This window comes from Callospermophilus lateralis, chromosome 16 (assembly GCF_048772815.1).
Source record: "Callospermophilus lateralis isolate mCalLat2 chromosome 16, mCalLat2.hap1, whole genome shotgun sequence".
Lineage (NCBI taxonomy): Eukaryota > Metazoa > Chordata > Mammalia > Rodentia > Sciuridae > Callospermophilus > Callospermophilus lateralis.
In genome coordinates this window covers 75,627,613-75,693,100 of record NC_135320.1, presented here as the reverse complement: position 1 = coordinate 75,693,100, position 65,488 = coordinate 75,627,613, and the positions used below count along the sequence as shown (strand labels likewise).

General features: G+C 44.2%; 1 protein-coding gene across 1 annotated transcript; it reads left to right on the top strand.

Annotated features, from left to right (window-relative positions):
- The first annotated feature begins 12,044 nt into the window (after nucleotides 1–12,044).
- On the top strand, nucleotides 12,045–64,131 carry Anxa13 (annexin A13). The gene is made up of 12 exons (XM_076835780.2): nucleotides 12,045–12,059; nucleotides 13,201–13,323; nucleotides 33,233–33,308; nucleotides 45,624–45,718; nucleotides 48,773–48,943; nucleotides 52,109–52,142; nucleotides 52,247–52,326; nucleotides 53,755–53,823; nucleotides 54,224–54,325; nucleotides 58,226–58,301; nucleotides 61,496–61,608; nucleotides 64,012–64,131. The coding sequence occupies exons 1-12, from the start codon at nucleotides 12,045–12,047 to the stop codon at nucleotides 64,129–64,131; spliced, it is 1,074 nt and encodes a 357-aa protein (XP_076691895.2).
- The last annotated feature ends 1,357 nt before the right edge of the window (nucleotides 64,132–65,488 follow it).

Here is a 65,488-nt window from a genome sequence, read left to right as displayed (position 1 = left end):
AGGGCCCTCTTCCCTGCTTCCTCCCCTACCTTCTCTCTTCTTGCCTCCCCTCCCTTCTGCTTCCCTCCTCTCCTCTCTGCTTGCTCCACACTTTCCAGCAGTATTATTAACCTGACTTCTGATTCATGGAAATGCCAATGACTCCCAAATGTACCTGCAACCAGGCATCCTCCCTACCCAGCTGTCACTTGGACATCTCCCCCGATGTCTAAAAAAGCCCTAAACTTAACATGATCAAAGCCCACATCTTCATGCCCCTGCTCCACAATCTTTCCCCCGCAACAAGCCTTCCTCCCCTCCATAAATGGCACCACCTTCCACTCAGGTGCTGAGCCCAAATCTGGGGGAGACACCTTGATTTCCCTTGGCTTCTCTTGACAGTTGCCCCTTTGCCGCCATCCAAGTCAAGGCGTCTCACGTAGATTAACTTTGCAGTCTTGGGTCTCCTCAACTTTCCTCTCCCCTAAGCACCACCCTCCTGACCACCTCCCATCATCTCAAGGGCACTCACCACTCCCAGTGCTGACCCCTCCAGGTCCTTCCCACTCCCCTCTCAAATCCCTGCCACTCAACAGAGAAACCCCCCCACACACCCCCACCCCAGCAAGAGCCAGAACTGCTGTGAATTCTGTCTCATTCCTTATGGCAACGACCTCTCCCTCCCCAACTTCTGTGACACACCTTGTCTACAGTAGCCATTTGGTCCTTCAATCATACCCTGGCTTCCAATTGCACATTTCAATATGCTCTACTCTGCAAACGTGTCTGGAGGTCCTGGGGGGGGCAAGCACTCCATTTTCACCTCCTTTTCTTCTGACCCATAGTGACTAACACAGTGCTTTAGTATCTCACTTCTACCCATCAATGCTTTTGTATTAGTGATGAAGTTCTGCAGTGCAGGCCAGAAGTGGCCGCCCGTCCCCACAGAGGCACCGGCAGCACAGCACAGATCACCAGCCAGAGATGAAGCAAAGCTCAGGGTGGAGCAAACCAGAAGTGGATGCCAGGTGTCACATGGGTGCTGTTGAATGTGCCCTTGCAGTGACCCACAGGTGGATCAGAAAATCCCTTAAAGAAGAGAGACACAAGCCCTGAGAACTGGAGAGAGACAGTGCATCCTGAGGTGTGTATGTTAAGTAGCTGGATTCAACCATGCCTGAAGCTAGCTATCTTTTCAAATTTTTGAGGCCCCCCCCTAAAAAAAATCCCTAGTTCCCCTAATTTGTGAGTCAGGTTCTAAGTCCTTGTGTTCAGAAGAGATATACCTGACATACCTTCCTAAAGTCAAATTGTTTGTAGTATTTGAGGTCTGGAAGTAAAGTAAAGATAAAGAAGTGGAGAGAGTAAATGACTCTGATATAACCCTAACTTGTAGCAGAAACCAGCCTAACACCCAGGGCTTTGCTCTCTCAGTGATTTTTCTACCACAAAAGGCAAATTAAATGAAGGTGTGTTTCCTGATGTAGATGTTTTATTTCCTCTTCTGGAGCGTAAGTGGCAGAGAGGGCGGGAGTGCCATATGCCCTGTAGCCCAGCACAGTCTTGCATGTGACAAAGAGACAAGAAGTACTTGTTCACACATCCACCAGCTGAAGAAGGCATTTTGTTCTGTGAGAGTTTTGCTTTTAAGCCTCAAGATGAATGTGTCACTTTCAGTGTTTTTTGTTACTGGAAAAGTATAGAAGTATAGAAATGTAGCCTCTTTCACCAATTATAATCCTATCCTGTAAAGTTAGGAATTTTTGACCTAGTGAAGCAACAACTTTAGGAAGTAGCCACTGTATGAAGATGCTGTGGGGATGGCAAGTAACAGGCCTGTCTTTGCTCTTAGGAATTTATCAACTAACATTGGGGGGTGGAAATAACTATAAGCAAACACGACAGAAATACTAACATTTTTGCTTTTGTTTATGTGGAAGAAAGTATCGGTACAAAGTTAAACTAGAATTTGGGGATTCTATCTAAGTTACACTGCATAAAGGAAACACTGTTAATTTTGTCTGCACAAAAAAAAGATTAGGCAAGTGTTCAGGCTTCGAAAATTAGTATTTATGCACTTTTGTTATTTTAATCAATATTATGTGGCTACAAAAGAACCTGAAATATTTATGATCTTAATATCATATGAATATGATTGTCTCAGGTCATTATTTGTTGCTATGACAGAATACCTAAGTCTGGGTAATTTATAAAGAAATATAAATTTTAACTCATGGTTCCGGAGGCTGGAGGTTCAAGGTTGGGTGGCTGCGAGGGGCACATGCACTCAACTCATGGCAGAAAAACAGAAGGGGAAGTGCAAACACTAGGGGCAGCTTTGTTTCATAAGGAACCGATCTCACAGAGACGAGCCCACTCCCATGAGAGACATTCATCTCTTTTACCATCCAGATCACCCCTGAAAGGCCCTGCCCCCCAATGACGGTCACAATGGCACCAAATCCCAAGGAGTTTGGGAGGGGACAAACCATATTCACACCACAGCAATGACATTTCCCCCAAGATTTTCTAAATGGAAATGGAAATCGAATACAAATTGTATGACATATGTATTTGCTGCGAGAATTAAAGCCACTGATGGATTCTTATTTGTTTCTTAGTGCTGCCATATAAAGCAACACAAACTTTAAAGGACAGAAACCTATTGTCTCTGACTGCTGGAGGCTGGAAGCCCAACATCCAGGTGTCAGCAGGGCTGTGCTCCCTCTGAAACCTGAAAGAACAGTCCTGAATCACTCCATCCTGTTTTCTGATGGAGGCCATCAGACCTGGAGCTCCCTGGCTTATAGACAAGTCACTCCAGTCTCTGCCTCTGTCATCCCTGTCCCTGAGTGTCTGTCTCCACAGAGCAGTTCCCCATCTTCTAAGGTCACCAGCCATATGGGATTCAGGCCTACATGAAAAACCTCAGCTTTACTTGGTTATATCTACAAAGATCCTATTTCCAAATTAAGTGGCATTCTCCTGTGCAAGGCCTCAACATATCATTTTAGAGGATACAATTTAACCCATACCAAATACATGAATCATCTTTTTTTTTAAATAAGTGTTAGAAACTTAACCTTGGCAGATGATGCAGAAGGACAGACTCTCCTGGGCCAGACTGATCTATGGCTGGTTTTGAGACACCCAGGATGATTAGAAGAGTGAGGCTTTGGCTGACCCACCTTACCCAAGGTTGAAGAAGATGAAGTGGAAATCGACTTTTGGTCTGAAACAAACTTACTATACAGACACCTATGGTTACACACCCAGAAGTCATCTTGCCCTTCCTCTTCTCGTTCATCCCCAGGATCTAATGAATCTGTTAGCAGGTCCCTAAAACTCAGTTCCACTCATTTACCCAAGCACAGGGGACAAAATGAAAATCCTTGCTGGAGGATTCTACACCAGTGAGGTGAATAGAGATGCACAAAGAAAAACAGCTTCTAAACAACAAGTACTGAGTCTAGTGGTGCCACGTGCAAGGTAGACAAATTCATCAAGGAAGGACTAGGAGGTTCAGAGAGGAGGGTGGAGAGAGGCAGGGAGGCTTGCAGGTTTGAAAAGGGTTATTCAGTGAAGGCAAATCTGAGAGGCTGGAGGAAATGAGGAGAAAGCCATGCAGATAACCCAAAGGTGCAAAGACCTTGTGGTCAGAGCATGACTACTCTGTTTGTGGAACAGCAAGGAGGCCAGTGTGCCTGGAGCACAGGGCATAAGAGGAGAAGAAGAGGAAGAGGTTAGAGAGGGAGGGGGAACGGAAGAGACATAGACCTTATGGACTTTATACACGGTCATGGCAAAGACTGCTTTCACTGAGTGCAATGGGAAGCCACTGGGGTTAAGGACAGAGGAATGATATAACCTAGAGTGTCAACGGGGTTTTTTGTGCTGCTGAATTAAAAAGAGACGACAAGGTATGAAGACAGAAGCAGGCAGATCCCGGGGTGCAATGACCCATGCAAACCGTCATGGTGCTTGGATTGCAGGGGTGGAGAAAAGTGGTCAGGTTTTATACAGTTTTTAAATAAAGATGACAGAATTTGTTGACAAACTGGGTGTGGGGCAGAGTCAAGGATGACTCCCATGTTTCATTCTGAGTCTCCAGTCAAAGGCGGTTGTCACTCACAAGGTCACTGTTTTATGCCTCTGTATCTTTGCTGACGTTGTTGCCTGGGACTGAAATGCCCTTTGTCACACCTGTCCTGCCAGGGTGACCCCGTTCACCTCAGCCTCAGCTCAGGGATCAACTCCAGGCAACTTTCCCCAGTGTTCCCACCACCCCCAACCTATACCCAAACCTAAAGGCTCCCCAAGTGCCCAGCTCCGTGCTCCATCACAGCTACCATCGCCACTACCTCTTTCATTCATTCATTCAGCAAATATCAGCCTAACCCTGTGCAAAGAACTTAGCTTACTGAGAAATCAGCAAACTGTCCCTGTAGATGTGACATTTATAATCGAGAGCCGTGCTCCGGCTGGCAGCCACTAGCCCCAGGTAGACATTGAGCACTTGAAACATGGCAAGAGACGTGCTAAAAGTGGAAACATATTCCACATTCTGAAGACTTGGTGCCAAAGACTAAGAATGTAAGGTGTCTTGGGCTGCGTGTTGCAAAGACAACATTTGGAGTTCTGTGTTTAGATATTGGGTTAGGTGACATGTTATTAACATATCAATTACATTGTTCATTTTACCTATTTCTATTTTATGTGGTTACTATCAATTGGTAAATTCCATACATGGCCCGATTTATATTTCTGTTGAACAGTCCTGGAATAGAGGATGTAGGCATGATACAAACATAATGAAGTATTATGCATCCGTATGAAGAAATTGGCATGCTGCCCTGAGGGAGGGACACTGGGTGGGACTCCCTTGGAGAGTAAGTCTTTCTTAGACTGTCCATAGAATGGCCCTGAAACAGGAAGGGCAAGATTTAGACATGAAGAGTGAGAGAGGTTGAGATTCCTAAAGGGAAGAAGGCCCATGGGGGTGAAGAGGTAGGACTCTTCCAGGCAGGTAGAGAGCTTGAGCAAGACCCTCAGGGAGAAAGACCTTGGCATGTTGGGGGAACAGAAGACAAGCTCCTGTGGCTCAGAGGGGACACTATGGGAAAAGACATGGTGCATGGAAATGACCTAGTGGTCCAAGCACCACCACTAGCCAGGATCTCCCTGACAGCATAAACATACCTCGTTATTGTTACATGAGCAGCACCTAACACGTTTTCTGCTGAATCCCGATTAAGAAAAGCCTGCAGTACATTTTTGATAAGCCAAAATGTGAAAATACTTTGAAGCGGTTACTCATATGTTTTCATTACCTCAGGTCAACTTGGTGTACTTCAGAAAGTACCTGGAAGGGAAAAATTTGAGAATTATACTATATATCCTATATATTCTCATCCCACTGGCTTTTCTACTACTTAGCCGACTGAAGTTGCATAAGCCCATAAAGCTTCTCAGGACGTGAGTTTTCTAATCTGTGGAATGAGGGAGTTGGCCTAAGTGATTTGTCCCTTCCAATCCTACCTGCTCTTTTACATGTCACCCATATCCCATACCTTTCCTGGGTCAGAAATAAGCTCATAACATTGCACCTGTCAGATCCTACAGATTGCAAAAGCCCAGGGGCCCTGCCGAAGTACACATCTCAGGCTGCAGATAGAGCCCTGCAGACAAGGAAGGGGGGAGACCAAAGCCTCCAACAGTGTTTCTTACTGGAAGGGGAGCACTGTTGACTTTGGGTTGGACAATTCTTCATTATGTGGAACTGTCCCCGGCAGTGCAGGATATTTACTATCCCTGGGCTCGGTCCCAATCCCCACTCTGCCAGTCATTACAGGAACCCAAACACTCCCATACAAACTGCCAACAACCCTCTTGGTGGGCAGCTTTACCACTTTGAGAACCACCAAAATCAAGGAGATGCAGATAAACGTGCCCAGGCAGAAAGAAAGAAAGAAAGAAAGAAAGAAAGAAAGAAAGAAAGAAAGAAAGAAAGAAAGCCCACCTTCCCATCACTCTTCTTGTGCCCTCTCTATTCCCCCAGATCACACCCCCACCCCAGCCTTTCTTCCCAGGATAGTTCTCTGTCTCCCCTTTGAACTTTCAATTACCACAACCTACCAGGAAGGTTGCAGGAATGCCCCTTCCTTCCCCGAGGCTGCCCTTGCTGGGAGCTATCCCAGTCTCCTTGCTAAGAACCCATTCAGCTGGGGAAGGAGAGAGGAGGAGACGACCCCTGGGATAGCTCCCTTTCAGAACAGTCCTAACTATGGGCTCATCTAACCACCTAGGGGTGTCCTAGTGTTGGAGATCAATTCAGTCAGAACCCCGTGGGCTTCCTAGTTGGCCTTGCAGCTTCCTATCTCTCACCCCCTGGAGCCATAAACTCTATCTCTTCTTTTAAGGAGGCATTTCCTGTGCTCAGTAAGTCAGCACCCCCCCCCCCCCAATGATCTTATCTCCACAGCCAGCACCAGTAAGCAGTGCCCGGCTCCTCCTTCTGACCTTTGAGCTTCAAAAGCCAGGGGTGGGAGAGGGAAGAAGGGGGAATCACTGAGGTGGGAGGGGGAGTGTTCCTAGGAGGGTTAATGGCACAGACTGGGATTCTAAAGCCAGCATAGGGATGGGACAGGGAGGACGTGCCCTGAGAAGAAATCTGGGGCTAGTAACTGTAAAGCAGAAATCAGATCCTAAAGAAAAAAAATAATAATAATAGCAAATGGCCAAAGCATTGATAGCTAACTTACATCCTCTCATTTTCTACCACATTCCACTGTGAGCTCCTGGACAAGATAGAAAGATAGCTCCTGTTCACCATGTATCCTCCGTACCCAGCACTTGCCTGGCATCCCATAGTCTTCAGTCTCTTTTGGCGGTTCCTTCTTTCCTCCGATTTGCAAAGCTCTTTCCTATTTTGAGCCTTTGCACAAGATAATAACATCCACACTGGAACACTCTGTCTTCAAATGATAACTCCTGCTTCTTATCCTTTAATTCATGGTTTAAATGTTAGCTCCTTGTCCCCAATTCAGGGAAATCACATGGACACAGACACACATAGTCTCTGTTATTGCATCCTGTTTATCTTCTTTAGAGCACACATAACCATTTCTTGTTAGTTATTTGCTTGTGTTTTATATAGAAATTCAAATATAAATTCTAGGAATGGAAAATCCATATCAGTCTTGTTTGCTTTGGTAGCTGCAGCAATTAGTACATCCAAAGTTCTCAACTGACGGAAATTGAAAGAACAAAAGTGACTATATACAATAAGGACTTAATAAACCTATATAGAATTCTAATTCTGTTTTATAAGGGAATTTATCATAAAATAAAGGTGGTACCTTAAACCAGTAGAAGAAAAATGAATTATTTAATAACTCTAGGATTGACTGTCTAATCAAAACTAAGTCAAATCCTTTTCTTTCTTAATCTATATCAAAATCAATTCCTAATGGATCAAAGATGTAAGTCTTAAAACAATAAAATAACTTGAAGACAGTGTATAAGAAGATTTAAGTATCATCATGTAGAAAAGGTTTTTCTAAGCAATTGAAAGAAAAGACTGATATTTGACGACATAAAAACTAACACTTTCAGGGGGGCATGGTGGTGCACACCCGTAATCCTAGTGACTCAGGAGGGTGAGGCAGGAGTTCAAAGCCAGCCTCAGCAAAAGTGAGGCACTAAGCAACTCAGTGAGATCTTATCTCTAAATAAATATAAAAAGGGCTAGGAATGTAGCTCAGTGGTCAAGTGGTCAAGTGCTCTGGGTTTCTACCCCCGCAAAAAAAAAAAAAAAAAGAAAAGAAAAAAAACAACTAATGTTTCACACAAACACATATACACATTCAAAACATAAACAGAGACAAAAGGCAAACAAAGAAACTGGGGAGAAATAATTGTTACACTTGACAAAGGCCTAGGTTCCACTATAAATAAAATGTTTTATAAATATAAATGAAAAGACTAATAACTAAAAAGGAAAATTGAGGACAGCAACAAGTAAACCACAGAAATGTCCATAAAAATAGCTCCGAAGGAATGGAATGTAGATGTCTAATGCTATTAAATAAAGGACATAAAAATTAAACAATAAAATAATAAGTTTGCATCTTTGAAATTGACAGAAATGGAAAGTTTAATATTAGTGTTAGCCAGTAAGTGGGGAAATGAGCTCTGGAAAATCATTTTAGGGGGTGTGCATTTTGTCTTTGGGAAGTAAGCCTCCTGGGCCAGCTGATCTCTGACAGCAGCCCAGCATCTATACTTTCATGTGGGGAGCAACTTGGCAACATCAATTAGAATTTGAAGTATATATGAAAAATATTCATGCAAAAAACCAAAAACAACCTAAGTGAACTGTAATGATGGACTCAGGCTTGGTTCACAACCATAATGGATTTCCATCCCGCCACCAAAACAGAAATGTGCCAATGTCATGCATTTCCTGATATAGAAACATACAAGGCCTGAAACCACTCAAATGTATGGTACAAACCTATTTATTGAGAAAAAGACCAGAGATAAACAGAGAAAGAGGAGGAGAGGTAAACAGACAGACATGGCTATTTGTGGATAGTTCAATTCTGGAAGGATTTGCAGGAATCTCCCTGGGAAAGACTCTGGGAGGTCAGTGGGCTTCAGTTTCACTGCACTTCTTATATGATTAGAACAAAATTACCATCTTCACATATTATTCTTTAAATTTAAAAACTAGCTAGGCTGTAAAAATGATGACCTAGCAGAACCTAGTATAGCCATCATAAAATTCTCTAACAACAACAATGATAAAGTAGTAAATAGTAAAATAGTAAGATTTTTCATTCTACTTGGTTAATGTTTTTATTATTAAAAGGTCTAAATTTTTAAAAGAACATGAAAGAATCATTCTAACAATTCAGAAGTGAGTCAATTTTAGCCTTTTAGTTGTGAATAATTATACAACTTAGAAAGCCTATATTTTATTTATCAGTAATTTTATTCTTGAAGTTTTATTTATTTTCTAATTTTAAAAGCAACACATGATTTTAAAAGAAAAATTAAAGGAAACTATAAATAAGAGAAATGCCAAGAAGAAAAAGTATCCATGGCCTATCAGTAAAGAAGATCATGTTAGCACTGCAAAACATTTCCAGGAAATATGAATGTGTGTTAATGAGTGCATTTATGCTTGTTTGTTATTTAATTTTATTCTCACTAATCAGTATCCTGAGTGTTGAGGTGACTCTGCCTTTTACAGTTGGAAGCCAGCTGATTGAGTGACATTCTTTACTCTCTCCAGAAGCTGAAGGAGCCCCAGGTACATCACTCTTCTTTGAAGGTCTTGTAGAACTCAACTGAGAATCCCTGTGGTCCTGGATTTTTCTTAATCAGTAGGTTTTTGAGGTTGTCTTCTATTTCACTGCTTGAAACTGATCTGTTTAAATTGTGTATGTTGATGTCTTCAAGACAAAGAAGAATTAACATCAATATGCCTCAAATTATTCCATGAAATAGAAAAAGAGGGAACCCTTCCAAACTCATTCTATGAAGCTAGTATCACCCTGATACCCTGATACCAAAACCAGATAAGACACATCAAGAGAAGAAAACTTCAGATATTTCCTTTTTCATCATGAAATTTAGTAATTTGAGTTTTCTCGCTCTTTCTCTTCATTCATGTGGCTAGGGGTTTATCAATTTTATTTTTTCAAAGAACCAACTTATTCTTTTGTCAATTGTTTCTGTTGTTTCAATTTCATTGATTTCAGCTCTCATTTCAATTATTTCCTGTCTTCTGCTTTTAGTGTTGATTTGTTCTTTGTCTAGGGCTTTGAGATGTAATGTTAGGTCATTTATTCATTGTCTTTCTATTCTTTTAATGAATGCACAATACTCTTAGTGCTGCCTTCCTAGTGTGCCAGAGGTTTTGATATGTTCCATCTCTATTCTCATTCACCTCTATTTTTTATTTCATCTCTTATTTCTTCTGCTATCCATTCGTCTTTCAATATTATTTAGTTTCCAGGTGTTAAATTAGCTTCTTTTTTTCAAATTTCATTCCATTATGATCTAATAGAATGCACGGTATTATAACTATTTTTTGTATTTGCTAAGAGTTGCTCTGTAGCATAAAATATGGTCCATTTTAGAGAAGGATCCATGTGCTGCTGAGAAGAAAGTGTAATTGCTTATTGATGGGTAATATATTCTGTATATGTCTGTTAAGTCTAAATTATTGACTGTATTTTTAGTTCTATAGTTTCTTTGTTTAGTTTTTGTTCGCATATCTATAGAGTAGTGAGAGAGGTATGCTAAAGTCACCCAGTATTATTGTGTTGTGGTCTATTTTGTTCTTGAAATTGAGAAGGGTTTGTTTGATGTACATAGATGCTCCATTATTTGGGGCATAAATATTTATGATTGCTATGTCTTGTTGTTGTATTGAGCAGTATGAAATGTCCTTCTTTGTCCCTTCTGATTAACTTTGGACTGAAGTCCACTTTTTTTGACATGAGGATGGAAACCCCTGCTTATTTACAATGTCCATGTGAGTGATATGGTTTTTTTCCCATCCTTTCCCCTTGGGTCTGTGGATGTCTTTGCCTATTAGGTGAGTCTCTTGGAAATAGCATATTATTGGGTCTTGTTTTTTAATCCATTCTGCCAGTCTGTATCTTTTGATTGATGAGTTTAGGTCATTGATGTTCAAGGTTATTATTGATATATATTATGAAGTCCTGGTCATTTTTATTTATTTCTGGTTTTTAATTTGAATTAGTTTCTCCTTTGATTGATTATTCCCTTAGTGTAGTTTATCCCTTTGCTGGTTTTTACTTTTTTAAAATTTTATCTTCATGCTATATTTTGTTGAGAATGTTCTATAGTGCAGGCTTTCTACTTGTGAATTCTTTTAACTTTTATTTGTCATGGAATGTTTTTATTTCATCTTCAAATCTGAAGCTTAATTTTGCTGGGTATATTATTCTTAGCTTGCATCTATTTTCTTTCAGAACTTGATATATATTTTTCCAAGTCTGGATTGAGAGATCAGCCATTATAATGTGCCTTGGTGGGGGCCTGATGTAATTTGGGGTCCTGTAAGCCTCTTGTATTGATTTTCCATTATTCATTCTTTTTCTTTAGGTCTGAAATTTTTTCTGAGATTAAATCTTTGAAAAGATCACACATTTCTTTGGTTTATATCTCTATGCCTCCATCTATCCTTTAATTTCGTCTTTTCATGTTGTCCCATACTTCTTGGAAGTTCTGTTCATGGTTTCTTAACATCTTATCTGCATGGTCAACTTTATTTTCAAGATTACATCTCTTATTTTCATTGCCTGAGACTTTGTCTTCCAAGTGGTCTAGTCTGATGCTGATGCTTTCCATTAAATTTTTAATTTGGTTTATTAATTCCTTATTTTGAGGATTTCTGCTTGATTTCTTTTTAGAATTCCCCATCTCTTTATTGAATTCACATCTTTCACCTCCTGAATTTTATCTCTGATTTCACTCTTTACATTGTCCTTTACCTCACAGATCAGTTTACCTATGTACATTCTAAACTCCTTCTCTGACATTTCTTCCACTGTGGTGATTCTATTAGATTCTATTGTTGTGCACCTGGGTTTGTTTGGGGCGATTTTCCCCCTATCTTCTCAGGCTGTTTGTGTGTCTGCCCATCCAGCCATGTGGATCTGAGGCAGTACAGTTCCTACCCTATAGACAGAAGGTTTCTACAACCTTGCCTTTAAGTGGGAGACAAATAATAATAGCAACCAATGCAAACAATATACAGCCTTAAACCAAATAGCTCCTCCTAAGACGTCCACCGTTTATCATTAGTAATTATTTTATCTTAAAAGACGGCCTATCAATGCAGCTTGGACAGTTTTGCTCATTTGTAGCCATGGCCACTCCCTGCCCATCCTCAACAATGTATTCAAATCCAAAGCCAGAAGTTACTCATTAAACACCAGAGATACTGCGCCCTGGGAAAACCATTATAAACTTCCTCTGTGGGAGGACTGAACTCTTAATGCAACACAGACCAACACCTCACGAAAATGGGCAATCATCATGTAAGTTTTTTTTCACTGATTTTGGGAATTAATCTGAATTTTGGTTAGCTGATGGAAGAATTTAGACTATGAGGTTATAGTAACAATTTCATGCTTTACCTCTTGGATTACCTTTTATTGTGGGTGTTAGCAACAGCGTACCATGCTTTAAAAATGCCTTTGGAATATGTTTCTTCCCCATTGACTAAAAATTCCTCTTAGAGTGTGCTAAAGAGAAATGTTTAAAATAAGGCAGTAAACAGTGCCTTGCAGAGAGCAAATGGCTGAAGGTATATTTGTGAATGTATAACAAAAGCTGTTAGTTTGTGGCAAAGTTGTCCAAAACTTAATAGACTGCACATTTGGAGTTTTGTGGGAAAGATGGTTCATCCTGCAAGGATCAGTAGGCCAAGGCAAAAATGCTCCTGCAAGGCCATATCATTTGGATTGAAAGGTGAAAATATTCTAGCACTACCTTTAAAACAGCATCAAACATCCTAGTATTTGCAAATATCCACGGAATAGATTGAATATTTTACTTTTTCTTTTAAAATGTCTAGGCTTAGGCTTTGTGAATAGTGTGTCTATAACTTGCTAATGACTAAAAATGAACTAAAATATTACCACTTGGAACCAACTATGCACCAAACAAGTAAGAGTTGATTATTGACGTTTCACACTGAAATATGTCAAACAATTCCAATGAGCAGTTTGATGAGGCTTTGTGCATCTACTGCAGCTTCTCGCACCAAGTTGATACGTTGCATGTCTACCAGGAGGAAAAGGAATAACCTCCCAAATCCCCTGGAAACTCTGGCTTTGTTTTTAAGCTGTTTCCTTTACTAAAAGTATCTGAAAAGAGCACTCAGATGCTTACAATCCCACAGATATTTTCTACAGAGAGGCATTATTTTTGAAATCATCCGTAAATAGCATTTTCATACTAGCCAAAATTCTGAAGCTATCCACTCAGTGTATCTTTCACAGAAACTGAAAACCAGTTTTGAATGGCTTCTGCAGAATGCAGAGGACCTCAAGAACAACCCTTTGGCTCTTGCATTAGCATCTTTGGAGGACAGTTTTGCCTTTGGAAAATCAACCCCTTGTGACAGACTTTGACAGTGGACCAGCATTTTCATCTATTTCTGTTTTGACTCCTCAGAGCCAGTCTTACTCCCTCTCAGAATGCAGTCAACAGTTGCCCAAAGGGGACACCCAACCCTCGGCAGCCGTGAAACCTGTCAGCCACCCATCAGGGACTGGAAACCCAGAGGCCCCAAAGCCCGTAAGCACTTTGTTTTGCCTCCCAATCATAGGATTCTTGTAGACCCAGTATCTCTCCCAATGACCTTTCAAATTAGAACCCTCCTACCCTGTTCCTCCGGGCTGAACATCTCATCATCAGGCATAACTTCCAAGCTGGGGACTTTCCGCTCGGAAATGTTTATTACAATATTTGCAGCTAATATTAAAAAAATGTAATCTGGGAGCTCAGTTTATGTTCCCAGCGGTGTCCCATTAACATCCCCCTAGAGTCTACACTTAGGTCACTGTGACATCTCAGAAAGCAGTAAGGAATATAACATGTGCATGAGGAATAAAAACACTCTAACAAACCCTTTCTAAAGGACAAGAAAGTCTCAGTCATGGCTTAACGTAACTGCATTAGAAAGTTCCTTGAGTCTGTACAAACTCAAACTAGAATGCTAATTTTGAAGCAACCACAGAACCAAACAATTTATCAATTAATTCCTAGTGAAATACGAGTCAATAATGTTTAAATGTATGTTACTGATTTTGTGTAATGAAAAATATTATTTTATTAAATTAAATGGCTGTGCTTAATGTAAAACAGTCCTTGTTTCTATAAAATGGCTTCCTTTGAGTTTCAGCACGTCTTAAATATGATGTGGTGTGACTTCCTAGCTCTATGAGGGTTTCTCGTACTGAGAAACTGTTACTTGTAATGCTCTCTCTAATGCCACTGGGCCTTCTCTTGGCTCAAACGTGTGATTCTTATGTACATTCTCCTATTTTTCTGTGTTCTTTAACTCCTGTGACAATTAAATGAAATTTGACATATATACAATTATAAATTCAAATGCAAATGCAGGCATTGAAATCACACGCCAATACTTTATCATTTTGAAAGTATCTTTTACATCCATTTGTAAGTTATTATGAGCATGGGATACACTAATTTAAAAGCCTCCTAGAAAAGTTTTAAATCCCAAGAATATGTCACAGACCAAGGTCCATAGATAACTATTTGACAAATATTTTTTTAAAGTCAGCAGAATATTGGCCAAGAAGTACATTTTCCAAGGCACTGTGATCTAGAATCTTAGCCAGTTCTGAAACTGAAAATTATTTTTGCTTTGCACTTTCCTCATTTTATTTTTTGCCATCATGAATGATTTTTTTTTTAAGCCAAAGACCTAGTGTTTGTGAGTAAACTATTTGGAGCAGCAATAATCAAGATATTGGGTTATTATCATCTCCAAAATCACACAATGTTCAAAGAGTGCTTGGCCTGATGGATATGTCCTTGTGCTCAGTGAGCTTCACAGATAGAGAAATTAAATCCAATAGGGGAGAAAATTGGCTTATGTTTAGCTTCAATTCTTTTTGTGTGGGTTATTTTGAGGAGAATTATTATCTAGAGAACCAAGCTTGCCTTACCATGGGAGTGTAGCCATGGAATATGGTAGAATGACAGGGAAGAAGCATAACTTAGGGAAGCCAATGAAAATGTGGAAATAATTGCAAACTCAAAAGGACAATGATTTCTGGGAAATCATTTGCAAGGCTGATGAGACTACAGGTTTGCAACTCAAAGTGTGGTCCCTGGACTAGTAGCAGCATCACATTGCCTGGGCACTTGCCAGAAGTGCAGAATCTCAGGCCTATCTCGATCTATTGAATCGCAGCCTGCATTTTAACAAGATCTTTAAGAGCATCTTGTGCACATTAAAGTTTGGAAGCACTGGACCCAGGAGCAAGTTCTCCAATTTGGCTGCATATTGGATTCACCTGGAGAGTTCTAAACACCACTGATGCCTGGGTTCTATGCCAGAGAGTGTGAATTAATAGTTCTGGGGTTTTCCTGAACATCAGGATTAGTAATTTCTCCCCAAGAGGGTCTAACACGGTGCAGAGTTTAAGGAACACTGAAGAGGTACATAACACTGACCTTAGAGAACAACTTTGCACACTGCTAACGAAAGCAAGTGTAATTGTGAATGCTCACAAATGAAAATCAATTTGTAAATGTTATAACATCTGCTTAGTGATCTCCAAGGTGTTTGTGAACATGCCAAGCTAATAACTTGCTTTTGCCAATATTTAGCCAACATAAATATTGTCTAAAATGGAGAACAGTTTGGGGATAGTGGCAGGTGAACACCAGGCAAGTTTAGGTGAAGGTGGACCAGGGGCACAAGGGAGATGCATGCCAGGTGGGGAATAGGCCCTGATTCCTGAGCAAAGAAAGGAGATTCCTAGGGAAAGAAGGGAGACTCCAGAGGCAGATAAAAATGTAGAGCATTTGGAAGAAAAATAAGTATGGCTTTAACCAAGAGTGTGCATTAAAATGTGATCCCCAAGCCCAGAAGAATCCCCAGCAAACCCCAAGCAGAAACCAAGCTAGACCATGCAGTCTTTATTTGAAGAAAGTTTGTCCTTCAAAACACCACCATGGATATAGGAGGACAAAAAAAGGACCTCTGATGTCAAAGTACCACATGCATACCTAAAACACGCGTTCATTTAAAGACGATTCATTCACAGTCTAGCTACGTTTCAAATGCAATTGCACAGTCCGGGCTTTTGGGGTTTCTTACGTATGGTAGATAAAAAGCAGCCATTGTAAGAAGTGGCAAGAAGGCTGCCAAAGACAGATAAACAGGCAGAAGGAAGAACACGCAAACTGAAACATTGACACAAGGATCCTAAAGCTGCAGGAGCCTGGGGTCACTTAGTGTAAGGCACAGAAAGCCGCACAGCCCCAGGGCACCTGCCGGCATCTCTGTTCTCAGCACAGCAAGGAGAACCAGAAATCCCAGTGATGACTGCCGCTGACATTTACAAATCAGTTCTCATGTATGGGCATTCACAGTAACACCTGCTTTCGTTAGCAGTATGCAGAGTTGTTCTCTAAGGTCAATGTTATGCTCCTCTTCAGTGTTCTTCCAACACAACTGAAGGTTTAAACAGAGCCTGCTGAGATGCTGATGATAACTGACATCTATTCAGTGTTTAATAGACTGTGAGCTGTTTTGAGGGCATGAACTCTGGTCCGTGCAGTTTGAAGGTTTTCACTATTTCAAGCAATACATGATTTACATCAATTCTGACAATCCTAAAAGGGCAGTACTGGTAGTATTACCTGTTAAATATGAGAAAGTGAGGCAAAGGGAGGTTGGGTAATTTGGACATCTTGTAAGAAGTAAAACTTGGATTGGGGTTTAGTAGAAGTTCTTTACACTGTGTTGGTTTCAATAAAGCCTCCTATTCAAACAACTAGAATCTTACCTTCTAGCAGGTAAACTAGAGAGCTGGGTTCCATCCTCAGAATGTTGGTTCAGCAGACACACTAAGGTGAGCCTGAGAATTTGCATGGGATGATTTCCTCAGTGATGTTGATGCTACTGGTCCAGGTACCACACCTTGAGAACCACTGTTAGGCAACTAGGGAATCCCCGCCTCAAACAAGGGATTGACAAGGCAGAGCTGGTTTTGGATGGACCATCTTAGGATCTGATGGAGGTTGGGAGATGAACAAGATGGGAGGCAAGCAGAGTACTTGGGGGGCAGTGATCCTGAAGAGGATTGAAGAGCCTCTTCCTCCCGCCCGCCAACTAAAACAAAGGCAATGAAATTGAGAGAGGAGAAAGACTGGAATGTGAAGTAGACCTGACTTGCCAATGGATTGGGTATGGGAGGCCAGGGGAAATGAGGGCAGCAGAATGACTGCTAGGAGTCCAGCCTTTGTACCCAGGTAGACTGGTCCATCACAGGAATGGAGGGCAAGGTGAAGGCTTGCTAAGTGGGAGAGGAGGTTCAGTGTTGTGATCTGTTGAGTTTGAGATGTCTTGTCTGGGTGTAAAGCCCAACGGATGCAAGTCTGAAATTCAAGAGAGAAGTCTGGGATTGAGGTAATTAGGGAAGTAAGAATTCAATTATTTTCTCTGTTCATTATTTAAACAACCAGTATGTGCTTGATTACAAGTAGCACAGTACCTGACAAGGTCATTTCACTGTCAGCCCTCACAGGAAGTCTGGAAGGAGGGTTCCCAGGTTGCTTCAGCTCCTCAGTCACATCGTTAAGGACACATCGTGTCTGCATTTTCATTCTGCCACCTGCCATGTGGCAGAACGCAAGATGGTGATCTCATGTGATAGAGTCACAAACAAGAAGGAAGGGGATAGAGGGAAAGTGACCTTCTCCTCGGACTCCACTCCCCCGTCAGCAAGGAAAAGCTGAAAAGCTTCAAGCAGACAGTCCTTTCCACCTCCCTGGCCAGAACTGGTCAAACCACCAACCCTAGACTGGCAAAGGGGAAAGCCATGACCCAGGAGTTGTCCCAGGGCCGAGCAGATCATCTTGATCATCTTGTTCCCTCCTCCCCGACTCTCTCCCCCCATGTTGTCCACATTCTCTTTTGAAAATGAACTCTTGCTTTTGCTGTTCAAGGTGTGGGGGGTAAAAGGGGCTGGAGGGAGGGAAGCCTGGCCACAGATGGACCAGGTGCCACCTAGCTCCAGCTTAGCGACTTCAAGGAGGGGACAGCCATCCCTTGGTATCTGTGGAGGATTGTCTCCAGGGCCTCCACCGGCGCCATGCCAAATCCACAGGTGCTCAAGTTCCTTGTACACAGTGGCATGGTATTTGCACGTGACATATGGGCATCCTCTTGTACACTTCCAGTCATTTCTAGATTAATGTCTACGTAACACCTAGTGCCACGTAAACAGTTATACTCTACTGTCCCAGAAGTAATACGAAAAATATCTGCACATGTTTAGCACATATGCATCCTTTTTTCCCAAATATTTTTGATTAGTGGTTGACTGAATCTGCAGAAGGAGAGTCCATGCAGAAGAAAAGGCTGACTTTATCTTCTTTCTCTCAGTATCTACATATAAAATGTCAGAGGAGAATTCTGGTTGGTTCAGGTCATGTCCCTACCGCTTAGATGATCCCTGGTCAAAGTTGATTTTAGGTATTCTTGGGAGTGGGGACATTGCCTTGTCATTACTTATTTCTTATAACAATTATTTTTATTAACATTACTTCTTCTCCCACAACTAACTCTACTCCTTGGGGAAGACAGAAAGGGAATGAAGCCTGAAATATCTGATGGAAAGGAAGTGAAACTATTCGCCCTCCAGGTGATGGGGCTTGGATATTTACAGTGAGTATGAGGAGAGAGAGAGAAATGTTAGAACAAATTTTAAAGAAAAAATGCATGGATTTGGATCCAATGCATATTTAAACTCTCTTACCAGGGGAAAGAATAACATTCATTGTTTTAATATTGATTGAGACAGGAATTTGCTCAAAGCAACTTTAGCTATTTCACCTCATTTCCTTCTCTGCAAATCAGAACTTGTTCCTACACAGTTGCTTATATCTCACTACACAGCACATTTGATACCATGAGGTCTTTTTCAGCCCCAGGTATTTTCTCTTTTCAATTCCATCCACCCACTTATCAATGGTCCTTGAGGATTCCAGAGTATACTAGTCTCTCTCTCTCTTTTTTTTTTTTCTGTAAATAATGAATCCCACGTTTATACTCTCGACTGAGTTGGCAAAAGAGAGCCCTTGGCACTCTAGGAAGGAAGTGGGCCATTCCTCTTTAATGAGAAACGTGCTTCATTTTCTATGACTCCCGAAGGCACGGCCTCTCACAGCCGAGGAATGGCCGCCATCTCTCCACAACCACCTTACCCTGCAGCACACTTTTGTCAGTGAAATACATCAGACACGGCATATCTGGAAGTTAAACACTCTTCAGAGGTCTCTCGCTCCCAAAACAATCTATGGCAATCTCAAAGCAGACTGTCATTTTCCCCTGGACACAAATCTTGTTTCTAGATAACGAATGTTATTCTACCTCTAGCAGAAGTTTCAAATTCTCCAGCCTAACCCAGCGCTAAAGGGCCCTCAAAGGACTCAGATGAGAGCTGTTACGTGGCCATGGCATCCCTTCAGAGAGGCCGGGATGCTCACAGCAGTCATGACGCAGACTTAGAAATGGAGGTGATGACAGGCTTCGCACTTTGGTCTCCTCTCAACTCACATTCTTCCTCCTAGTTGCCTTATCCTGCTGCTCCTCATCTTTCAGATTTGTCCTCTGGGCTTCTTTACAAAAAATTAAAGAGAGACATCGTGGTCCACTTCTGATCTGCCTTCTTGGGGTAACCACAGCAATTCCCTCTTGGTGACTGGAGGCCTTGCCCTTAACAGTACCCCTGGGCCAAGGGAAGCTCGGGCTCCTCGACACCTTTTAAAGTAACTGTGGACAGAATTGAGGCAACCATTAGGCCAGGGTTATAGACCTTTGGCACATAGGACCTTGGCACCATTGGCATCTGGGCCTGGATAATTCTTTGTAGTGAGGGGACAGTCTTGGCATAGGTTGTCTAGCAAAATCCTTGGCTTTTGTCATTAGGTATAATAGTAGCAATCCCAACACCACTTGTGACCAGCAAAAATGTCTCCAGACATTGTCAACTGTGCCCTAGGAGGAGAAATTGCTCCTGGTTGATTGAGAGCCACTGCATTAGACCCCGACCTGAGATAAGCAAGGCAGAGGGGCAGGAGGTGTCTCATCATGTCTGTGCCTCCCTGGGTCTCCACCAGCAGCACACATTCCACCCTTGAGGCCCTGGAACTCCATCACACTGATGCCCTCTCTTGTCTCCGGGGGAAGCCAACTGCTGCTGGAGGTTGGCTCTTGTTCTCCCGTTAAGGAAGCAGCAGCTGAGGTAGCAGCGTTTCTCCCAAAGGCCGTCAGCCCACACCAGCGTCTGATGGCCAGGGCCTTAGGAGGGCTTCCTTTGGGAACACTGGGGAACCCGACTCCTGGGCTTCGAGCTGAGGGTTTCCCACCTAGATGAGCAGTGCTGGCCTGAAACACTCCGGCCTTGACCCGCTCGGCTCTCTTCTGCTTGGGAATTGCTCCCCAAAGGCTGCCCCACTTGGTGTCCCCAGAGCAGAGCTCAGTGCACCGCAGGCTTGTTATGTGGCTTGCACTTCTGAGTCCCTCATCATGACCTGCAGGAACAATGGTGTCACCACATTGAGGCACTAGAAGTTAAAGAACGTTTAAGGTCAGATTTCCTTGCTCCTGCCCAATTCCACAGTCAGCTTTGATTGTAAAAATCACATCAATATATATCACCCAGACAGTATATAGCCCAGGGATGCTGATCTTTCTGGGAAAATGACCTAACTGTACAAATCTTCATCAGAAAGTACTAAAATGCTAGTGAAGAGCAATCCCAAGTGTAGAAGAAAGGTATTCCTCCTGCCTGCCTGCCAGCCTTCCCTCCTTCCTTTCAGTCCTAGGAGTTAAATTCTGGTGTCCATGCCTGCTTGGCAAGTGCTCACCACTGAGCTACAGTCACTGTCCTTTTTATCTTTTTAAAAATTTTGAGACAGACTCTTGCTAAGATGTTGAGGCTGACTGCAGACTTGGAGTCCTCCTGCCTCAGCCTCCTGAATAACTGGGATTACAGGTGTGCACCACCACCCCCAGCTGAGAAAGGTCATTTTTTAATTTTTTTGCATCTAACAAGTTTCCCTCATTTTCTAGAACACATAGTCAACATATGTAAGTCATACTAGGCTCTGATCACATGGATGTTTTCCTACTTTCAGCCTCATTTATTAATATTCCTACCTATGTCAAGTGAAAATCAAACTCTTAATAGTTGAATGTTTAAAACTGCCTTTCTAAAGAAGGGATCAATGGCAATGAACAGCTCTAGAACATTCCCAGCACCCTTCTGATTGGGCAGAGCCCAGGCTTCCTGACATACTTTCCTAGCTCTCTGATCCATGCTCAAGATCAATAAACTTCTAATGGATATAAGTGAGAAGGGGATCTAAGAACAGGGAGAGCTTTGCTCTTAGTTGGAGTGATCATGGAGAATCCTAATAAAAATAGAGCAATAACCATGTCATGAAATACAAAATATTCTTATTAGATAAAAACTACTTATATATACCCATCAGAATATACTAAAAAATAAATTTGGTAAATTTTTTTGGTAGTTTTACTTTTTGCTCATACAAACATTTAAGTGGGTTTTGATTTAAAACAAGACCAATAACAAAAAAGCAAGACTTTTCACCATATTTTTGTCCTAAGGAACTATACTCAAGAAACAATCAACTTAATGAAAACAATATGTTATTAATCACTCAAAAGTCGTGTTTAAAATGTGAATGGCCCCTTGATTCTACTTAAAAATGCACATTAATCTCTACTAACCATGCCTGTGGAAATGTCACCAGGATATTTTTTGGCTCGGAATTCCTCGAACTTTAATTAATAGAACTAATTGTTCTATTAATTATTGTCTTTTACAATACTTTATTCACACTAGTGAGCTTCAAAGTCCAAATGAATAACCAGTCAGAGGCAAAAGAACATTGTCCTGACATTGTGGGAGACTCACATAGAGATACAAGACTCCAGGGTTATCAGCAGGAAGCAGTGTTTACTAATGCCAGCTCCAGCTCAGCGGATTCTTATCCAAATGCTGAAACTTCAGCATGGAGGAGCATAGCCTTATATACTTTTGCTAGTTTTCATTTACATATTAGTTCTTTGTCTCCCTTATAAAATAATCCACATTATCTGGTTGGGCATTCTATGTCTAAACTACAAAGTGGCAACAATGTTACAACAGAATTGTAGAAGGCTCCTGTTGATAGATGGCACCACATTATCTTTTTCTTTGTTCTGAAAAAAATCTCTGCCCCAGGAGAGACAGGAGTTAGGTTTTTCCATAAACAAGTATTTTATTTTTAAAGCAAGTAGGCGACCCAGTGCAGCTGACTTAATAACCAGACTTCTGCAAAATGAGGGGATTAGATAGATTCAATGTTTCCCGAATTTCAGACTTAAGCCTGACCTCCATGATTTTTTGCCAAATATATCCGTTCTACTAATTGTTCTATTAATTATTGTCTTTTAATCCCCTCACTTTTTTACCTACATCAATTTGCATTTAAAGTTAAGTTTATATTAGCACCATAAATGGGGAACTAGTGACTGTTCATACCAAAGTGCACAAGTAAAGGAAAGAAAGGAAATGTTGGCAAATTTCATGTTGCCACCTAAAGGCTCAGATCCTATCTCTTGTTCTTTGACTTAAAAACAACAACAACAGGCTGGGGATGTGGCTCGGGCGGTAGCGCGCTCGCCTGGCATGTGTGCAGCCCAGGTTCGATCCTCAGCACCACATACAAACAAAGATGTTGTGCCTGCCGAAAAACTAAAAAAAAAATAAATATTAAAAAATTATCTCTCTCTCTCTCTCTCTCTCTCTCTCTCTCTCCACTCTCTCTTTAAAAAAAAAAAAAAAAAACAACAACAACAACAACAAAAAACTGTTCAGTTGTTTGCTTGGGATAGAGCAGAAGATGACAGAATAAAATTTAGGCCTCGTGGGTCACACAGCCACTACTACAAATACTCGACTCTGCCATTATTGTATGGAAGTAGCCACAGATCACATATAAATGAATGAGTTGGCTGTTTCCCAATAAAGCTTTATTTAAAAAAATGACAAGCTGATACAATTTACCATCCTGTAGGTGAGAAGAGTGAGAGATGCTGCTATTGCCAGGCAAAGATGTAATGAGAAGATCTGAGAGTGAATTTAAAAGGAATTCCTTCTTCCAGGCAGCCCATAGGCTTTAATGCCTTCAGGGTTCCTTGTCACCTATTTGAAAAACCTAGGTTGAATTTCCACCCTAAGATCCTATTACATGCCTCTTGTCTTTATCTAGCATCTTAGATAAGTCTTACCTGTGTAAACCCTCAGTACATTTTTATCTTTTACCTTCATTGGGAGAAAGTTCCCAGAGGGTTTTGTTAGACCAATGGCTCTCAGTACCACCTATGTGTCAAAACAGTCTAGAGAGTTTTTTCAATGCCCCTTGTATATTCCTCAGAGGTCCTGACTCAATAGGACCAGGTTGGGACTCAGCTATCTGTATATTTTAAAGCATCACAAATGATTCTTATGTGCAACCAGAACTAAAAAGGTACTAATCTCTCTGTTGGCCAGGTCATTTTTCCAGGAGTGCATTCTTCCCTCCATATGTCATTAATTCTAAGAGCCCCAAATTCTAAACCTGTTGCTCCTCCAGGTGGGGTCTGATTGATCCCTTTCTGGCACTCTGGCTAAAGTGACTGCTTCTTTTCAGTCTCTCCACTTCATCATCCTAGACAGCTTGACCTTATTCCCAGCTCAAGATGTCTTGCTAGATACATTTTCCCTCCCCTTTCTCTGCCCCCAACTGTTGCCTCTGACCCCATGGCAAGATGCAAAGGCAAGGCAGGCAGTGTATCTATGATATACAAATGAAGACGACGCGTCCTCTCCTGGGAGGAAAGAGAGATGGCTTGCACACACACAGAAGAGTTCCTCACTATCCCATCTCCTATGCTTGGACTGACAGCATGGAGCCCAGCTGTCCTCCATTAATGCATAAACACTGACCCTGGGTCTACAATGTGCCAGGCACTGTGTTAGGACTAGGGCTGTGAAAATGAAGGTGACATGAATCTTGCTCCAAGAGGGTTATGGTCCAGGGAGAGAGAGACTAATGAATGAAGATAATAACGTATCTTAAGGGAGTCAGATAGAAATCCCTGGAGAAGAACGTAAGGACAAAAGAGAAAGGCATGCTAGACATTGCCTCGCATCAGCTCTCTGGGGAGAAAACAAAAACTAATTGGTGGTCTTTGCCAATTTCTGAGGTATAAGTACTGCCACCATGGCTGACCTCAAATCAACAACGTGATCACACTGAACCCAGAATTTGGAAGGGGTGTGCAGAATTGGTTCTTATGCTCTTGCAACGTCAGTTCCAGGTAGGCGGGTGAACCATTCTGGTTTACCTAAAACTGCCCCCAATTTTGGCACAGAAACTCCCACATTCCAGAAAACTCCTCGGGCTCGGCTACCAAATAGCTCATCCATTCACTTTAGCACTCCGATAACAAAAAGTCCTCAGTTCTTCCCAAGGGGCTCAGGAAGCATTTCAGAATGGAGGTGAGGCTTCAACGCATTTCCCCCTTGTAAATACGCCTCCCCACACTTGCCCAGGAAATCAGTGCGGACCAAGTATTTAAAACATGGAGGGGCATGGGGCTCCAGGCACAGATTCTGTCATTCAAGTGACAATTTACATATTAAAATATTTGGCAACTTATCAGGCTAGAAATCAGTCCCCCAAAGGAAGTAAGAAACCGTGGCCATTCTGTTGGCCTTACGCCACTTCAGTCTTGGAAATGCTTCTGCTAATGTTCCACCCCTGGTGTACCTGGAACATGGTAGTACTCTAGCTAGGAACCCTCCCTTACTCTAAGGGTAAAGTGTTTCAAGCAAAGGGGAACTGGCAAGTTTAGCATGAAATAGCTCTAAGGACATTTCCTCCTCCTCCTCCTCCTCCTCCTCCTCCTCCTCCTCCTCCATCTCTTCATCTTCTCTGCCCCTCTTCTCCTCTTGTGAGCCTAGGAAAAGCAGAAAATCCGTTCCTCCCTAATCAACTGTGGGTCATCACAATGAAAACTCCCTGCTCACCACTCTCTGGTCACCATATTTAATTTTCTGAAGACTCTGCCGGGTAGGGTAGGTATTAGTCCCAGTATACTCATGAGAAGCAGAATATAATATTCCACTTAAACTAGAAGGAACCTCGGGAGCAGAATTTGACAATTGTGCGTGTCTGGCAGGCATACAGTCTGTCCATGGAGGTGACTGTTCATTTTGCCTTGAAAATGGTGGGAACTAGCTTCATTTTTCATTTTGTTTTCCATTTTCTCATCAGCAGAAACATCCCAAAGTTATACAAGAGGTTCATGTCTTCCCTAGCCAGTGGACAAGTTTCAAGTCTCAACTGATGTTTCTGTAAAAGGCCAGATTTCTAAAAGTTATGCTGAGCTTTTCTATTATTCAATTTAATAAGAAGTTGATGAGAAGTCAGTAGTAGGGTTTCTGGATCCAGGCTGTGTGGACGGGACTCCCCATTTCACTACTTATTGGCCACAGGACCTTGGGCAAGTTATCAACCTCACCGTGTCTTGATCTTCTTATCTGCACAATCAAAGGTTATAATACATACTTCATAGGGTTGTTGTGAGGGCTAAATGAATTATTATACATAAATTGTCTAGACTGGTGCCTGGTATATAATAAGTGTTCTATAGCTTGTTGTCACTCATAATTTTAAGGTGTTTTTCCCCCCATAAATCTCTTTTAGACTCTTAGCCCCTGCCATTACTTAAGCACAAAGTGATTTCCAATTTAAGGCAAAATTCTATGATCAGTCATTTTGAGTTTATTGTGGTTTTGAAGTCACCACATGAAGCACTGTGGAAGGGGCTCATTTACCAGGAAACAGGAGAAGACAGAGGAAGTCACTGACAATGACACTGAGCACTCCCTGTGCCAAGCACTTGGCCACGTACTCTGAATACTCCTCGTGACAACACCTGAGAGGTAGACGTTACTATCTCCACCTTCCAGATGGCAAAACAGACTAAGAAAAGATAAGAGGGAAAGATTAGCTCTATTCCTGGTCAAAGGTAGATATCCCTGAGGCAGGAGGGGGGAACACATGTGATATCAAAGAAGTCCCTTTGAGGGACCTCCATGTCCCCAAACTCTATACAAAGCAAGTTTATAATGGAATGTTATTCAGCCTTAAAACAGAAATCCTGCCACTGGTGTCCGTCTGGATGAACCTGGAAGACACACCATGCTCAATAAAACGAGCCAGTCACAGAAGGACAAACTACGTGAGTCCTCTGACATGAGGAGCCTAAAAGAGCCAAACTCACAGGAGTAGCCAGAGTTGACCAGGAAACAAGGGGAGGAGAAAAGTGGGATTGATCAGTTGATAGAGCTGTTTAGTTGCAATTACACTAGATGAATTTATTCTAGAAAACTCTGTACAACATGTTGTTTCTGGCCAAGGACACTACTGTGTCCTTAAAAAAGTTTTGTGAAGAGGGTAGATCTCATGGTGAGCGCTCTCCCCCCACACAATACACAAAGGGACACATAGAAACTTTGGAAGGTAAGGGGTGTCTATTATCTTGATTGTGGTGATGGTTTTGTAGGTAGATGCATTTATCCAAATGGATCAAATTGTATACACTAAATGTATGCTGTTTGTTGTATACTAAGTTTATCTTAATAAAGTAGTTTAGATATTTTTCATGAATTTTGTTTCCAAAAAAAAATCTATCAAGGTAGTTTTGGCAGAATTGTTGACATTGGCTGGCAGTGCCATGACCAAATAAAAAGTGCCATGGTCACGGGTAGCACTGAGGAGAATTCGGGCACCTCAAAGCCTGCCCCAGCAAAACCTCCACCTGCCTCCTCTTTGCTCCTGCTTGGTAGATGCTGCCTGGTTCTAATCTTGGCCTTTCTTTAATCTCCTTGGCCTCCTCCTGTTTCATGTCAGCTCCAACAGCAGCTCTCTGTAGATCAGTGTACAGCAAGCCCTGTGCCCTCTGCTCCCCGGCGCTTCCTAAGAGCCCTCTTGGCTCAGAGTCTGGATACCAGGCAAACACTTTCAAATATTTACTGAGCAGAGTGCAGCAAGTCAGGACTTCTGAGGAACTGCACTGGAAATATTAGACAATCCAAGTGCCACTCCCCTTACACTTTTCATCATCCTTCAGAGTTTACAAATGACCCTTACATCCTTATGTCACTAGGCATCAAACTCCCTACGTGCCACCAACTGAGTGCTCGCTGTAATCCAGCACGGTGCTACTTCAGCCCCAACACGACCGCATTAAACATCACACTCCAACAGGAGCAGGTGGGTCTCCACCTTAAAAATGAGACAACTAAGGCTCAGAGAGATGGGTGAGCCTGCCAGAGTCATCACCCAGCAAGGGCCTAAGCATAGTTGAACACAGTAGATGGGACCCTTAGGTCTATGCAGTATAGACCAATGCTACCTTCAGATTTAAGGCAAAAGTGTTTGCAGCCCAATAGTACAGTAAACACATGGGCACGCGAGCATGTGGACGCCAGAAGTATCATGCTGGGGTCCCTCCCAGCCATCTCCTTCTCTCACCTCCACCCCTCCCTTTTTTACTTTTTGCTTGCTTAACTCCTTCTTATCTTTCAAGTACCATAGCAAATGTCCCCTCCCCCACAAAAATTCCTTTCTTGTCTCAGTTATTTGCACCCAAAGTTCTTGCTTTATCACAATGCAATCATTATTTCTCTACTTATCTGCTTATTTCCCAAGGACAAGGACTGTGCTTCCTGGATTGTTGTGTCCCCATCACTTAGGATACTGCTTGGTGCACAATAGCTCTTCAATATCTGTTTGTGAAGAAAGAGAAGAGGCTAGAGGAAACAATAAGAGGGAAGAGGGAAAGGAGGAAGGAGGAGAAGAAAGACAGGGCAAGGAAGAATTCAGAGCAGCGTTTAATTTGCTTGCAACATATTTTTCAATGAATTCCTATGTCATTCATGAGCTACTGTATTCTTAGTGTCCAATCTTGATGCCATCCAAATAGAAAATCAGGACATAAGGATTGACAGACATGAGTGACCTTAAAGCTATGTCCTAGACAATCTTTGCTATCGTATATTACAGAGAGAAACTAATATATAAACCATTGCTCTCAGCCAACTCCTTGAACTTCATCCCCAGAGTTTGCTGCAACCTGGAAGATTTTTCTAGAATGTCCCACTTCATAAATGATAAGACTTCCTTGCCCTGGTAATTGACTGGGACAGAAGGCCTTGATTGGGTGTCTATCTTGCATTCTGGCCCTCTGGCCAGGGATATCAGGGACTTGGTCCAAGGGTCTACTTTCCTCTGGGGCACCCATTATACTGCAGCAGGGACCTCTGGGTCATTTCACAGAGCAGGTGAAATGACCTTTCTCCCCCAGGTGACACTGCTCCCTAGGATCATTGCATCTCAGTTTATTTTCTGTGTGTCCTTCCCCGAGAACAATGGGTCACTCTCTTGTTTTAGGTATAAGCACAGAGACTCAGAAAATGGCATGTATACCTTCTAGAAGGAAGAAACTTCAAGACAGAAAGTCCCAGCTGTACAAATAGGGGGTGCCTCTGGTAGGGCAGACAGTACTCACTTCCATTTCCAGTTATTCTGGGATGACGGGCAAGCACCTCCCCAGGATTGTAGCCCAGCAAATTTCAGAGCCCTGTGAGGTGTGAATTCTCACACTTGTTGAGTAAAACAGCTAAGGACATGGGGTGTTGGGGCTTCATCCCAGGCCAACAGACTCCACAGCCAGAATTTTTAACCTCTTTACTGCCCTGGTGCAATATGAGAGAAAAAATACGGGTGAGAGAGAAAATGGACCTGTAGGGTGCCCTTTACAAGATAAAACTTCTCAAGCAAAGTGTGTTTAAAAGAGTCCAGAAAATTCATTGCTGATCTGCCATCATACATTTATTAAGCACAGGCTCTGCTAGGCTTCTTTTTAGATGTTTGGCATGAATGACTTCATATAAATTCCCACAAGAGCCTTATGAGGCAGGCACTATTATCTCCATTTACCAAAGTTTGGTAACTTATCCAAGGTCACACAGCTAATAAGTACTCATGCTGGGATTCAGATTCAGCCTGACTCAAAAGCTTTTTTTCTGAAATTTGACTTCTGTATCTTCAGTGTTCACCTAATATAAACTATGATATGACATTGTTTGGGGTGTTGTGAGATATTGAAAAATAAAGAGAGAGCGAGAAACAAGTTTGGAACATATCTAGATAGCTTCCAAATTTCTTGAAACAAAATGTGCAGAATTAGGGGCTGGGATTGTAGCTCAGCGATAGAGTGCTCACCTTGCACATGCAAGATCCTGGATTTGATCCTCAGCTCCACATTAAAAAAAAAAATAAGTACAATAAAGGTATTGTGTCCAATTACAACTAAAAAAATAAATATTTTAAAAATGTGCAAAATTAAACATCTATCTACATATAATATATATATATGTGTGTGTGTGTGTGTGTGTGAATATATATCCTTATATATCTATATATCTTTCAAACTTGTCAAATTAAAATATATTTTATTGAAACCTGCATAAATATCAGTTTATGAAGTTTTGTAATTATTATTATAAGACAAAAAGCCATAAGGTGGCCCAAAGAACCAGGGAAGGACTAACACTTACACAGCTCCCCATGAACCTGGCTCTTGCAGTGTTATTCCATGTTAAGCCTCAACCCTTGAAAAGTGGACTCTAAACCCCTTTTACTGATGAGGAAATGGTGGCCTGCAGGTTAATGACCCAGGTTTTCATGGTCGCTAAGGGACAGAACCACATTCAAAGCACAATTCCTAGAGGCTCCAAGCCCAAACTTTCAAAACCATTGTTATTGGCATCTAATTTCTTGCGCCATCACTGTTTCCTGAGTGTACCTGCAAATGATGTTAAAAATCAAACAAAGTACAACAAGGCCTGTAGCTCCGCTTCCACAGGCTTGAAGATGGAAGGCAAGTGGAGTCTCCCCGCCTCAGGAAGCACTTGACCAGGTGCTAGTCTCCAGCGCGTCCATGCTGGACCTGACTCAAATTCCCACTCTGTGTGGAAGTTCTGCTCAGTGGCTTCAGGTTTCAAATTAAATCTCCTGCTTGGCAAGCTGGCCTGAGGCCCCAGAGCCAGCTGCCTGCCCTTCCAACAATGGACAATGGGGTGGAATGCAGCCCGAGACATCCAGAGAAGTGCTTTCCCAGCTCCCCTGAGGAGCCACAGCACACCCTGGCCAGGACACTGGCGTCCCTCATGAATGCGACCATTGTTGAGGCAGCCGCAGATGCACAGAGGGGAAGATTCCAGGCAGCTCTCTCTCCGTGTCGCTCATTTTTAAATCATCACATCACGTGGTTCCTTGGCTCCAACACCAGTATCCTGCTGTTACAAGGAACAAGACTGTGTTCTCTTCTCCAGTGGATTAGGAAGGACGACCAACATGACTAACAGTGGTTCCTACAAGGAGCCAGGGGCCAGTGGCCTCAGTCTGCCCTGCTGCTGGCAGTACCTCTGACATAGACTGCTACCTGCCATTATCGCCAAGCAAAAAAGATCTAAGTCTCAGCAGCGCGTTCATTCCTAGCACATGGATCAGCACCTGTCCACTGCACCCCCCAAGCCAAAGGTCACGGACTAAACTTTAACCTTGGGATTAGCAAACTGGACAAGTTCAAAGGGTCCTTTCCCCATCTCTCAGCTCCTATAGTTCTATGATATTTGGATCATGGGACAATCTTACTAAAACAGGAAGGGAATGAGGGCCAGGAATGTCATTTTATATCTGCCAGAATCAGAAAGTCCTGGTTTGGCCCTGGCTCCAACCCAGCCATTGCTGGGCCAGGGGATCTCAGACAGGCCTGCGCTTGGCTGCTACAAACCCACACAGCTTCTTTGCACAAAGAGGAAAAGGTGCCCCTGAGTGAGGAAGCAGCCCTGCCAGCTCTGGTTGGCAGGTGTGACCCCAGCCCTCGGTGGGTGCCCTCAGGAGGGCTATAACCTGCACAGCCAGTTGCAGAGCCTGTGTGTTTCCATTTATCAGTGAAGTGGGACTGATAGCCAGTGTCCCACCACATTCTCTGCCCTGAGGAGACTAGCAGGACCCCCAGAACAGTCAGTGAGTTAGTCGGTTGGTAGGTTTCTGGTTCAGTTCTGCCTTCCTTCTGGAGCCCTCCAAGATACTTCCAATGAAAATCAAAGACCCACACACACTCAGTTCTGAGATTCCACCCTCTCTAGAATTTGATGTAAAAGCCGGGTGGGCCGCTTAGAGGCATAGCCTGTACAGTCTCCGAGAGCCCTGTGCTCAGAAGGGCCTTGTGTTGGGTTTAATGCTGTGGTATCACTGTGTTAAAATCCCTTAATTTCTGAGCAAGGGACCCTGCACTTTCACTCTGCACTGAGCTCTGCAAATTATGTAGCTGGCCCTGCCAGCAAGCCTTCAGAGACGCCACATAGCTTTCCACACCCCACAAAAGTTTTGGATAAGGAAAATGGGATATGTCACCCCTCTGCCTAAGCACAAAGACCTTTGACATAACTGGAATGTGAGAGGGTGGTGGCCAGGTGGAGCGTGTGCTTCAGCTGGTCAACTGAGCTGGATAAAATTCTGCCTCCTGCAAGGCCTCGGACAAAACCCTCACCCATCTGAGCCCAGGTCTCCTTACCTCTAAGGTGGCCCACTCATGCTTACTCTTCCCTGTGAGTGATGAAAAAAGTCTAGAAACGACCTGGCACAGGGCAGGTGTTCAAAAAAATTGTCAGATCCCCTCCCAGCTTGTTTCAGGAATAGATACCTCAAGATGGACCAGGCCCTTGTGTTCCAAAAGGCAGTGAGATGATCTGTGGCCCTACAGACCCTTTGGCTCAGGAGCCCATGATTCTCCATTAACCAAGACCTCCTCCAGACCATGTCTATTAGGACACTTAGGTTGCCAGGGCAGAAATCCAACTCATATTAACTTAGCCAAAGGGGAAGTTTGTTAGTTAACGAGGCTGGGCAAGTACAAGAAACAGGCACTGCTGCATCTAAGCATGTCATTCCCTTTCTGTTTCTCCTTCTCTCTCCCTCCTGCCCTCTCCTCCCCTTTATGTTGTGGACAAGATGGCTGCCAACAGCCCTAGATGCACAGTCTCTCGAGCCCAGTGGGGAGACACATCTCTCTCTCATTATACTAGCCAAGGGAGAGAGACTCAGGGATACTGTGTGGGTCATATCTCCACTCCTAAACCAATCACAACTGCCAGAGTGACAGGGCAGGTGCCCACAACGGTGACGGAGGCTGGACCACAGGTTCCAGTCTCATGACTCTGTGAGATCATATAAATGGGGGAAGGGGCATTCCCCAAAGGAAAGCTGATGTCAGGCAGATAAATGCAACATATGCTCTATGTGGTTTACCATCACTGCCTCTAGGAGACAAAGGACATGACAGGAGGGGAGACCAGCAGGGGAGGTTCGGGAACTAGCACTTAAGCCAGCCTTTGCTGAAGGACGGGAAATACAGGCACACGTGCTGCCTCACAGAGGAAAGGGAGGCAAGGAACTGGGAAAACTCTGGGTGTGCTCAAGGTCACCAGCTGCATAACTGCAATTAGCCTCACATCTTTAAATTTTTAATAGCAATACGTATATTTTTATAGTTATCTTCTACTTATGCAAGCAACACCGGTTTTCCAGCTTAGTGCTAATAAAAGTCTCTTTTTAAAAATTAACTTTAAGTAAAAACAAAGTAGGTCTGTTGAAAGAAAAATAATAAATAATAATGATATCGACATAGTAACTGTGGATTCATTAGTACATGTATTAAACCAAAGGCTGAAGTATGGGACACGGCTCGGCATATAAACAGGTCTTTTTTCTCCCCAAAGAGCACTCAAACCCCAAAACTATGTTCTTATTTGTTCTCATAATATACCACTGACAAATGTATGTACTTCATTGTGTGGATGGTAGGGATCCAAATGAATCTGTAGTAAGATCCTAGAATTCATAGCTTCTGGCAGGCAAAACCTATTCCCTAGATAGACTTGTGTCTTGTGACAAAGCAGAGAACCAACACTCCAGGACATTGGCCCACTGTATTAGTCCCTATTTCAGAGACAGACACACAAAGAAGGGGTTGATATGAAAATTGCTTTTCACAAAATTGGCCAAGACTATTGTCCTTGAGAACAGAAGGCTCTATTCTTTAATGGTCACCAAAGCCAGCTGGCCCTGCAGAGTACCAGCTCTCTCTCCAGGGCCAGAGCTCCCCCTCTGATTTCCACACCACCCACGTGAAACGTGGCAGCTGGTCTCTTGCTCAGATGACGGCTTGGTCCTCGTCATTAGCTGCTCATTTCAGGCAGAGAAAATTTAAATGACTCTATTATCCACTCACCTTTCGAATTATTTTCTCCAGGCCAAAGAGAGAAGTCATCAGGGTTTCGATGTGGACCGAGATGCCAAAACGCTGTACAAAGCCTGCAAAGGAATGGGTATGAAAATACATTTTTGTCTGCTAATTTGTTTCAGAAATTGATTAAACTCAATCTCATAATCAACTTTCCCACGATGGTGAGAAAAATGACCTACTTATCTTATGTGTTCCAATTCAAGTTGATCACTTCTAATGATCTCTTTATTCAAATTCCCAAAGGTATAATCAGAACCTATAACTTTTCAGGATTCTATATAATGGGCAGAAGGTGGATATTGGGACAGTTACTTTCAGCTTGAGGTGAGAGAAGGTCCATAAAAATGTAGTTCTTGCAGTCCTAATGTCATCTCAACCCCTCTGACTCCTTTAGTGGTGGTGGTGGGGAAATCAAGTCTAATGAGAGCTGGATTAGGGATGTGGGAAGCGCACAGAGAAGTGGATTGAGTGAGTACAAAGCTGTAGCCACAGTTGAGAATCCCCAGGGTCAAAACTGGAGAAGTTGTTTACATGGTGCAGGAGTGAGGTAAATCCAGGACGGGGGGGGGGGGGGGGTGGTAAAGGAGCAAGCACCCAGGTCCAAAGCCACAGAGGAAAGCTTGGGGTCCAAGGAGGCCACTGGTGTAACAAGATTTGGGTCCAGGAGTCTGGAAGAAGAGAAATCCAGAGCACAGACAGAAGGATTTGCCTGGAACCAGAAGGAGGAGGGAAGGAGCTGAGATTGACAGCTGGAGGAGATACATTCCACTGTGTTGTCAGGGCAAAAATTAAAGGTACTCATGCATGAAACAGGACACTGCTTAGGCAAGGTCATCTACCAAAGAGACGGGTTTGGAAATGGAGTGTGGGCCTTGAGTCACGGTTTGGAACACCCCTTGAGTAGCAAAGAGGTGGAGATGACCAGGAAGACTGCTGCTCAGGGCCCCATTGAGTAGGGAAACCATGTCTTCTCCTGGCTCCAGCCCACACAGCTGTGGGATCTTCTCCCGCAGCCTGAGAGAAGAGGACAGGAGAAATGGATAGGAGAGAAGGGTCAAGGGATGGGGTTAATTAAATTTCCTAGATCATCTTTTTTTACATTTAATGGGAAATTTAAAATTTTTTAGACACTTTATACACAAAATCTCATTAAGTTATCCTCATTAAAAAATCCATTTTTCAGAGGAGGAATGAAGGCCCTGACTAGTTACATAACAAACCCCAAGTCACCGAGGCAGTTAGTGGCGAACAGTGGGGTCGGTGCCATTCCTATCATTCACTCCAGATGTCACCAACTCAGAGACATTATAGTTAGTCCATCTCAGCCACACCGCTGTGCTACCAGCAGATAAGGATGGCCTGTGAAGTCCTTGCTCGGGGCTGTTCACAACTGACAGGAGCCATTTGAGTCCACAGGTATTTTATTTTATTTTTCTTAATGCAATATAATTCACATGCCCTAAAATTCACCCTCTTGCAACATATAATTCAGTGGGTTTTAGTATATTTAGAGTTGTGCAACCGTCACCACTAATTCCAGAACATTTCCATCACCCCAAAAAGAAAGGCCAAGCCCATTAGCATCCCTCCCTTCAGCCCCAGGCACTCACGGATACCCCACCTGTCTCTAAAGATTTGCCAGCTCTGCCACTTCATACAAACTGAATCATACAATACGTGGCCTGTGGTCTGGTTTCTTTTACTTGGCATAATGCTTTTGCAAAAACAAGTGGTAGATTTATACTTAGAAGGAAATGAATGGAGATTTGCTTGCCTAGGAATGGCTGTCGTGGTAGAATAAATATGGCCACAAATTTTTGCGTGTGTCTGCAGAGAGAAAAATATCAGGATCCGTGATGGAAGTTCTCAGTGGCTATATTTTGCTTCAGTATGAGGAATAGTCTGCCTTGCCCAAGAAATGTTGAGAAGTGCTGAGGAGCTGGGGGTTGGGGAAGATCTGGTAGGAAAGTGGAGAGGGATTTCTACATGGTATATATTCTTGAATAAATCAGAAAAAGATGGGAGACAGAAGAGAAGGGAGGAGAGAGAGAAAGGCAAAGGAAGAAGAGAAAGAGGGAGGAGGAGAGAGGGAAAGGGGAGGGATGGACAGAGGAAGGGAGAGAAGGCGCACATTCTCAGCCCACAGGCAAAGTTGGTGTTAGGAGGACAGCTGTGGAAAGCAGATTTTGCCTGGAAGCCACAGGATGTTTATGACCCCGAGTTTTGCTGAGCGGTGGGACTCCCAGGTGCTTTCCAGACAGGGGAGGCCTCCTGCTGCCCTGGGTGAGGTCCTGACACCTGGCCTGGGGATGGAGACTAACTGGGTGTGAGAATGGCCCAGTCCCCACTCTCTTACCTGCCATAAAAGTGCAGCTCAGTACACACAGAGTGAGCACCTACTGAATGCAAAGTTTCTCAGTGTTCTCTTCCCTATTTGGGATGTAGCCACAGGGTGGGGTGGGACCAATGTGGAACTGGTTACTGTGTGGAGCACCATTTCCATGCCCAGTGCTGAGCTGGATGTCACTTACCTGTCACCACGTCCAGAACCCCCATAATCTGTACAACTGGTGTTATTGGAACCACTTCACAGATGAGGATGCAGAGCTTAGTGTTAGAGTCTATAAACAAGTCAGGATGGCGCCTGGCAAAATGCCAGAGGGAGTGGTTTGTGAAGTAACGAAAGCAAGCCATTAAGTGTGGAGATTCCTTATTGGTTGACTGCTGTATCTAGTTTATGCTAATTAAGATAAGCTGTGTGGAATGTATAAATACCGCTCCTATCCTACAACAAAGGGCTACCACTCCTGCTGTATCAATCTACGCAAGTTATTCGTCACCGCCCCCCCCCCCCCCCCCCCGTTATTTTGCTGCAGCTGGACTGCAGCAGCTTAGCGGTTATGTATCTTGCCTAAGATCATCAAGTTATGAAAACCAGAGTTGCCTCAGAGGGCTCTGATTTGGTTGAAGGTTAGACTGTCCCACCCTCTATTGATAAGGACAAGTGGAAGCAACGTTATATTGTTGGCCATGTCTGTCTGCAAGACCATGTAGCCCTCTCATGGATATACCAGCCCTTCCAGAGTGGAATTTAAATGAATAGTAGTGTCATTTAAAATTTTTGAGAAGCAAATTTTAGAAGAAAAACTGCAGATAAAATGCATTATTTTATGTTATTTTAACCTCATTTTATATCAAAAACATCAACTTCCTTAGGTCAATCAACCTAAAAAGTATTAACAAGGTATTCTACATGCTGCTTTTTTTTTTTTTTTAATATTAATTCTCCAGAATCCAGCATGCACTTTAGGCTTACAGAAGGTTTAGACTCAGACAAGCCGCATTCCCAGTGCTCAATAGCCACAGGTGACCAGTGGCTATGCTACTGGACAGAGGTCCCAAGTACCACCAAGATTACATGCACTCCTCACCCCTTACCCACCTATGTGAGTCAAAATAATAATTTAGAATGCCATAAAATTAGATTTTATTTCTAAACCAATTGACACAGAATTTACAGATTTCATCTTTTGGCATCTCTGCTCCCCTGGAGTTTTGTGCATGTGGTTAAGTTCAGAGGTAACCCCCAAGTAATCCCCACCTTCACAGCGCCACCATTACCTCTGTCCCAGGGCTCTGGTCCTCTGCTGCCCCTGCCCCAGCCCCTAGGGACTGCACTTCTCACCAGATTCTTCCAAGTCCTGCTCTTGTTGGGTCGGCCCAGGAGGGCTCTCCTGATGATGAAGCCTTAATCCTGGGCACGTGAGAACCCATAGCTCCTAGAGGTCAACACGGCCAGAGGTGATCCAGGACACAGCTTCTCGAGTTCTCAGGAGCATTCGAGTCATCTGAGGTCTTGGTGGAGTGTAGGAGAAGACAGAGCTCCCATTTTCATTTCCAGGAGGCTTCTAGGTGATGCCCATGCTCTGGGCTCAAGGCCAGGTCCTCCTGAGACACCCAGGAGTCAAGCAACGCAGCTCAGCCACACAGGAGCAGAACCAGGCCTAGAACGGAGTCACTCTCTGCCCAGCACTTTCCACATGCCAGGTGTGAACTTCAGCTCCCGCTCTGTCACTTACTGGTACCATGTGACCTTAGCTTTATCATCCAAAAAATGTCATAGCAAATGCCTCCTCTGGTGGAGGTGGCGAGGAGATGGGAACAGCGCAGTGCGCCGCCACCCGCTGACCCTCATGCTAGTCGCCTCCTTCTGAATCACATGCTCAGATCCAGTCAGACCAGTCTGAGCACGAGTAGGCCCACCCTGTCCTCCATCTGGAGGGAGCACTGGGTTGACTGGGGTTCTGGAAGATATGTCCACTCTGGATCGGTGAAGGTGTCCGTATTTGGAAAAAGGGCCTTGGCAGATGTAATTAAGGATCCTAAGAAAAGATCACCCAAGATGACCTGGTGGATCCTAGAACCACTGGGGACTATCCCTGGTGCCTCAAATCAGTGTAAATGTTTACAGGAAACCGTTGGGCAGCATGAACTGCTTATGTGACAGAGGTATTATGAAATGTAGAATGAGGTCACCTTTGAGCAAATCGCTTCTGTCTTCCCTGCACCCCCACTTCCAGGAAAAAATCTGGAAGCCCAGTGGTTGAGGAGAGAGACTAGCTCTTGGGCACCATAAATGGGGCTGCAGCCTCCTGGGCTCAGGAGGGCAGGCTGGGGCTGGCATTTGGACAGTGGGAAAGCTGAGCTCTGCCACTGGCTCAGACTATTTATCTGGCACACAGTCCCCAGAGGCCTTTAAACCCCGTACCCTGTACCCTCCGCCCTGTCGAAACAAAAACCTCACTCTGTATCTTCCCAGAAAAATGCTGGGAAAGCAAACCACAGAGAACCTCGGGCGCTTCCTGAGGCTGATTATCACCCGGCTCTGACCTCCACTGTGTCATTACCCCTGCATGTCCAATGCTCGGTAGGACTGAGGATCCTTATTTTCTCAGTTTTTAAAAAGTCTTTCCCAGAACCACTGGGGACTATCCCTGGTGCCTCAAATCAGTGTAAATGTTTACAGGAAACCGTTGGGCAGCACGAACTGCTTATGTGACACAGGTATTGTGAAATGTAGAATGAGGTCACCTTTGAGCAAATCGCTTCTTGGTTGCAAAAAAAAGCTCCTGGGATCAACCTGAGCCTGGGGTTTTAGGGCTTGAGGGAAAGCCAGTGTCATGGTCCCACCTCCCCCGCCTGCAGGCTGGAGCAGAGCCGCTCCATGCCTGCCATACTCCAGGCTCCCTCTTGTTGAAAAGTATTCCAGGAGGAAAGTCTAGAGGACCTTGCTTTTTAAAATATTAACCGTTTTCCCAATTATGCAGCTGTGGGCCACACGTGGCCTCTGAGGAGGGAAGATTTTCTCTTGGTCCTTGCCCTGCACAGCCCAGTGAGTATCACGCAACTCCCATCAGCTTGGAGATGGGGTTTCATCACGATGCTCTGCAGTTACCCATTCTTCCACTCCTGTATGCACGCATTCATTCAGCAAGGTCAATGTTGAGAGCCTTTTGTGTGTGTGTGAGTAGCCATGCATAAAATGCCCCTTCCCCCGGAACTTGCTGTGCCATGGCAGAGATGTGCGTAGCATGAGGGACACAGCCATCCAGAAAAGCCTGTTGAGTCCTAAAGGAGGAGTGGGAGTGAAGGTCCAAGGTCAAAGATACAGGTGGGCCAGCGAGCCAGCAAAGACCCTATGGGAGAAAGAAAGAAGTGCTCTGGGAGCTGCAAATCTAGTAGCACAGATGATCAGGGGGCTGGGGAAGAGCAGGTAGGAGGGCAAGACTTTGTGAGGCTCCCAACTGAGGCTCTCCTTAGGAGCTGCTCCCAGGGGCCCCACAGACTCCACTGGAGCATCGAGGCTTCCTTCTGTACTAAAGGGGCCTACATTGAACAGCCAGAAGCAGAGGAGTGACAGGTCCATCTGCACTTCAGAAAGGCCCCTCTGGAGAGAGGGAGACAGGAAGGGTCATGTGAGCCGTGTCGGCAGTTCTGGGCAGTGGTGGAGGTGGTGATGGAGAGGAGCTGGTGGGTCTGAGAGGTCCCAAGGACTTAGAGGAGAGAGGCTTTGGGGCGACTAACTGGATGTGAGGTGAAGGAAAAGAGGGAGCCCAGGATGAGCCCCAGATTGCTGCCAGCGCAATATAGCAAATGGACCTCGTGGAAGCTAGAAGCCTCTTCCAGGGATGGCATTGCCACAGTCCAGGCCTGGGGTGTGAGGCCCTTGACATGGACAGGAAGAAGCAGCCCAAATGGAAGGGGATGTCACTGGACCCAAAGGGGCGAGCTCCAGTGACATTTCTGAGAAAAAGAAATCTGGGAGGTTTACAAGAAAAAGAAATCCCTTTCGAGGTGAGATCTTCTGGTACTCGGAAATTTAAAAATTAATCGTAACATCACAGACTAAGTAACTAGATCCACATTACGTGGGTGGAACTCTGGGAGGAAATGAAGAAGAACAATGTAAGTAACAGTGTTGGATCCAAACCAGAATGAGGCAAGCAATGAACTCCTGCGAGTGAATTAACTTTTGCAAGTGAACTCATCCTAGGATTTTCTATTTCTCCCGTTGGAATCAAATAGCTAAATCTTCCCAGAATTATAGAGGTGGAAATAATCCTTGAGATGAAGTGAATGATCCAAGAACAAAAAGCTGGTGGCCTCTCGAACTTCCAGGCCAGACCTAAGTCCCTGCTAAGCCTTTCCAAAGATGATTTTGAGGGCTGGTGCCAAAGGTGAGGCAAGTGAAAACATCTTGTGGTTTTGCCAGACTCCTTTTTCTCTCATCCCCCTTTTCAGCCAGGACCTCTCCATCCCTTACCCACACCTATGGTTCAGATTTTTTCCTGCTACCAACCTGTCAATCAGAATATATCAGACCACCCACCAATATGGCCTTCCCAGGCTCAGTCCCGGAGTGTGATAATGCCCACCTGTTCAATTTTCCAACCCTCCATTCAAAAATTGCCACACACACACACACACCCTCCACAACAGCAAACCATGAGCATCTGACTACTTTTCAGCATCTGCAGGAGTTTCCAGACTTGAGGCTTCGACAAAGGTTTTAGGGTTCTTCTCTTGAAACCTTGAGGCACTGGTGAGGATAGTAGGCATATTTGTTTCTGAGAGCTGCCATAACTAAGTACCACAAACCAGATGGCTTAAAACAACAGAAATTTGTCATCACACAGTTATGGAAACCAGAAGTTCAAAATCAAGGGGTCAGCAGGACCACGCACCCTGAAGGCAGTAGGGATGGATGTCCCTCACTTCCCTTGGTTCCAGGTAGCCTCTGGTTTCTGTGGTTCTTAGTTGCACCTCTCCTTTCCTCACCCCCTGGGGGGCATCCTCCCTGCATGTCTTCCTGTCATCCTCCCTGTGTGTATAGGTCCCTCTGTCCAAATTTCTCCTCTGAATAAAGACACTAGTCATATGGGATTAGGACTCGCCCTAATGACCCATTTGGGCTGATTGCCTTGTAAAAACCCTATTGGTAAATAAGGCCCCATTTGGTGGTATTGAGGGTTAGGACATCAATAGAGCAGTTTTGAAGGGACATAACTTAACCGCTGCAGGTGCCTCCTCAACAGCCAGGATACAGGGAGCATTGGATGGGAGGTTCTGCCAGTGTAGACCTTCCTGTGGAAATGTACACACTGCTGCAGGGCCCAGGATGAACAAAGGACTAACATCAGAACAGAGCTTTACTGTACCCCATCCTGTAGAGAAATAATGTGAGCCAAAAATGCAAATTCAAATTTTCTAGAAGCCAAATTTTAAAAAAGAAACAGATGAAATTAATTTTAACCATTTTATTTGACCCAAAATATTATCATTTTGAAATGATAACAACGGGCAGTCAACATAAAAATTATTAGAGAGATATTTAACCCTCTTTTGTATATGAAGTCATTGAAATTCAGTCTGTATTTTGCTTTCCTAGCACATCTCAACTCCAACTCACCCCATTTCCGAGGTAGCAGATAGCCATATCTGCTATAGTCTGGGACATTACAACCCAAGAGTCCATCACCTTTTGGCTTGTGTGAGGCAGAGCTGGAAGTCCAATCTGACTCCAAAGGTCATCCTTCTCCCTCCACACCAGTTGCTTCTCATCCCTGCGGCCTGCTAGGGAAGCTGATCTCCATGAGCTATTCCCTGCTCAAGTTCATGTGCTGGCCTATGTATCAGGTCCATCGGGCCCCATTGAGAGACTATCTTAACTTAAGTGATTCTAATAGCAGGGATCTTGGGGCCTGTGGCAGGAAGTAGAGAAGGATTTGGAGACAGATGCGTACTCCTCCTTGAAACCTGGAGTCCTACCATGGAACCAGCCGTCTCCTTGCACACAGCTCTGACTGAAGGAGTGTCAGATCAAATGATATTTGGGAACGGGGCAAGGACAATGGCTTTAGCCCATCCCTGGACTCCACTACCTCTAACAAGCTGCTTCTGAATGAGCATGCAAACCAAGGAAAAACAGTATTTGTCCCATGAAAATTCAGGTTCAAACAAGTCCCCTCACCTCCCTGCTCACTTCCTCCCACCAGAATATAGCCCTGGGTCCTCCATGTAGAAAAATCTGGAGTAACAGCTAGACCTCTCCAAGGTGGGATATCATGGGAGCTCACTACTTGTACAAGATTCAAGAACTTCAGTTACTCTTCTTCCTCCCCTGTGATGTGCAAGACCTGACCAGGAGCCAGGAGCCCCTCCTTAACTTCTCCTTCCAATCAAACAGACCTTCGTTGTTTCCTCCACCTATGAACTAGCTGCTGAAATCCTCTTTAAATATCATTCAAACAAGAGGTCAAAACATTGGATATAGATACAGACCTCATGAGACTAATGGTGCCGCCCAGTCTCATGTATATGGAGCTTTCCCCCAGCCCACAGCAGGTCAGGTGCTGTGCGACAGGACCAGAGAAGAGGATACAGAACCTGTCTTGGTACCACATAGGGTACCAAGATGTCCTCAAAAGAGGCAGTGGAGATGGGCATGGTGGCACATAACTTTAATCCCAGCAGGAAGATCGTGAGTTCAAAGCCAGTCCCAGCAATTTAGCAAGGCCCTAAGCAATTTGGTAAGACCTTGTCTCTAAATAAAAATAGAGAAGGGGCTGGGGAAGTGGCTCAGTGGTCAAGCGCCCCTAGGTTCAATCCCCTGGTACCAACAAAATAAAAAGAAAAAAAAGTAGTGGACTGGGATGAACCCTTGCCTTCTTTAATTAAGTCAAATCAGTGCAAAGCAATTCAACAGATTTATTTGGAAAATACTAAGTACAGCCGAAACCCACCGTATGTAGGAGGGGTTCAACCATAAGACACAACTTCTGTCACCAAAGAATCAACAATCCAGGCAACAATCTAATCTAGACCTCCACCATTTGCACTTCCATGATTTTTGTCGGTCTGAATACTATTAACTTAGCATTTTTCTTTTAATCAACTCATTTTAGCTCACTTTTTTTTTACACATTAGGTTCAAATTAAAATAAACGTGAAACTATTAAAATAAAAATGGTCCCAAATCACTTTTTATACCTTCAGTAATATGCTTGGAAAATAGTTCTGATGTGCCAGACAGATCCAGTTCCCCCAAGCAACCAATTGTGGCCCAAGCAAGACGGCCATAATTGGCACTGTGATAGTACACGCTACATTTAATAACCACTCCCTGTGGCCCAGCCACAAGGCTCAGAATGTCTCATTCATGCAATCCTATAATCACTGCAAGGATCTACTGCTATGTAAGCCTTGGGCTATGGAGGAACAGGGAAGCTGGAACTTAGTTCTTCAAGGTTTAAAGCACTTGATCCACCAGCAAATGTGGTTGAGATAAGGTAAGTGAGTTCTCTGTCCATGAGAGCAGGGATGGGTTTGAAAGAGTAGTCTGAGACCAGATTACAGGAAGTCCTGATGCTCCATTAAGGGATTCTGATTTAATTCCAGAAGTCATGAGGAATCACCAAAAGCATTTAAATTACCAAGTGAAATGAGGACATATGTATATGGTCCAGGATGGAGTGTGGAGCCTGGCATCCGAAAGACTGAAACAATCAGGATCTACTGGCAGTGGCAGTGGGAATGAAGGAGAGGGACAGATGCAAGTGTTCTATCATAGGTGAGATGGATGGGACTTGGTGACTTTGGAAAGCAAGGGAGACAAAAATGGGCACCCAGATGTAACTTTGGATTTTCTACTTCAGGTGCACTGAAATGAAATAGGAGAGTGGAGAGTGGGTTAAACTGAGAACCAGCAAAATGTGTTCAGCTTTAGCTCCCCTGGAAGTTGAAGCCCCTTAGAGATCTGTGGGAAGATGGCCATGGGATACTGGAAATAAGATCTGAGCTCAGAGGGTCATCAACGAAGGGAAGGAGTCATCTGTGGGAGGAGTAACAACAGCTAGAAAGGAGAACTGGAAACTGACCTTAGGTGACCCACGAAAGAAGGGCCAAAGGAGGATGGGAGAGCGAGGTGGAGAGAGGGAAGGAAGAAACAAATGAGAGGAGAGGAGGACAGTCATCAAGGAAGGTGCTTCAGGCAAAGAAAGGCAGCACAGGACCTGAGAAGAGGCCCTGAGCCACGCCTCAGTTTCCTCATCTGTCACAGTTTAGATTAGATGGTCCTCACATTTCCTTCCAGTGCTCATGATTGCTGAGTGCTCCGTGGGACCCCAGGGTACTCCATCACCAAGGTGGGCTGCTCATGCTGGGTGGCCTGCACAAGTCCCACGTGGAGTGAGGCAGCGCCAAGGCACTTGGACATTTACTTTCCCTGGGGTCTGGGGTCCCCAGAGTGCACACCCAGCTCCACCACGGACCCCTCCTTGGATTCTCAGTTCATTCTCACACAGCCTTTTCTAGTATTGCCCACTATATAGGTGGAGAAACTGAGGCTTATAACTGGTCAAGTGCCAGGCAGTCAGTAAAGGGTGGAGCCACGATTAGAATTTGAGCTGAGGAAATCTAATCTAGAGCTTGATGGCTGCCTGGTCTTTCTCACTCCCACACTGGCCATGCCTAGGGCATCTTCCTAATTGTGTTTCCTTGTTCAAGGACATCTCCCTGTCCCTTCTTAATCATGACAGCTTTGAGTATTGATCAGATTGCTGAAATGAGCATTCATTACTTTGAGCATTGGGAAAAAAACAGCTTTATAAAAAGAACAAAGTTCAAAGGTGTTATGGGCGCTTACTGGCTTACAGGGACAACTACCCTTTCAGTCCCAGTTTAGACTTCTGAGATTAACAGTTTTGTGGATGGGATTGATACTGTGGCAATTTGGGCCTAGATCTTAGGCCTATGTCAGTAGTAAGTACCCAGTGGACTAGAAATGGGTTACAACTTCTTTCTTGAGTCTTAAAAATAGTTTTATTGAAATGTAATTCACATACCATATAATCCACCCATTTAAAGTACGCAATTCAATGGTTTTAAATATATTTATAGATATGCCAAACATTGCAACCATTGATTTTAGAACATTTTCATCACCTCACTAAAATCCTGAACCTTTGTGCCTCTTCCCATCCCACACACCCCCAGCCACTAATCTACTTTCTGTGTCTATGGGTTTCCCTATTCTAGAATTTCATATGAAGGTAATCATATAATACATGATCTTCTGCAACTGACTTCTTTTATTTAGCATAATGTTTTTAAGTTTCTTCCATATTTATCAGCAAATAAACATTTTTGGCCAAATATTCTACTATATAGATATACTATATTTTGTTTATCCATTTATCCATTGATGGAATGAGTTTTGGGTGTTTCTACCTTTTGGGCATTAGGAATAATGCAGCAATGAAAATTCATGGAGGGGTGGAGAATAGAAGTTCACTGAATTAGGCAAAGGGGAATAAAGGAAAGGGAGAGGATGGGAACAGGAAAGGCAGTAGAATGAATCAGACATGACTTTCCTATGTTCACATACAAATAGTCGACCATTGTAACTCTATGTCATGTACAACCACAGAATGGGAAAGAAGTTATACTCCGTGTATTCATAATGTCAAAATATATTCTACTGTCATGTGTAACTAAAAAGAACAATTTTTAAAAAAAAAGAAATAATCATGCACAAGTTGTGCGTGGACATGCTTTTGCTTCTCTAGGACTGAAATGAGGGATTGGGCTGTACATGTTCCTCTTTCCACTAGAATGTTTTCGCTGTGCTTCCCGCAGAGAGGGCTCCAATGTCTTGTCCGAGTGAGTGCCGAGAACACACTTTCAGCACAGAACACTAGGGCTAACGGGGGCCACTCAGTTCCACCGTAGCCTCTGATCACCCTGAAATCGTGGGTTGTGGCTTCCCAACCTGACTGACTTGATCCTCCACCTGGTGTCTCGCTCGCTCCAGCTTCACTTCTCTTCATTTGCACCTTAGGAACAAATGAAGCCCCCATCATTGAAATCTTAGCAAGCAGGACCTCGAACCAGAGGCAGCAAATAAAGCAGAAGTACAAGGCGAAGTACGGCAAGGTAATTGCGGGGTGCACCGGGGTGGCCTTGACTATCGCTACTGCCTCCACACTCCCCTGGCCGTGGAGAATGTCTTCAAAGTTTTATTGAGTTATCCCAGGAGAAAAACTGAAATAACCATTTAAAACTTGTAATTGACTTCAGAAAACCTGAAATTGCTGTGCTAACTTAATAGCCGATACAATCAATATCTAACTCATTATTATTTTTTAAATTGACTTCATTTTTCTATTAAGCCCTTCGTCATTTTTTTCCACTCAATTTGGTCTAATTCCACATAATAACTTATAGATGAGCTAAGGATTTGAAAATCAGTTTCCCCAGGTGGGTTTTTATGCAGAAGTTTTTCATATATTCAACACTCTTCAAGAATGATACGGTCTTCATAAATTATTGTTACAGAAAACTAAAACAAACCCCAAACTCTTCATTTTGATCAAGGCTTTCTTTCTTTCTTTTTATTTATTTCCTTTTTTTATTCTTTTTGTTGTTGACGATGCACTTATGGACAGGAATCTTAAAATATGCATTAGGCTTTCTTGTTTCTTTATTAATATATAATGAACACAATTTAACCTTTTTGTAATGTCACTATAATTATCATTATGCAAAGTGAATATCCATCATTATGCTGTAGTCTCATCCATATTTATAAAACCTCTACCATTTCAAAAACCAGACATGTAAACAGATTGAAAGAAAGATGGGGTTTCCTCTTTATTTGACATTGGGCAGGTAACAATCTCTTTAGGCCTTGTTCTCCTCACTTATCTCTCTTCTCAGATTGCTGGTTTATCAAAGAAGATAACACTAGCACTATCAACAAAGGGAAGCTAGGATAGGTAGGATTGCTCCCAGTTCACAGATAGGAAAGGTAAAGCTCACATGTTTCAAGGACTTACATAAACTCGTGACATGGGGAGGTGGGGAGGCAGCAGGACTCAGATCTAAGTCTCTGATTTCAGGGCCAGCGTCCATACCTGGAGGATCCAGGGCCAGGAGCAGAGCCATTTCCTCCTATTCTAAACAGCCCAGGTGGCTATGCTTGCATAGTTTTCCTGCTTCTTTTCATCAGCAGGCTTGTGGATGCCATTCGTTTTGTGAAAATAAGTGAGTTTCCAATCAACTGCATTTGATTGAATTGAATGAAGTGGAATTTTAATCCTGGTCCACATGTCAAACCCTAGCAGCCCCCACATTCTATGTCTGCTTGCACCCCACCAGTATGGGAAGTCAGACACAAGGCTCCTTAACCTTCATTCTGACATAGGAGCAAACAAAGTCCTGGGGTCTCTGCTAAAACTAAAGAGGGCATGTTCCAGCATGAAACTTGATCCCTGTTTGCCAATCCCTTGCTTTCTTTCTGCTTCTCAGCTGTATTTCAGAGATGAGACCAAGGAAGAGATTCTCAGAGCTGGAGGGTGTTTGAGATGATGAAATCAGAGTCCCCGTCTCAGCTAAGCTCCAAAGAGAATAACCATCCCAGGGTCACACAGCTAGTTAGCAGGACAGGAGCTGAGGAATCCCAAGTCTGTTTCTCTGCCCAACAGAATATAAACCCTCAAGGATTTATTTCCAGGCTTGTGCCTTCTGAGAGTGATCAGCCGGGATTTCTCTTTGCTGCAGTTCTAAACAATGCCATTCTGACCTGGAAAAGGATTTCCAGTTTCCAGGTGGTAGACACCACAGAGTCCTGAGCAGAAGCCTACCTTCACAGGATGCAGTGTTAAAGGGAGAGGTAGCAGCGGGGACAGGAGTGTCATATTACAGTCCTCTTAAGATGGTAGATCCCAAGGCCTTGCACAAAAATATGGATTTTTCTCCCTGGCCCAGAACTCAGAGGTTCATTTGATAAATAATTGATTTGCCTCCTTTCAGGAAATCCCTTTCAACGTAGGCTAACAATGATATTCTTATATAATACACATAATGAATAATAATAAGTATTTTTGAGCATTATCAAATATATCAGGCACTGTGCTCATTATTTACATGGATCCTCTCATTTAATTTTCCCATTGACTCTATAAATCTGGTTATTCTTCCCATGTTCTAGAGAAGAAAATTGCCTGTGGATGAAATTAAGTTTTCCAAGGTCACAATGCTACTGTGACTGTGTCCTTAGCCATCAGACTTGTTGCTGAGTAGCCAGCCCAGGACCCTGCTGTTACTTGGGTCCCTGAGATACCCACTCATCTATGGGCCTCCAATCTGACCCATCCTGGGCTGTGGCTCCACGGCAGGTCCTTCCTATAAGTTGGGGCATTGACAACTGGATAGACTGACTACCCCCTCTGGACCCTGTCCTTATTAAACCCTGTTATCAGAGACGAACAGGAAGGAGAAGGTAGTTTCCTCACTGTGATAAGAGGGTGCTCTAAAAAAAGTTGAAGACTATGCCCACGGAAAACAGGATGCCAGGGAGAATTTCCTTGACATCTGCCTGTCTGAGTTCTTTCTCACACACCTCCCTCTCAGGGTTTAACAAGATAACTGAAGTGACTGTACATCTGGTCCTAACAAGAGAGTCCCTGTTTATTCCTGCTGTCCATCACAATTATTAATAATAGTCCCCTTTCCTCTCAAAACTAACCCAATTTGGATGGTAAATTATCAGATTCCTCTAGAGAAAACAGACCTGCATTCAGTCCTTTTTAGCTGAATGTTTGGCAGCAAACCCTTCATCTTCTGAAGTCCAGTGAATGAGGACAGTGCCAATACTTAGGCTAGTTTTTCAGGGTTGTCTTGAGGATCTATTGAGAAAGGTCTTGGAACCCTAGAATATTCTGCAAACATTGCTGTTTCAATGATTCGTCTTTGGGATCTCCAGCCCTGAGTGGGAAATCTCCTCTTTGCCTCTCTGCTAGCCTTGCTGGGAGAATGGATGGATGGCCATGGTGACCACTGTTTCCAAGAGTGGGTTGTTTTTGCCAGGTCACTCTGTATGTGGCCAAGGCAGGTTTCCTGCCAGGCCTGAGCACATGCAATAGTGCAGTGAGACACCTGTCCCTTTCCCCCCAGCCACTCCCCAACAGGCCTCTGTGTTTCCTTTAGGACCTGGAAGAGGTGCTCAAGGGTGAGCTGAGTGGAAACTTTGAGAAGACAGCCTTGGCTCTTCTGGAAAGGCCCAGTGACTATGCCGCCCGACAACTGCAGAAGGCTATGAAGGGTCTGGGCACAGACGAGGCTGTGCTCATCGAGATCCTGTGCACAAGCACCAATAAGGTCAGTCCCACGTTACCCTTGAACAAAAATCTGCACACCTGCCAGAAATGGCTGCAACCCCGTGGAGGGAAGCCACTTCCTGGCCTTCTTTCCATGGGCAACAAGAGTCTGTGCAGAAAGGTGTCCACTTGGCCCCTGTAGGAAGGATGTCTCTTGCTGTCTTCCATAGGTCAGTCTTGGTGTTGCTACCCCTGCTTGACAGAATAGATCCTTCCAGATCTGCGTCAGTCTAGGTTTTGTTTCTCTAACTGTGCACGGGAGGCGTGATTCTACTTTACCTTCCCCAGCCTGACGTTGTGGGCCTTCAGGCATGAACAATGCAATAGGTAACCCACACACGTTTGTGTCACCGCCTTGTCCGTGACTGTTATCCATGTAAAGCATAAATAAGACTATATAACCAGACAGAAAGGTTGGTGGAGTCAGGGATCCCAGTGAGCACCCCCAGCGGCTGCTAGCACCTCCCTGGAGGATTCTGTGTCCTTCAATCAATAGATAGAAGATCCCTTGGGCTCATGCCATCATTTCAGGTGCAAAAAAAAAAGCCCTTGCAGAAGCCCATTTGTCTTTGGTTCCAGAATCCAGGAGGGCCAAGGAATTCATCAAGAGTAAAGAGAGTCCACAAGTCATCAGTAGGTGACCCCGTCTTCTTCCATAACCACCCATCAGAGGGGAGTGGGGGGAACCCAGCAAGAACAATACCAGAAAAGCCCCACATTCTGAGACGTCCCAGTAAGAGACAGCATCAGTGGTTGGGGCAGACAGCAAGATGAGGAGTAGCACTCTGACGCTGGACATTCTCTGAAGCCTGCAGTGCTAGCCACCTGTCACTCCATCCAGCCCAGGGCGCAGGCTCAGCCACTCCCCCCAGAGTACGACCATGATCCATGCTATGGCTGTGAACCCCTCTTCTCCACACCCCTGCACTCCTTTCCTCCGTTTCAGGTTCAGAAAATGCCTCAGAGGTGAGTTAGCACCCAGACCTGGTGATGCCCACGGTCCATGGTCACACCACTTTCCCCATTCATGCCCTTCATGCCCTTCCCAGAAGCCCTAGGTCCCAGCCGTGAGGTGCCCAATGTCGGGGGCAATCAGCTCCTGCCTTTGTGAAAAAGGTTAATTTTCTTATTCTTTTTCTCACCTTGGCCTGGTTTCTTTAAGGTCCAAGCAATAAAGCCAAGCCTTTCTCTTAATCAAATAGGTCTGAAGATAAGGAGAAGAAAAGGAGAGAGAGAGCAGGTGCCAGGTTGAGGCAGATCCTAGTGGTGGGCTGGAAGGGGGCGGGGGGAGCTGTACCCGACTCCTGGTCAGCAGCCCCCATCTCCTGGTCGGCCCTCCCTCCCACCATCAGAGCCCAGCAGCCAGCTCCTCACCTGCTGCCCCCACCTGCTGCCGCTCATCACTGCCCTCTGGCTGAGGGGAGGACAGGGGCAGCCTGCATGGTCCACTGCTGGGGCCAGCGTAAACGGAGGCAGCTCCTGAGGCGGCCACGGCAGAGACATTCAATATAAAACAATCCCTCTCAGTCTGCGCCCCGGGACTGCACTTCTGATGGCATCAGGGGTCCCCTTATTTGACGCAGCAAAAAACTAGAAATAACCTAAGCAGCCATCAGTGAGTGACTGGCTAACCTGTGACCTGCAGTAGGATGGAACATTTTGTGCCCTTTAAAAAACGAGGTGACTGTCTACTTATGAGCAGAGCTTGATCCTCCTAGTCACTAAGTAGTCAAGAAGTGGGTCACAGAATGATAAGGACCGCATTCCACCTCTAAACACTCATACTCAAAAATTCCTATATGTTTCCAGCAGCACCCTAACTCTATGTAAATGCAAAGGAAAATGTTTGGGAAGATTCACAGTGAATTATATATATACATGCACACACACATACATATATATATGTACACACACACACACACACACAGGATTGACCCCAGGGGGCACTCAACCACTGAGCCACATCCCCAGCCCATTTTTATATTTTATTTAGAGACAGGGTCTCACTGAGTTGCTTAGCACTTTGCCATTGCTGAGGTTGGCTTTGAACTCACGAGCCTCCTGTCTCAGTCTCCTGAGCTGCTGGGATTACAGGGATGTGCCACTGCTCCTGGCCCATACTGAACTTCTAATGCTGGCTATGTGGGTGGGTGTGAGACTGTGAGATTGGCCAGGAGGTGGAGAAAGGCTGAGCTGTGATATTTTTACCTTTTCATTTTTATTGGACATGAAATCATTGTACACACTTATGGAATACAGTATAGTGTTTTGACGCATGTATACAATGTGTAATGATCACAGTTGAATAACTAACATATTCATCACCTCAAACATTATTTCTTTGTAGTGCAAACATTCAAAATCCTCTCTTCTGGCTCTTTTGAAGTATACAATATATTATTGTTAGCGGCAGTCATCCTGCTATTCAATAGCACAGGAGAACTTCTTAGTCCCATCTTATTATAACTTAGTAACTGTCCATCAATTTCTCCCTCTCCTTCTTTTCCCCTCATCCTCAGCCTCTGGTAGCTGCCATTCCACTCTCAACTTTCACGAGACAACTTTTTTAAATTTTGCAAACAAGTGACATCATGAAGTATTTGTCTCTCTGTGCTTGAGTAGTTTCCTTAACATAATGTCCTCCAGGCTCGAGCATGTTGTCACAAATGATAGAAATTCATTCTTTTTTTTTCTTCTTTCAGTAGCATTTTATATAAATCAAATTACTATAACTGACACAGAAAGACATAAAATGCACAAATATGAAAAAACCACATCTACCAAATTTTTGTTTGTGCAAGTTTGAGCTTAAAACTTTGTTTTAGTTAATTTTGTTTCTTTTCTTCAACAATAAGAAATTCATTCTTTTTATGGCTACATAGTATTCAATTGTGTAAATACAACTTATTTTTTATTCATTTGCTTACTGATGGACACCTAGGTTGGTTGTGTATCTAAGGAGAATATATGCGTGTGTTACTGGTGTGTTTGAAATGTCTGCACGGAGAGGGTCCCTTCACACCCCAGGCAAGTCCCACAGGGATGACTATCTTAAGACGTCAGGAAGACACCTGTGTCTGGAAACAGTCACCTGCCTGGTCTGTGGGCACCTCCCTCTTGCTGATTGACTCCACTTGGACACTGATTTGTTTTAATTTTGTTCCAGGAAATCGGTGCCATCAAAGAGGCTTACCAAAGGCGTAAGTGACTTTTCATTCTGGCTTTGGATAAGGTCTGTCCCTTTGAAAACACTTCTAGGAACTGAATTGTCTGCTTTCTCCTCTCCCTTTTGCTTCTTCAAAAGTATTTGACAGGAGCCTTGAATCAGATGTCAAAGGTGACGTAAGTGGCAACCTAAAGAAGATTCTGGTGTCCCTGCTGCAGGTAAACTGTTCTCACCTACTTTACCATCTGAGGAAATAATTCTTGGCCACATGGTACCATAACAAGAAAGGTAAACTAGATAAACATTTCCTTCTTTTATTAAAAGTTGTCCACCCTTGCTCCATCAGCCCAGGGACCAGGAAGTTATCCACCTGGGATTTCTCCTCTTATAACAATCTGCCCAGTCTCGTGCGGTTTGCAAAGCCTTTGGGTGATTGGATTAGCTCATTAAATATAACCACTTCCCTTGACCAGTGAGGAAGTCAGGCCTCCCGAGATGGGGAACCTGCCTGATTCACATCCAGTAAGACCCAGCCCAGGAGCAAGACCATCTGACCCAAGCCAGGCCCTTTCCACACCACAAATCTGCCCCTACTTCTAGGATGTGCCCAGAGTCTAGGCCTGTAGGAACTGCTATAAGGAACTCCACCAGGGCAGCAGGGCTTTCAGAAGTGGCCCTGCTGGGACATAGTCCTCCCACTCTAGGGTCTCCAGGTGGGTAGCACCTGCATCTCATTCACAGCCATCTACTTGAGCTTCGTGCATTTCCTCCATTTCATTTATCCCACTGTGGATAGACTGACAGAACAGAACCACAATATTAGGCATCAATGGCCACAGGAGGGTTGTGTAAGTTTTCTCCTGCTGCATAACGAATCACCACAAACTAAGCAGCTCAAAACAACGGAGATCTACTTTCTCACCCTGGCCACAGGCCAGGAGTCCAGGGATGGGTTAGCCGTGTCCTTTGCTCAGGGTCTCACCAGGCTGAAACCCAGGTTTGGGCCAGGGCTGCCATTTCACCTGAAGCTCAGGGAGAATTCCTGGTGTTCTGTTCCCTTCCCTGCTGTCAACCAGAGACCGCCGTTGGCAACCAGAGGCCATCTGCGGCTCCCTGCCACATGACCCCGGGGAACAGTTTACAATAGAGCTGTGGGGTTTCTTCCCGGCCAGCAGAAGCTCATCTCTCTGACTACTCCCATCTCTCACTTTTAAGAGGGTCCTGATTGGGTTAGGCCCACCCAGAATGACCTCCTTTTTGATCCATTCAACTAATTATGGACCCGAATGACATCTAGAAAAATCCCCCAGACCATCTGCCATCACATAACCACAGAGCGACATCTCTGTTTCCACTGTTGCACACTCAGAGAAAGGGATTCCATCAGGCTGTGGGTCACTGAGGTCACTGCTGTCAGCCTGCTCTGAGGTCAGTGGGCTTCCTGACTGACGCTGATTTCTACAAGCAAGCATTTGCACAGAAGTGACACTGTTTATCAGTCATGCCCAAAAGATGGCAGCAAAGAGCAGGCCTTGACGCTTTGCCAGGCTGAAGAGTGCTTCAGGCCACTCCGAAATCACCCTCACAGTCCCAAGACAGTGGTCCAGCAGGAACTCGAGTTAACAACCATGTATGGATTTTTCTAGGCGAATCGTGATGAGGGAGATGAAGTGGACAAGGATCTGGCTGGTCGGGATGCCAAAGATCTGTATGATGTAAGTGTGCTCATGTGCCAGTCTCCACAACTTCTTTTGTTTTTAAATTATGAGCATTGTTTTCCACAAACGTTTTCTTATTTCATGCACATGGGAGTTGCTTAGGAAATAAGTGTGACCTTTAAGAAATAAATATATGCTTACATCTATTCAGATCATATATAGGGAGTTGTTCCTGTTCTTATACTCTGGGGCTAACCTGGATCCATTTGGGAACGAGAAAAGGTATAAATAATATAAATATATAATGCATGTTTGTGGGTTAGATGCTCAAAGTGCTTAGTCAATCCATTTGACTTCTATTCAGCTTGTATTTTATAATTGCCTGTAAGTAAGATCTCATCACAGCACTGAATATGCGGTCTTTTCACAAAGTCCTTTTCAAATTGTTTGCTTCGAGGCAGGGGAAGGCCGCTGGGGTACTGATGAGCTTGCCTTCAATGAAGTCCTGGCCAATAGGAACTACAAGCAGTTACAAGCCACCTTTCAAGCCTATCAGATTGTAAGTAATGAAGTACTGAGGGGAGTGGGCTCTCTCAGAAACTCTCCTGAATTATTTCCAAAGGAAGCCAAGACCTGGGATACAGAGCTAGAAAATCACAAATAATAGTAGTTTTCAGTGGTGAGGGGTGGGGTAAGGTCCAGGATGCTTCCCCTCATCCTGCACAGGACAGCCCCAAGATGGGGTACTAAGTCTGGGATACCCTGGGATATCAGGGACATGCAGAGTGTTATGTTTAGGAGCAAAACTTAAGAGTCCAGGGTTCAGGTACAAATGCTGGTTCTACCACTGGCAAGTGACCAAACCTCTTCCACCCTCTTCTGTAAAACAGGGACCATGAGCATCACCATCCAAACCTCATAGAGCTATTTGTAATAGTTAAAGAAGACAAAGGCTCAGAACAATATCTGACAGGTTGTAAGCTCTATTATCGGTGGTATTATTCCAATTTACAGCTGTGTTCACAGTGTACCTACAACTCTCCAGACAGACGTGAGATCCCTCATGAAAAGACATGGATAAATTGTGTTTCTAATCTCACGATCAATTTAAGCCAACGAAGTGAGTTAGCTATTTCAGAGTACTTAGTTCTAAGTCCTTCCCTTAAAAGCGATCTTGAATTGGCAAAAAACCCTTTTTTTCCTCCTATTTTATTTTTGTAGAGTGCTTTTACCTGTTCAAAGCACTTCTATGCCTTGTGTCTCATTTCAATTTCACGACAATATCATAACTATAATGTAGGCTGAACAGCTGTTGTGGCCTGTAACTGTTGGACAGGGCAAGTCTGCCCAGTGAGGAGCCATCTGTAACTTATCAGGACCACACAACAAGTCAGTAGCAGAAAGTGGATGAGAGCTCCAAGCCTCCCCGGCCCGAGCGCCTACCTCGGCTGGAGCTGGCTGCTCCTCACTCGAAATAGCCTTTCCTGGGAGCTGCCAGTAGATGAAAAGACAACGAGGCTTCGGAATTTTATCATTACTGCATGGAAGCCTTGAGGGGCCCCTGCTTTCAAATTGTGCCCAGAGTCATAATCAAAGGCAGCCAATCGAGCAGCCCCTGCTCTCAGTGCCTGCAGGCCTCTGGCCTCTGAGCTGGAGGACCTCTCAGTGACCATGGTCCTCTTCCACGTGATAGAGGCCACTGATGGAGTTTCCAAGAATGGCTGTCATTGGTGATCACCAGAGAAACTCCCACACGGGAGTGAGTGTGTGTGTTGTGTGTGTGTGTGTGCATGCACTCACACATACAACTGTATGAACTAATGACAACCCTGAAAGGACGCACTCTAGGTCAATATCTCAAAGTTGATTCCAAAAGAGCAGCATCAGTATCACCTGAGAATTCACTCTCCACCCTGGACTCACTGAACCTGATTCTCTGGGGTTCCAGTCTAACCAACTGCAGGACTTAACAAGACCCGAAGGTGATTCTGATGCATAAAGAAGCTTGAGGAGTTGGCCCCAGGCCACTAGCAACAGAGTCTGGGGCAAATTCTTAAAGGTCTGTGCCTAACTCTTCTCAACTAGGAAGGGGGTTAATGGTACCCACTGCATAGGATTAGTAAGGATTAAATGAATTCATGGAAGTAAACATTAGACAGTACCTTGCTTGCTGTATACGCGTGCTCGATAAACATTAGCAATTGTTAGCACTCTCCCCATTTGAACCAACAGGACCAAAAATCAGAGCAAATCTCCAAAGGAAATAAAGCACCCTACAGAGGTGCTGATTCTTGACACAAAACCAGCTCTAAAATGCTACCTGTATATTCTAAAAGCCTTGTTCAAATGTCATTCATTTTGATCTTCATTGCTTATTTTTTAGAATTTACTCTGTTCTTAGAACCTAGGTTCAATACGTTTTTGATGTATCTGGCCAAGAGCACCAAGACACTTGTATGAGATCACTGGAATGTATTATGTATTAGATTGTCATGGCGTTCAGTTGAATTTTAATTTTTGGCACAAAAACTCAGGGTTTTGTCCTTTACTTGCCCTCTAAGCCTAAGTCTTAACTTCTGACATGCTCAGCAATCCAACCCAAGAAACAGAACCTCTCCAAACAGGTACATCCTGCAAGATTATTCCAGTCCCAAGTTTTACCAAACATGAAACACACAATCACAAAGTCAAAGTTAGTTCCACAACAGGGCTCAGAATAAATAGGTTACACACATGCACAGCCCAGCCCCACACCTCTTCATCCTGAGCCTCACCTCTTGGCCCTTCTTTTTATATTCCTAAGCCATCAGAATGGCCCTCTGTCATCAAAGCCAGAATGCAGGGGGCCCTGTGGTCAGCTTACTGTTAATTTGGAGGCATCCATTTTAAAAGAGAGATGTGTTCTCCCTACAGGCACTGCTACCTGTTTAACTAGTCTCTGAGACTGGTTTGGAATCCACCCTTGTAAAGTGTTTTTATTCTGAGATCAGAAAACCTGGTTCTGTCCAAAGAGTCCCCTAGGAATTAGGTATTGAGGTAACTAAAGTGAAAAGCGGACACAGGAGAGTCCCAGTAGCTGGGTCAGTCCATTATTCCAGACTCTGTTCCAGAGAGCCCAGGGAGATGCTCCTGCAGCCTGCAGGTGGCTGGAGCCAGCAGAGAAAAGGAGGAAGTAGCATCTCATTGCAGCACGTGAATAGAGTCCCCAGGAGTTGTGCAAGGAAGAGCACTGAGGTTCCAGAACATGGCATCAATGTCCAGGACTAGTGTGGGGAGCCCACCTCCACCTTCCCAGACCAGCTGTTCATCTGCCTTTATCTGTTTTGTGGGCTGAGAGTCTGTGGAATATTGAAAATCACTCCCCTGGCCTGGGATTAACAGTAGAAACAGAAAGTGGTTTAATGTGAGGATTTTTTTTTAAGTAAATACAGATCTGTGTGAACAAAAGGTTGTCTTGAAATTCAATCTCAGTCTGCAAAACAAGAACTCTGTTTCTGGGAAAGTGATAGGCATCCCTTTCTACCAACTTCCAGACCAAACCCCAGAAAGTTGGGGGCAGGGACAGGATTAAAAGGCCCTGCCCTTTTTACTCTGGATGGCTTTGCAGACATGGCTGGGGATCCAGACCCCTGTCCTCTCACATATATTGTGCTTGCATCTCAAAGAATATTTTGTTTACCCTTGTTTCCATAATACAAACCATCAGCTCCACTAGTATGTACTCAAAGGTCCCAAGTATTTATAGGATCAATTGTGCCATATCCTGAAAAGACCATTTCTAAGAAAAAGGCAAAGTGCTCAAACCCTGCAAAGAGCTCTCCTTTCTATTTGCCTGCCCTGAGCTTGGCCCAGGCTGTATTTGTGTTAAGGAGAGTCACAATTTACTCTAACTTTAGCTTCTGTAAATATTTGGAAAGAAACCTAATGTGCAATGCTGTGCAGAGTGACATGCAGACCAGTGGTGAATATAAGATCATCTGCAGTCACCCCAGAGCTAAGGAAAGTGGCGTTCTGATGTGGTCAACCCCGCTCTGTCAGGAACATTAGATCATGTCCCCATCATGAACTTCACGGCCTCCACTTATTCCACCCAAGCTATAAGTGACTGACTCCCAGTTCCAGGACAAGGAGACAAGGGAGATGCAGGTCAGATTATTATACCACCGTCTCCTGGTAACTGGAAAAGATGAGAAATACATTGGAAATTAAAATACTGTAGAGTGTTACGGTGTGGGTCCAGTATGGGTCCCCTCTGAACTAACTCCTTAGCAGTAAGAGCTCCTCTCAAATAAGGGGCAGCCACCCCCACCCTGAAGAGCAAGAGCCAGGACAGGAGCTCCCTACAGCTGAGGCACTAAATCTGGGAGAGTTTAGCATGTCATTTAGAGAAAAGACCCAAGAACTCCAGGGCCAAAAGCAAATTCTAGAATAACCAGCCAGACTTTGCTTGTCTCTCCAGCTCATCGGCAAAGACATAGAAGAATCTATTAAAGAAGAAACATCAGGAGACTTGCAGAAGGCCTACTTAACCCTGGGTAAAGTAAAGTTAGGAGGGTCCCTGTCCTAAGTGAGGCTTTCTGAAGCTGGCCTGGGAGACTGAGTTCTGCATGCAGGAGGATTTCAGGAATGACATACCTAAGCAGCATCTGGCTTAGATGATGCCGTGTCTGTCCCGCAGGGAGCTCTGAAATGGGGATGGTCACATTGGAACAAGGGGGCCAGATTTCTGCACACCATGTCAAACTGTAGTGGGACCTTTGCAACCTTGGGAAAGTCAGCAATTTCTGCAGAGGGCACCAGATGTGAGCAGTCAATAAGCAACCCCTGGAATGCATGCCTCAGCCCTGAAGAAGACATCTCATTGTGCACCAGAATGTCCACTGCAGTCCTACCAGGGTAGGGAGTCCTAAAGAGCATTTGTCAGCAGCCCTGGATCATGATCTAGTCTCAGGTGGCAGTATGGGGGGCTCAAATGACACATACTCAAGAATACCTAGTTTAGTATCGAGACAAGTTTTTACACATGCCCCATGGCTGGAGGGTTTCCTTTCCATTTGATGCCCTTCAACATTCAAAGAATGAGTTCTGTTTAGAAAGGGAGGGGAGGGAGACAAGATCTTGGCTATGCCAAGCAAACCCCAGGACCTTCTCTCCAGGTGTTGCCCAAAGACAGGAAATAGCAGAGAGATGGGCACAGGGCCGTGTCTGGCAGGCTCCCTTTTTCTTTCTGCAAGCACTGGAATGAAGGCATTGTCCATTGTCCACACTGCTGTGGCGAGGAGTCCAGGGCACCAACCCAAATGGCATGAAGAATGGAGAGACACATCCCCAGAAGAGGAAGAACGAAACAAGCAGTCCTGGAAGCTCAAAAATGTGCTCCAGTTGCCAAACTTTTCTTGAGATTATTTTTTTTAAACAATGTCAACAATTGGGGAGTTTTTTTCCCCCATCCATGCTCATTTTGCCTTCAATTAGCAGGACCTCTACTGTGATGTGCAGAGGCCTAAATGTTTCCAGTATTATTCATGATCACATGGACACAGGAGCCCTAGTGTGGACGATTGTCCTTAGGGCTTTAAGGAAGAGTCTCCTAAGCAGATGGAAGCCTTTGCAGATGGAGTCTCTATTTCAGGGGCTCTAAGGCCAGAAAAATAGCAGAGTGCTGTCAGAGGGTGTTCCTGCAACCAGTCAATGTTTTAACATCTACTCAACACCAACCTGAGTACAGGGGTTGTACTAGGTACAGGGATCAAAGACAAATAAGACCCAGTTCTTGCTCTTATGGAATTTAATATCCAAGTCAACAGATTGGGCTACAGTAAAGAAATGAACAATTAACAATCAGAACAAGGAGAGTATAGAGGAGGGAAAAGCTAATCCCGGGAATTGGGAGCCAGGAACTACAGGAGTTGAGATATTCAGTAGAAAAGCAAAAATAATTAGAAAAGACCTTGAGAATAAACCACACAAATAATAGAACATGACTTCACAACTCTAGTTTCTAGACATTCCTCACCCTGCCCCCACCTAACTCCTAGAAACACAAGCTTATGACTACAATCTAAAAACAGGGGCTCTACCCAAGTGACTCCACCATGACCATGGGGCCCAAGGATCACCTGCCTCAGAATCTCCTGTTACAACAGTTTCCTGGGCCCCTTTCAGGTTTCCCGTGGAGAAACCTGGAATGGAATGGAGCCCAAGAGGCCACACTTATAAGCTCCCCACAGCTCATCTTGTGTCCCCTGCTCTTTGAGTGAGGTACAGCACAGCATGAAGAGTCGGCTGTCCATCCTTCCACTCACTGAGCAACTTGACCCCATGCTTCCCTTGTATCCCGCTGAAAGATTCCTCCTGCTGCCAACAGCATAAGCTACTTCCCAGACACAGATTATCTGCACTAAAGATGGTGAAAGTTTTCTTCCCAATCTATTGGGAAGAAGGAATGTGAAGGAAGAAGACCCTGAGTAGGTACAGAGCACCCTGACTCTGGGCCCACGATGGTTCAGATCCATTCATGCTGCCTAGAGAGGAAAAGTTGGTCTGTCAATAGCTCCAATTGCCTGGGGACCACAGTGAGTCTCAAATACGCTGCTCTTCAAAGCAGTATACAGGTTTCCACCAACAACCACCCAGGGGCTTTTGGATTGTTCTTGGGGTAAAGAGACCAGACATCTGGGTTGGGCTTTTCTTTTCCACTAAAACTCTGGAGGCTGACATGTGGCCTATAAAAGGAGACCGACACTCCCCCCACACACACACACCCCTAGGCTCTCCTTCCGTAATCCTGCTCCCCCTCCCTTGCTCAGAAGCATCAGCCACACAGATACTGACCTGGAAAACAAGAGCCCCACTCCAGGCCATATTAAGCTTGCATGGTCCACATGTATGTGGAACTTATTATTCATACTAACATCAAAAAATTAATCTAGAGAAATGTTAACAACCCCAAGAGTAAATAGCTTATTGCTCTTAAGCATTAGTCATGACAGATGCATATGAGCTGGAGGAGGAAGGGAAATGGTGATTTAGCCCAGGAATAGAGAGGCACCCTGTCGCCCAGCTGATGCTTAGAAACCACACTCCATTCATCTGTGGATGGAGCAAAGCTGGCAGGCAAGGGGAGGTCAGAAAGAGCACCGAGCAGCACCCTGGGAAGGCGACCAATCATCTTACCAAGCCTACATCCAGGTCACTGGCTGAGAAAGTCATGGGGAGCCTGGAGAAGGTTCAGAGACAAGGCTTCTAAAGGTGGTTGAGCACAGGAAAGCAGCCCACAGACCTGAGGGGTCAACCTGCGAGATTACGGATTTTTATTACACGAGGTTGCTGGCCCACCTGTGTTGCCCTCAGAGTCCTGCTCCAGCACCAGGGATTTCCCTGAGATAGGAACAGTAATTTCTGCAGGTGAGACCCGTGCACCCCACAGGACAAACCTGAGGATGACGCCCGCCCCCAGAGGGCCTTCAGGAAGCAGGACGTGCTCTTATTCTGCTGAAGTGCTTTTGACCTGGCTCTGGTTGAAGGCCCTGGTATCTTGACCTGGGGAATCTTCCAGATCTCATTCCAAAGCAATGTGACATCAGCTTCTTCCAAACTTCTGTCTCAGGGGTCAGTCAGCTCCAAGGGTTGCCAGGGGCCACTCTGGGCCACTCCGGGCCCTGGTAGGGTCTCCATGTTATCCATCAAATTGTGAACACCACCCCTATCCTTTTCTCATCCTGCCCAGTGAGATGCGCTCAGGACCTGGATGGCTATTTGGCCGACTGTCTGTATAAGTCCATGAAAGGTGCAGGGACCGATGAGGAAACGTTAATCCGCATCTTGGTGACCAGGGATAAGGTAAGACACACTCCACTCCAAAGAGGCAGCTGCACCTTCTCTTTTGCCCACGACTGATGTCATGGACAAGTAGTTTTCATTAAGGACCTATTTACAGGAAAAGCAAAACAGAGATGGTCCCTGCCTTCCCAGAATTTGTAGAAGACTGTGCTCTGCTTCAATCTGTTTCTTTTTATAAAAATACAATAATGATAGTTGCTTCTATTTTTGTCCTCTGTGGCTCTGGAGACTTCGTGGTACTGTGTGGAGGGGAACTTACAGAAGCTACGCCCAGCTCCATTTTAAGGAAGCCAAAACAGGGACACTGAAGGAGGTTGCCCGGCCACAGAGACAATAAGTAAATGACTCCCCAGTTCCTCAGCAAGCCCTTTTTAAATTGAACACACCATAGAAGCACGATTTTTGCACAAGGAACACTTTAGCCTAAGAGTACTTCTCAACCTTTTCCTTGTTGTCCCCCTAAGGATCCGGTTCACACACTTATTTTTCCTAATTGGCAACCTCCCCTCACCCACCAAATGTTTTTTAAAACCTCAGACACTATTGTTGATCCATTTATGTGCCGTTTGAATTATTTATTTCCAGGAATAGCAATGCACCTTTATACATTAAAAGATTAAGGGTCCTTTTTACCCTTTAAGGACCAATTTTTGTCCCCTGTCAAAGAATGTACGTGTCTAAGAAAGAAAAGGGAATGAATTGCCAAAAGGTTGGGAGCAGCTGCCAAGATGCCGAGCTAACGCTTCAGGACCTCAGGTCACAGATAGAAAGGGTGTGACGTCAAGGGGAAAGGGCATTCTCTGCAGGGGCAGCCCTGGAGGATGAAGGAGAACAAAGCAGGTGAAAACCACAGACATCTTCCCCCTAAAAATTGACAAAGGGAGAGGGAGAAGTGCCAGGCCAAATCTTGATCCACGCCTTTTGACAAATACTTAACATCTGACGCTGGTTTTAAATAAAACTTCGCAGTAAGACAGTTCTTTCGTTTTTCTTTCTATTCCTGGAATATCTCCTCCCCCTCTCTCCCTCCTCCTCCATGACTTGTCTTTTTTTCTAAGTCTGCTTCTCTCTCCTCCCTCTCTTCCTTTCAGCCTCTCTGCCGCTCTCCTGGAGTCTCTCCTCTGTCCTCTCCAGAAGACTTCCAGCTCTGGCTGTCTGGCTCTTAGCAATGCATCTCCCAGCCCAAGACACCAGAGGTCTCGAGGTTCACAACAGAACAGACCCAAGGTTCTGAAAGAGCTCTAGGGGGACTGGATCCATCCAGAGTGCCTGTCCAGGGCTCCATGTTCACCCTGACCGAGATCATGGAATGTTCAGTTCCAGAATGCTCTGTCCCCTCTCGGTATTGACCAGTGTCCTGGGTAGACAGTTTCTCCTGGCCACTTAGAGTTTAGCCAGATCCTTTAATCCCTCACAACCACAACAGAGGCCCACTGAGCCCGCATCCTGACCCACACCTTGTTACCCCTCCACCAGCACTAAGTAAGGAGCCAGGCAGGGGAGCAGGGGACACACGCCATCTGCCTCTAACAGTCCCTCTCCTCCTGCTCAGTGTCCACTTCAAACAATCCCTCACTCCCCCACCTTCTCTCTCTCAGTTCAGCCCTCTAACTGGGGCAGGAGAATAAAGAATCTGATACCTGAGCCACGGTTTCTAGGTCCGCAGTGCAAGGCAGAGTCTAAACCAAAAAGAAAAGAAAAAATACTCCTGGTTACAGAGGGCTCTTTGTTTCTTTTATGAGAGTCATTTTCTTCAATCTGGAATTATATCTTTTCTGATGCAAGTTACCTGCCTCTGAGCTGGAAGGAGCCCTTAGCAGAGTGATCTTCTTGGCTGTTTTTCTCCTGAGGTTTACCCTCATCCATAGCACCCAGGTTTTTAAGCTTTAAACTAGTCCTACAAATGATTTGAATTTTATTGACAGGTTTAATATCTGTGCTTATCCAGAGCATAAGGGGGAAAAAAAATGCTTCATCTGAGGTTTCCATTATAATTTCCTTTGTCTTCTACCAAGGGTTAGCAAACTCTGACCTATCACCTGAGTGGGGCCCATCACCTGTTTTTGAACAATCCTGATATCCAAGAATGATTCATTTCTAAATCCGAACACAAATAACTTGAAAGAAAACTCAAAAATAAAAATTCTAATTTGTAACACATAAAGATCATTCTGACGTTCAGGTTTTGGATTCCATCAATACAGTTTCAATAGCTCATACAACTACATGCAGACACCTCTGGGGAACTGAACTCAGCTTCCCTTCTCCCATCCACAAAATGGAAATGATGACAGCCCTACCCCTAAAGGCTGTTTAAGGCAAATGAGTGTGAGGGCTTAGCTGACTGTTCATGGGGAACATACTATCAATGCTGGGGTCCCCCTTCCATTATCTTTCCTACAGGTGGACCTACAGGGCATAAAGGCCAAGTTCCAGGAGAAGTATCAGAAGTCTCTCTCTGACATGGTTCGCTCGGACACCTCTGGGGATTTCCAGAAATTGCTGCTGGCCCTCTTGCTCTGAACCAAGTCAGAGCGATAGGAGGAACACAGGAAGAAACTGCCTTTATCAAGAGCACATTCCGAATCAAGCTTGAAAACCGGACCGTGGCACCAAAACCCCTCAAGTCCTGGTTTGTTTTCTTGGCATCTTAAGCAGCTGAAAGGCCAAAGCTATTTACATTAAGAGCAACAGCCTCAAGACACTTGGACGGGTCACCTTGAATGCTGGCTTAGCCTGTATCTAGGTTGCCCCCTAACCTTCCTTTAACATGGTAACCGAAAGCTTTCCAAGCACAAATAAAATCAGCAGTTGATAATAATAATAATAATAATAATAATAATAATAATAATAATAATAAAATATAAAAAACCCTATGCATTTGTAATAAAATGTTAAGAATACTATCACACAAGAATGTGGGAGTGTATATGGTTCCAGTAAAGACTGAATGGTTATAGTACAGGGAAGACAAATTTAACCAATTTGTTAATTTTTCCTTCTGAGTGCTCAATTTCAAAGCCTCAATGTTAATTAAAGTTGTGGATTATGCCTAGTCAGTTGCTTTTCCAAACTGGCTTGAGTAGTTTGGGCTCTTGTCCTGGAAATTATAGGACTAGTGAAATGCAAACACATTTGGGAAAATGCACAACTACATCTATTAACAATCACCAAGGACAGGGATCAAGGCTGGCAGCAAGGAAACAGTGACCTGCCCATGTGACCTGCAAGTAGGGGTAAACTGCTCTAATCTCTGCCTGGTTTAACTGGGTTTTCTCATTCTGAGACGTTTGACTCATCAGTCTTCCTTCGGATCTTTGAACACCATTAAGCTAAGCAACGTGCCAATAAGGCCAAGGCCCATAACCTGCCTCTCAAGTTCTGCACCAATAGGATCTCTGTTGCAAGGTGTTGGTCTCATAGTCACATGGAGTTAGACACAGAGGGACCTGTCAAGAGAACCTGGGCACTTTGGTTCCATAATTACAGTTACACTCATTAGATAAGTATTTGTGCCTGGCACTGCTCAACAGCATAATTTTATACATAGTCCTTCCCACAGCTCTATGAAGTTAATATCACTCGCATTTATCAGTGGAGGAAACAGAGACATTAAGAACCCTGGCTAAATTCATTTGTACACAATAGAATTAAGATTTGAGCCAGGCACAGTGGCACAGTCTGCAATCCCAGCAACTTGGGAGGCTGAGACAGGAGGATCACAAATTCAAAGCCAGCCTCAGCAAAAGTGAGGCACTGAGCAATTCAGTCATATCTCTTAATAAAATACAAAATAGGGCTTGGGGATGTGGCTCAGTGGTCGAATGCCCCTGAATTTAATCCCCTGTACCCAAAAAAGAGATTTGAATCTCAGATTGAT

Excerpts from the sequence above, each read along its gene's own strand:
- Anxa13 (XM_076835780.2), top strand. Across the intron at positions 33,309-45,623 it reads CAAAGCCTGCAAAGGAATGG|GAACAAATGAAGCCCCCATC; the intron begins GTATGAAAATAC and ends TTTGCACCTTAG. Across the intron at positions 58,302-61,495 it reads GAAGGCCTACTTAACCCTGG|TGAGATGCGCTCAGGACCTG; the intron begins GTAAAGTAAAGT and ends CATCCTGCCCAG.